The sequence below is a fragment of the Camellia sinensis genome, chromosome 1 (genome assembly GCF_055761805.1).
Source record: "Camellia sinensis isolate YWXY chromosome 1, ASM5576180v1, whole genome shotgun sequence".
NCBI classification, from domain to species: Eukaryota; Viridiplantae; Streptophyta; class Magnoliopsida; order Ericales; family Theaceae; genus Camellia; species Camellia sinensis.
Window position 1 is genome coordinate 190,342,819 of NC_138961.1, and position 72,089 is coordinate 190,414,907.

The following is a 72,089-nucleotide window of genomic DNA, read 5'->3' on the forward strand; positions in this document are numbered from 1 at the left end:
CATAACTTGCTTAGCATTAGTCAATTATGTGATAAAGGTTATAGAGTTATTTTTGAAAAAACTCATTGCACTATTAAGAACACCCTAAAAAACAAAATTTTATTTGTAGGTTATAGACATGAGAATGTATATGTGTTTGATCTGCATGATTTGTCTTCTCATTTTAATATTAAATGTTTATCTGCTATAAATGATAATGGTTGGCTTTGGCATAGAAGATTAGAACATGCTCATTTTGATTTAATTTCCAAACTTTCAAAAAATGAGTTAGTTATTGGTTTACCAAAAATTGTTAAATTGTTTTTGAAAAAGACAAATTTTGTGATGCATGTCAATTTGGAAAACAAACTAGAATTTCTTTTAAATCAAAAAATATCGTTTCAACTACTAAACCGCTTCAACTCTTGCATATAGATTTATTTGGACCATCTAGAACATTAAGTTTAGAAGAAAAATCATATGCTCTTATTTGTGTTGATGATTATACTAGATATACATGGGTATTATTTTTAACACACAAAAATGAAGCTTAATTTTTCAAGACTTTGTAAAAGAATTCAAAATGAAAAAAATCTTAATATTTGTAGTATTATAAGTGATCATGGTAGAGAATTTGAAAATAATGATTTTATTATGTTTTGTGATGAGTTTGGAATTGATCATAATTTTTCTGCTCCTAGAACTCCTCAACAAAATGGTGTGATTGAAAGAAAAAATAGAACTCTTGAAGAAATGGCCCGTACTATACTTTGTGAAAATAATTTGCCTAAATATTTTTGGGTGGAAGCCGTTAACATTGCATACTATGTTGTAAACCGAGCTATGATTAGACCTATACTTAAGAAAACCCCTTATGAAATTTGAAAAGGTAGAAAACCTAATAATAGTCACTTGTGCGCATTTGGTTGTAAATACTTTGTATTGAATAACAATAAAGATAACTTAGGAAAATTTGATACTAAATCGGATGAAGCTATATTTCTTAGTTATTCAATTTCTAGTAAAGCTTATAGAGTATTCAATAAAAGAACTATACTTGTTGAAGAATTTGTGCATTTTGTTTTTGATGAATCTAACAACATTAATTCCAACAATCTTATAAGTAATGATATTGTAGAAAATCAACCAAGCATGGAGAGCATTTAAATAAAAGAAAATGAAGAAAACCCATTACGCAAAAAATGACAATGAAAAACTTCAAGAAATATACGCTCTTCCAAAAAATGACTCAAATATACTAAAAGAATGGAAATATGCTCATGTCCACCCCCAAAGACCTTATTATAGGTGATGCAGCGAAATGTATAAAAACTCGTTCCTTTATTAAAAATGTTTGTGGTAACTTAGCGTTTGTTTCATAAATTGAACCAAAATCATTTTTAGAAGCTAAAAATGATGAAAACTAGATTTTAGCAATGCAAAGAGAATTAAATCAATTTGAAAGGAATGAAGTTTGGTTTTTAACCCCTCGACCTAAGGATCATCCCGTTATTGGAACAAAATGGGTTTTTTGAAATAAAATGGATGAATCCGGAGTTGTTACTAGAAATAAAGCTACATTAGTAGCTCAAGGTTATAATCAAGAAGAGGGCATTGATTTTGATAAAACTTTTGTACCAGTTGCTAGACTTGAAGCTATTAGAATGTTACTTACTTTTGCATGTTTTAAAGATTTTAAATTATATTAAATGGATGTTAAAAGTGATTTTTTAAATGTGTACATTTCGGAGGAAATTTATGTTGAACAACCTCCGGGTTTTGAAAATCATAAATACTCGGATCCTGTTTCCAAACTTTCAAAAGCCTTATATGGCTTAAAACAAGTTCCTAGATCATGGTATGAAAGATTGAGTAATTTCCTACTTAACAAAGGTTTTTCTAGAAGAAAAATTGACACAACTTTTTTTATAAAAACCAAAAAGGAGGATATGCTAATTGTTCAAATTTATATTAATGATATCATTTTCGGTGCTACTAATGAAAATTTGTGCAAAGAGTTTGCTAAAGATATGCAGGGTGAATTCGAAATGAGTATGATAGGGGAGTTAAATTACTTCATCGGTCTACAAATTAAACAAACCAAGGATGGAATCCATTTAAATCAAACAAAATATATCAAGGATCTACTTAAAATGTTTGAAATGGAATCATCAAAGCCTGCAGCAGCTCCAATGAGCACATCAATAAAATTTGACAAAGATGAGCAAGGTAAACCGGTAAATGAAAAGAAATATCGAGGTATGATCGATTCCTTACTCTATCTTACTGCTAGTAGACCCAATATAATGTTTAGTATTTGTATGTGTGCATGCTTTCAATCCGCACCTAAGGAGTCACACATCACCACAGTCAAACGTATTTTCAGATATCTTGTTAGCACTCCAAATTTGGGACTATGGTATCCTAAGGAAAGTACCTTTAAACTTTTTGGTTACTCGTATGCCGACTTTGCAGGATGTAGACTTGATTGAAAAAGCGCAAGTGGTACTTGTCACTTTCTTGGACACTTACTTACTTCTTAGTTTTGCAAAAAACAAAATTCAGTGGCTCTATCAACTGCTGAAGCAGAATACATTGCCGCCGCTGGGTGTTGTGCACAATTACTTTGGATGAAACAACAATTTCAAGATTTTAGACTTCACTATGATCATATTCCTATAAAATGTGACAACATAAATGCCATCAACCTTTCAAAAAATCATATTCAGTACCCACGCACTAAACACATTAAAATAAGGCATCATTTTCTAAGAAATCATGTACTCAAAGGTGACATTGAACTCGAATTTGTGCCTACAAAACGTCAATTAGCTAACATATTTACCAAACCTCATAATGAAGAACAATTTTGTTATATTAGAAATGAACTTGGTATGATAAATACTCCTATATGATGTTTATTTTTTTTACATAAATAAATAATTAAAATTAAAAAAAATATATTTTATATATTCTCTCTCTCTCTCTCTCTCTCTCTCTCTCTCTCTCTCTCTCTCTCTTTTTCTTTCATCCTTAGACACCATTTTCATCCTCATCATCGTCCATCACCAGCTCCACCCTCCACAACATCATCCATAAACTTCATCACAACTATCTTCAATCTACATACATCCGCATCCGATCTACACAAATCCATCTCCAATCTTCTCTATCATTTCCATTCATCACCATCATCATCAACCCAAATTCCTCACCGATCTAACCAAAATCCATCCCAAATCTACATAAATCTATCACCAATCTACCAAGATCTATCTCTGATCTACCGATCTTCACTGTTCTTTCTGATCCTCTTCATCGAGGCAGATCCACATCATCATCACCGTTTTTCACCATTGTTACCAATCTTCATCGTCGTCGACAAATTTTACATCCGCCAATATCTTTTCCCCCATTAATATGTTAAAATTATTTTTCCACTTTGTTATATTTCTTATATGGTTGTATGCGGTACAAATTCTCTTGTATTTAATAACAATTGCTTTTGCCTGGTATGAAGAAATTGTTTTTATTTGTATTTTCTCCTTTTATGCTAGTGCACTTGGTGTAGTTGTTTATGGCCAGATCTTAATGGCCCTTGGTTTTATAAATTGATAATCATTTTCTTACAATTTGTGTAATTTTCTTTTGTGCATTAATTTAGGGAGAGACTCGTATTATGTAATCTTTTGAGATTAAATCAATAAAATAAACAAATAAAAATACAAATAATCTTAAGAGGGCATTTGTATATTCTATGCATAATTTTAGGGGGAGTATATATCATTATCAATTTTTTTTTCTCCTTATCTGCATTTTTTTTTTATATATATATATAGCAAAGACAGATAATTTTTTAGAGAGAAATGCTTGCAATTTTATTTTAAAAGGAGAAACTAGTGATCGATTGCATGTACGAGTTGAGAAGGCTTTGTAGATTTTTTGCGTTTCACTTCTCTTAACAACTTTTCATGAGCCTCCTTTACATGCATCTCTCTATTTTCGACTTTTGTGAGTCTTGGCATTATAACCGCTGCATAGCATTCTCTAACTACAAATTTTTCCTTTCTAGCTCTCTTTTCTCCTGACGAATATTAGCCAGTTGTTGTTTTAACAAGCACACCTTGTCTCTCCATTGCTGATTTTCTTGTATTCTTGCTTATAGTTGTCGAGCCATATTGAAAACCGCAGTCATTACTTGTGTACTAAGAGCCATAGTGTTATTATTAGTATTGTTATCATTCCAATTACCAAAAATACTAGGACTCTCAGTTACCGGAATAGCGTGTGGCTGCACCATTGGTAACCTCTTATTTACCTGCATTACAGGCACCTTATGCATGTCAGAACCATTGATAACTAAGGTAAGAAATGACATGATTATACAAGAAAGTAAAACAAATTTTTCGTTAACAACACTTGACGATTTCGTATCTCTGCCTATCATCTTCGTTACTTTTTATACACTCCTCCGATCCAATACTCGATGCATATCTGATCAAATCTTTTGTTTGTTAACATTTTGGGCACCGATGCACCATTTTTTCAGGAGATGCCCCAAATCCCCACAATGATCACGACAAGGCATAAGAACCATTATTCTTCTTCTTTTTTTTTGCATCTTAGATTATTTTCGCAAATGTGTTTGTCTGATTTTTGTTTTGATCACTGCATTTTTTTTTTCTTCCTCTAAAATCTTCCTATCTCCATATTTTATTTTGATGATATCAAAGGGGAGAAAATTATCAGTTTTTATTTTAAAATGTGAATTTGCAAATTATCAAATATTTTATGTTGCAAAATTATCAAATAATTTTATATATTTTTATTTTGTGTCAAATCCATACAAATATTGCCATCATCAAAAAGGAAAAGATTGTTAATCATGTTGTTTAATTTTGATGATGTGTAAAATATTATTTAAAAAATTTGGATTTTTTAATATACATATTCTATATTATTTGACACAAAATATTATCTGTTTAAAATATAAGTTGTATGATATATTTGTTATAAATATTATTTAAATAAAAATATTTTGAAAATATCACTATTCACTTTTTGACAAAATTGATTAATTGGTGGCTGGTCACTATTCACTTTTTGACAAATTTAAATTTGATTAATTGTATTATTTTGACAAAATTGATTGATTAGTTGTATTATTTTGACAAATATGATATTGTTGAATTGTTTTCTTTTGATATACTCACATGGGATGATTGATTATTTTTATTTGAGTGTATTTATAATCTCTTCAACAATTACAAAACTTTTAGCAGGGGTATATATATACATACACATTTGATATAATATAAAAAGAAATTGTTGCAAATTGCAGCATATTTCACATGTTGAAGTTTAAAATTAAAATGTCGTAGCTACATCTTTATATAAATTAACGTGGACTTTGCAGGCACATTTTTTTTTTATCTCATTTCTTTATATATATATATGCAATATATATTAGTCAAAACTCACATATTAGTAGGTTTTGTTTAACTTTACAGCTAGAATGTTTGACAAAATGAAAGGGTGCCACATGATGAAAAGTTGAAAACAAATAGATGCCTCGTGATTTGTCAGAGGAGCGTCTGCCTCTCCAACGGGTATATTTTTGGGTATAAATAGAAGTGTTTTGTGTGAAGAAAAATCAAGAACTTGAAGAGAAAAATCTGTATGCTCCAAAATTTTGAGTGTATTGTATTCTGCTCATTCACTTTCAGATTTAAGTGTAGTCTTTGTTCTTACACTTTCATATCTACTCTTTGTGAGAGAATTATTATAAAAGAGGGTTGAGTACCTTTTATCCTTATTTATCATTTTGTGAAGGAATTTTGTAAGAGCGTGGAATTTATTGTTGAGTGAGGCCTTTGTGGTGTATTGATTCATTTTGATAGTAAAGAATTTCTCAAGAAGGTTCCTTGAGGAGTGGACGTTGGCCCGGCGTGCCGAACCACTATAAATCTCAGTGTTTATTTTTCTCTTCCTATCTCTCTTACTTTTATATTGATAATTATTGTTCTATTTTTTATTAGTTAAAATTCTGAATATTGTATTTATTATTTTTTTAACATTGTAAAATTTTTTAATAACCCAATTCACCCCCTCTTATATTGCCTACTTGGGATAACAAAAATAAAAAATAAAATTATAATTTAAAAAACCTCTATTTTCTAGCCAAGGAAGCTACAAAAAATCAATATAAAAGAAAAATAAATAAATGTCACGGTTCGAAACTGTAGTCATGCCCATGCGTTTAATTAGTATCTTTATTTAGAGAAATAAAAAATAAATGTAAAAGATAAAAAAAAAATTATAAATGCATGGGGTATTATTTTTTCCGCGCAAATAAATGGGGAGAAATTTCAGATTAGTGAATTTGAAAAATAATTATTAAATTTATTAATATTAATAATTAAAATTATAAATTTTTACATACATATGTAATAACTGTTTCAAATTATTTTTCCATAGTTATTCTACTATTAAGTTCATAAGTTGTTATATTAATTGCTCTAACGTTTCTTGTTTGGGAGATTTGGTGATAGTCCCTTCACTATCTAATTTGTCTTTTCAAAGGACAAGAATTATATAAATACTTTCAAAACCCCGTAATATTTTAAAACTTGTTTCTTTTACTATATTACCCTCATATCTATCAACTCTCCTATTAAGCCATCTTTACTGTGTATTTTAGAGTAAAATTTTACTCTGTATGAAAGTAAAATTTTACTCTGCATAAAAGTAAAATTTTATTCTGAAAAACTAGTAAAATGTTAGACTCTACACAAAAGTAAAATTTTACTCTGTATAAAAGTAAAATTTTACTCTAAAAAACGAGCAAACTGTGAGACTCTGAAGCTAAAAGTAAAATTTTACTCTGTATAAAAGTAAAATTTTACTCTAAAAAACGAGCAAACTGTGAGACTCTGAAGCTAAAAGTAAAATTTTACTCTGTATAAAAGTAAAATTTTATTCTGAAAAACTAGCAAAATGTTAAACTCTACACAAAAGTAAAATTTTACTCTATATAAAAGTAAAATTTTACTCTGAAAAACGAGTAAACTATGAGACTCTGAAGCTAAAAGTAAAATGTTACTCTGCACAAAAGTAAAAAAGCGAATGCAGTGTTTGTGGCGGCTGAAGTGTTTGGCAATGACCACCTCTTGACAGTAAAATTTTACTGTCATTCTAACACCAGAGTAAAATTTTACACTAATTCTCTCAAACAAAACGCAGAGCAATAGAACAAGAGTAAAATTTTACTCTACTCTGGTTTTGTCAAATGAAATTAGATCAAAAACAACAAAAATAAATCAAAAATAAAAAACAAACAAACGAACAAACAAAAACAAAACAAATTAATCAACAAATCAACATATCTAATTGAGAAGAAAAACTTCTAAAACTCGATCAACAATCACAAATCTCAATGAAAAGAATACATGTGTTCAACAACACTCATACACACAAATATATATATATACATATATTCAAAACTCAAATCTGTGTTTAAAAAAATATGTATAACCAAACAACTCCACCAAACATGCCTCAATTTAGAGACGATCTGTTTCTCCTCGTAGACGATCTCCTTCGATTCCGACATCGAAGGACAATTTTCCGACCTGTAGTTGATTTCGTTCCCAATGTTCTTGATGAGTTCATCGTAGAGATTGGTTTCGGCATTGTTGATCGCCGGAGTTTCGCCTGATAACTACCGGACTTGGCTAGGAGAGTGATGACCATGACGTTGCTATCATCGCCGGAGAAGAAGAAGTTACCAAAATTGTCGAGAAACAGAGCTTCAGATCTGGAAGGAGGAGCACGTCGGCGGAAAACGAAGTCAGAAGGGAAAGAGGGAGGAGAGAGACAGAGAAGGTGGGGAGAGAGTGGGTGGAAAATGTGGGAAAATTTAGTTGAGAGTATAATAGTCTAATAAAATATTTAAATAATAAATTTTGTCCTTTATGCAAGACTTTATAATTATGAGGGGGTTTAGAAAGTATAATTTTTTTCTTAATCCTTTTAACAATGAAAGGAAGGTAAAGTGGGTTTATAGCCAAATTTCCCTTCTTGTTTTATTATTAACTGTCTGTCAATTTGTGTGATTCTCAAACTATATTATGCTAGAGATCTATCTATAGCTAATGATATCAGAAATTGATATCTTTGTTTTTGATCTTCTAATTCTTATATATGTTCAGTTCTGACTTTAATTTTAACTCTAAGTTCTTATTCCAAAAGCATGAAAATTTGGCTTTAAAAAATATTATATTGAAAATATTACTTTGGTATTTATACTTAAGTTACTCTCCTTTTATTCTAAAATTATTTCCTTTACTTTGAAAAACTATTTTTAAGTGATATTTGCTTTTATTACATGTATTCCTACCTTGAGATTAAGTCTCGTTTGACATAGTATATTTTTATTTTCCTATTCTTTAACTTTCCCTTTTTGCCTACAATTTCCATTTAATGCCTGATCTTGGCTTCCATAGGTTTTACTTAGTAATGGAATAAAAAAAAAAAAAAGATACTATGAAGGTTCAAAGCATGTAATATTAATGAGCCAGCATCATTTCATAAATTTAGTTTTTCAAAAAGAAAATAACTTTTAAAACAAAAGAGTTACTCTTTTCAAATTCCCAAGGAAAAAGAAAAATTACTCTCACTTCATATTAATATAACAAAATACTTATAAGAATTATGTTACATACTCTAGGATAGCTAAAAACTTGGAAGACAAAAGTTGAGATCCTTGAAAGTTGGACAAGGAAAAAGACTTGAGTGATTTTCTTGTTTTGTGATTTACTCGTGTTTATAATCGAAGAGTGTTATTTATTTATAGTAGTAAACACTCCTAAAGACAAACTACTGAATGAATCAGTCAATAATTAAGATAATAATGCCGGGTACTACTTTGAGCCCTATTGTACATCATTCAATCGTCTCTATTGGTTCTTTATTTATAAAATATTACAAAAAAAATAAAAATAAAATACGTGTAAAAATTCTCACAGTTTTTCTTTAATGGAGTGTAGTAGAGTAGGGATCGATTACTGTATTAAAATAATGAGTGAAGGAAAATCCAATCGTAAATAATCACAATAGTTTTTATTATTTTTTTATGTGAATTTTGACACATATTTTTGGGAGTGATGAGAAAATCTTATCTCTACCAAACTCAAATAATTATATTGACTATTGTCATTTTTTGGCTAAGTTCTTAATAAAACTACCCATAGATAACTTACTATTGTAGATGCTCGATAATAATCTTAAATTCTTGATGGTGAACTTGATGCTCTAGGCTTGGTTTTCTCTTTTATTTTTATTTTTATTTGTAAATAACTTATGAGCTTGCATATGTAGAGAGAGAAATCGCAAGTTCTTTCCAAAAAATCTCCAAATGACCACTTCGGACTTTTGCCGCCTCAAACTTCTCTTATCCCCAAATACCCTGCACCACCACCACCGGCAGAAGCAGCAGCGCCACTCCTCTTGTACCACTTCACTCTCTCTCTACCGAAACCATTTCCCAACCAATATACCTATTCCTTCTCACTCTACACACTATTATGTCAGCTCAAGGCATCGTCCGAGCTTCCGTGTCTTTTGCCAGACCACCGACATTCAACCCAAGGAACTCCAATCCGACATCGAATTCAATATCAGTGTTGGCCAAGATCGTCTTCTCAAGGTTCAATTTATTCGCTTTCATTGTTTTTGCATTTTGTTCTTCTTTTTGGTTGTATTTGATTTTGCTCTGGTATGTTTGAATGAGTGATGTTTTGTGATTGTTGGTGCGAGACTAGTGTGGAATTTCTGTTTACTCTGATTGTTTCCCTGGAAAGTAAGTAATTCCTTTTGCCTGGGGGAATATGAATTTGTTGGGAGCTGCCGTTTCCACACACAACCACTATCTCAGTTCACACATTTTTTTGGTTTGGAAGTTAATTTTCGTACCATTGACTTTTGTTCGGATTTCCAAATCATGTAATTTTGTTTCGAAATCGACTTCGTAATGAAAAATGGTCTGGGAACGGAAAGAAAGTTATGTGAGTAAATAGAAGCTCCTGGCTTTAGGGAAAAAGAGTCTTGGCACACCTGGCATTTAGTTCTTTGTGCTTTTGCTTGAGGCTGTGTTTGGTTGGAGGTTTTGACAAGAGAAGTGGAAAGGGAAAAGGAGAAATAATTGATAGGATTCGAATTTCAAGATATTTTTAGTTGAGTTGGGAAATACAGAAAGAAAAGAGCGTGAGTGAATCCAAAGACAAAAAGTGGTGTTGCATTTCCTTCTCACTTTCTTTTCCTCCGTGTTTTCCATTATAACCAAACAAAAAGTGGAATTGAATTTCCTTTTCCCTTTCCATTTCTCTCATCAAACATAGCTTGAGTGAAATGATTACTGGGGAAATGCATGATATGGTAAATTTTGGAGGCAAAATATATTGTCAACGAAAAGATGTGATAAAATTCTTCCCTCACATGTGGATCTTCATGTTGGAGAAGTAACACCATGAAATTTCTCTATCTCCCCTTCCTAATGGGTTCTTACAGTGGACTTTTTTTTTTCTTCCAAAAATAGAGATGATTGTAAGGATATCAAACCAATAATTACTCTAATTTGAGACTGTTTACTATGGAAAAAAACCCAATTAATGAGAATAAAAAGTTTTTCACGTTTAATGCAGAAGATGATCAAATTTATATGAACTTATGTATGTAAACTATATAGCTTCCTTCACTGTTGCTTGATGTCTGTAGGAGGAAGGTAACCTCTGTTTTTCGTATCAACATGATTTCTGTCAATAAATTGTTTTGCGTTGAATCATGAGGTATTGGTGTTCAGAAATCTTGCAAAACTGTTCTTTTTTGTTTTAAATATGCAGGTTCCTACGTCAAAAATTAGAAATTTCAGCATTATTGCGCATATTGATCATGGAAAATCAACATTGGCAGATAAGTTGCTTCAAATGACTGGTACAGTGCAGAAGCGAGAGATGAAGGAACAGTTTCTTGATAACATGGACCTAGAGAGAGAAAGGGGCATCACTATCAAGCTGCAGGTTTACATATAATATAATGATTCATGAAGAAAGCAAACACCCTTTTTAGGATATTACTTGGGATTTCCTGGTATCTCTTGACTGTAGGTTGGCAATTTATGATGGTAAAAGAGTAATAAAATGAGAAAATGGTTCTTTGAGATTGCCTTTAACATAATATATATTTGATAAATATAGTTGTATGGAATTTCTTGTAGTTCTCTCAGAATAATAATAATAAAATAAAAAGAAGATTTCTCTGTGTCAAGTGTGAAATCACAAATGTATTATTTTTTTTCCCTCTCTCGAGAAGTAAAGGTTCAATGAAGAAGAATCAATGGGGATGAACCTGTGTAGTGCAAAGTATACAAAAGCTTCAAACAGCTATGCCATGGCCCAAAAATAGATCACCTCTGAAATCTACTAAATAATATGTAGGATCTTCCTGACATGTAAAGTTGTAACATGATAAAAAAAATATGTATTTAAATTTAACCTTGTACAATCCTCTCAAAATTCTCAAAATTGTGCCTATTTTGCTCCTCCTTCCTATAAGAGTCACAAAGGAATAGCTTGCCAAGCTTCCTCACGCTTTTGCTTGTATATCCTCTGTTCCAACAGTTAGAATGTAAAATGAAGGAAATGGACAAGAGCAAACGACTCAGACACACGACTAACACTACGACTAGGAAAAGAACTATGGTGATGCTTCCCAAATTGACATGCTTCACACTCAATCTGAGAAACATGATTCAAGTCCGAAACAGCTAACTTGAGCTTGGCCAAGGAGGGATGACCCAAGCGAAAATATCACTGAAGAGGAGATATACTAGCACTCAACACAACAGATGGAGGATGAGGAGAGGTCTCAGTGTCCAAAAAGTATAAGCCATCCTTCTCATGCCTCGAACCAATCATCCTCTTGGTCTGGAGGTCCTGCAAAACACATGAAGTAGGAGAAAAGGTTATCGAACAATGGAGAGCTTGAGTTAATTGGCTAACAGAAAGCAAATTAAATGGAAATTTAGGAACATAAAGACCAGAAGGTAAAGAAAGAGATGGAGTGGGATGGAGTGGACCTTGACCACAGACAGGCCGAGAAGATCCATCAACCAGTATAATGGTATAATCAATAGGTCTAAGAGTGTCAAAAAGAGAGGAATTACCAAAGACATGGGAACTAACACTAGAGTCTAGGAGCCAAGGCTGAGGGGACTTAGCCACACATGCAATATTACCTGAACTAGCCATGGTAGCAGTAGAGGATGAAGGTAGACTAGGCCGAAGAGACTGGATAAGAGCAGTAAGCTCACTAATCTGAGTAGTGAGTGTCTCATGAGAATTAGCCGGAGAAGCATTCGAGCCAGTGGACAACAAGGAAGACTGTGAGGATGGGACATCCATAACATGATGGACATGATCAGGTTTGCCATATTTCTGCCAACACCAAGGTTCAGTATGACCTTGGAAACCACAATGAGTACACTGGCGATCACCACGTGTACGAAAACTAGGTCCACTACTACCGCCACCACGGAAACCACCATGTGAGCCACCACTACAAGGTCCACCTCCACGAGAGCCCCGTGAACCAGAATAAAAGCCCCAGGAACTAGATGAACCATGAAAACCCTCGCGAGTAGACCCATGATCACCACTACTAGAAACCAATGCAGAAGATGATAAATTAGAGGACCCAAAAGTGGATTGTGCTTGTCCTAATGAAGAGCGTAACAGCCTAGAATAAGCATTGGCAGCTGAAGGTAAAGTCTCATTAGCAAGAATCTGATTCTTGAACCCTCGCAACTCAGGATCTAAGCCAGAAAGTAAAGAAGCCATCATAAACTCCTCCCAATGTTGCTTCTGCTTGTTCACATCAGTAGTGAACGGTTGATGCTGCAGTAATTGATTCCACAAAGTCTTGAGACTACTATAATAATTAGGGAGAGGCCGACCAGATTGACGCATAGCAAAAATCTGTTCATATAACTTATAGACCTGAGAGACATTACTTTGATTTGAAAAAGACTCAGCAAGGGAGTCCCAAAAGTCCTTAGAGGTATCACAAAATTCCACGGTAGTCGCAACATGTGGTTCCAGACTATGCCAAATCCAACCCATAACACAGCAATCCTCACTACACCAATCAGCATAAGCTGGATCATCAGTAGGAGGGAGTTCGCTAATGAAGGGACTTCTTCTTACCACGTAGGAAAATCTTGACGGTGTGGGTCCAAGCCAAATAATTGGCACCATTCAAATTCTTGGTAGTGATAGATTTAGGCATGTCATCATCCTTGCCCATAGTTATAGCCTTAGCCTCAATCTCAACCATAATGATCAATTACCAATATAGACATAGAACTAGCTTAAAAAAACAAAAATCCACAGCAAAAATAGGCAAGAGTGAGGAGAGCACAGGTCTGCCACCAGATTTGGACCCAAATTAGACCAACACACCAACTCAACAGCAAAAATCAAGAAATGGAGGACAAATATCCCTTGCTAGAAGGATTTCAGCTCTTATATAGGAACTATGTTACACGAATTCTTTGAAATTTCGAACACGACACGGGTACGGATGCGGGATACGACTCCTTAGAAACGGATACGGCAGAAGAATCGAAAGAGGAGAGAGCATGGAGAGAACTTGGCCTTTGACTTCAATCTGACTTGGTTGGAGAGCATTGATCGATCTGTGAAGTTGATCGATCTGCGAAGCTTAATCTGCGAAGTTGATCGATTTGCGAAGTCGATCTATTGTGCTTCTTCGTCTTCCCCTTTGATCTCGATCTCTGTTCTTCTCGTCTCTTCGTCACTCTCGCTCTCCCTGTCTCTTTTTTCTTTTTTGATCAGTCTCTCTCTATCTCTTCTTTTTAATATAATTTGAATTATATAATATAAACTATATTAATATAATATTATTCATATTATATAATATTATTTATTCAAAAAAATATTATATAATATAACATATCATAAATAACATAACTTTTATGTCTAAAATTAAAATAATTTATTTTGTCATATATAATATAATTTATTTTATGTCTAAAATAATGTTTATAATTTTTATTTATTATTTATTTGTTTTTTTTTTAAAAATAAAATTTGTTATTCCTTAAATTTTTTAAATTCATCTTCATATAGTAAATATATTTAAAAATAACTATTTAACGTATCCCCGTACCCGTATCCTAATTTGGATCCATATCCACGTATCCTTAATTTTTAATTTTAAAGTGTCCGACCCTTAAATACACATCCGCACCCGAGTCCGTGTAACGTAGTATAGGAACCTTCAATAGGTAGAAGTGAAGAAACAATGCTGTTGAACCACAAAATAGCCAATAATCGAACAAAACATCAACCCAACAGTAGCAAAACCTCAAATTAAGATCAAGAAACCCTAGGGTGATGATTTTTGGCTCCTAAGGAAGAGGTTCCAGCAAGAAAAAACAAAAAAAAAAAATCTCAATAGCAGATTTGAAAAACAGTCCCAAAAACATGAAAATACTTTCAAAAATCGAAAACTCACATCAGAGATGATAAAAAAATTTCAAAAAAAATCACCATAAATATCAGGAGGCAATTTCGAGTATAGGGCTGAAGGATTCGTCCGTACAGTGCTTACATCATGCTAACGTCGTCGTACGGCTGATGCCATCGGCACGTTTCGGTCACTTCAGATCGATCTCCAGAGTCTGTAGAAACCTTTTTGATGAAGAATCAGTTCCTTTGATACTAAGTTAGAATGTAAAATGAAAGAATTTAGGATTGGGATTTAGGAGGAAGAAGAAGAAGAAGTTATATATATCTAAATAAGCATTAGCCTCAACTTTACATCAGTCAAATATATATACAAAACCCTAACATAGCAATATGACCATCGTACCCTCAACTTAAGTAAATATTAATAATAGAACAAAAGAACAAAATTCAGTATTCTAACACCTACAAGTCAGCATTTCTTCCACCTAAAATGGCATAATGTAGAGATTTCCAAATTGGTAGAAAAGCACACTAGAAGACTTCAGAAACATCACAATGCGAAAAAGATGATTTATCATCTCCTCTTTTCTTGATCGTACAATACCTATTTAGTAGCAACATCCTCCTTTCCCTCAAGTTATCAATGGTTGAAATAGATTCTAATGCCATGATTCAATAAAATGGAAAAAAAAAAAAATTTGTTGATAAATTCAATAAAATGGAAAAATGGAAACTTTTGAAGGCACTTTTACTTGCTAAATTATTTTCCACTTTAAAACAGGGTCACATCACCAGAGAACACTGTATGAAATGGTATCACAACAAACTCATCCCTTCTTACCTTCAACTTAATAGTGCCCCCTAGATTGAGTGCCATATAGCTCCTCAAAGAAATCATCAACTTCTCCCAATTCCCAAATTTGAATGTATTTTTTGTTCCAAACAAAATCTAAATTTGAATTTAATACTCTAGTGAGAAATCATTCATATAGTTCCACCCCCAATTACAACAAACTTTTTATATGTTTCAAAACCAATGAAGCATTAACACTTTAAAACAATTGTCGTAGTGGTGTCGGACATGGGGACATGTACGGGATACGCTACATGGTGTGTCCCTTTATTTAATTAATTTTTTTTTAGGTGACATGCCAGTGACACAATGGGGACACGGCAACTAGTTTAGTATTTTTTTTTTTTTTTCATTTTTTCTTTGTCTTCATTAGTGCTTTTGATGGAAGTTGGATATTGAATGTTTTTTTTACTTTTTGCTTAAATTTAAATAATCAATTAATCACCCATAAAATGACAAAAAGGTAAGAATTAACGGGGCGGGTTTGGGGCTGGGGCAATTAATTTTATAACTTAAAAAATAGAAATACTAATAAAAATTATAAATAATATAGTTTATTATAGATAATGATTTATAATTAATGAAAGTTAAAAGATGTAAGATGTGAAAGAAATGAGTGAAAATGAATACTAAAGTGTAATAATTTTGGTTTTATTTTTATCAAATTTTAAAAAAAAAAATTAAATGATATATATTTAGTAAATATAAATGAGGCAGGGGAAGCAAAATCCGTCCTCGCCCCACTTCCTCATTGGGGCGGGGAAAAATGGCCATCCCTAGTCATGAGTTTTTTTTCTTCTTCATCTTCATATTGAATTAGTGTTAGTTTTTGTTAATTTTTTTATTGTTTATGAATTAATTTACATAGAAAAAAAATTTAAAAAATATTTTTTTATTGCCGTGTCTTTGCCATGCCTGTGTCTTTATTTTTTTGAAATCACCGTGTTTGCGTCCGTGTCCGTGTCCGTGACCATGCTTCTTAGGTTTCAATATGATTAGGTTGTGTTTGGATCTAGGATTTGGGTAAGGATTTGTGGAGGGAAAGAAAGAAGTGAGGGAAATGTGAATGAAATATAAGTTTATTTTTTTACTCTAAATCCTACTCAAATCCATGATCTAAACACAACCTTAATGTCACATAAAGTACTTGTGTTTGGTTGGCACTTGGCATCCATTCAACAGTGTATGAAATATGACTTTATAGGTACTTAGAAAGAAAAAATTTCTGGCATTTTAGAAAGAACACAATTTTTATGGTAAAATGTAATATTAGGCTGTCATCCAGTTGACTCTAACAAATGCAAGGGCAAAAGTTCATTTGATTGTGATCACATTGCTAAAATTTTTCTATATGTTTCTGTTTTTTTCTTTGTTAAACTGTTCACTCCCATATTTATCCATATGAAACGTGAATTATATGCCATATCTTTTGCACATCCGCAACATGCTTTGCAATTAGAAACTCTTATTTGAGACCTATGCCTCACATTGATATTGATTAGTCATCCAAAGGAACTAACCTTGTAATTTTTTTTTCTCTTTATCTTTTGTGTTTTTTGCAGGCAGCTCGAATGCGCTTCATGTACGAAAAGGAACCCTATTGCCTAAATCTTATTGATACACCAGGGCATGTAGACTTCTCTTATGAGGTATGTGAATCTGGCTTGTAAGATGTGCAATAATTTGATATGGCAGTGGTGTAATTGGGAACATTTTTCTTTTTCTGGGAATTTGATTTTGTGAGTCATTTATCAAAAATATAAATAAATTTGTGAGTCATTATACATTAACAGTCATTACTGTCACTTTTAGTGAATAACGTTTCAATTGTCATGAGGAAAACATGAGGAAAACATTTTGCTTTGTAATGTGTTTATATTGTAGATTCAAGAAAGTTCTCATGGCATGTTGCAGTAACGACTAGTTGATGATTTACTGGCTTTCATTAGGATGTACATGTTTCAAGTGCTACAAAATGATTCACAAGAATATATATATATATATATATTGTAAAGTCTGCTACAATTTATAGAGAGTTTCTTATTTTAAAATTGGATCATGATTGCTTTAGTAGGAAAAAAAAAAAATTTTGTTATACCCTTATTTTACTTGAAATTGATTTTTTTTAATTGCAATGTAATAACATCATGCAAAGTTTATTTTGCTGGTAGTTGATTATCAAACGAAACATATTGAATCACAATGTCAATGGTTACATGCTCTACAAAAGATTTAACATGATCGGAAAAACACCATAGGCACAAGGTAATTGAAATGTAGTATTAATTCCAGATTCAATTGCTCTTTTTGTCTCTCTCATCATCTTTTCTTGCTTTTTCTCTTGTCTTGATTGTTCATTTTGATTCCTTTCATCATATTCATTTGGATATGTTCTTTTGCAAGTCTGTTTGTTTCTTCAAATATCACTTGCATTTCTTCCATTCTGTTTCTTATTGTCTGCATTGCATGTTCCTTATTCTGCGGTGTCTAAAGATGATGTTGTTTAAGGATAGTGTAAGAGAGTTGAAGATTTGGCATGAGGCTTCTAAAGGTGAGTTAAATAATATTACTGAATGGAATAAGACTCATAGATATGACTTCATTGTAGATTTGGGTTTGATTTGTTGGATGCCTCCAAATTTGAAGGAGGCTGTGAAACTTTTGAAGGATGGATATTTGTTCAAGAAGCATAAGGGTAGTAGTTTCATGTTATGGGCTGAGAAATTTTCAAATAAAAGGGATGTTTTTTGAGTTTTTGATGTGGGTAGGTGGTCAAAAGAAGGCTAATATCATCGCATTCCATTGAGATTTCACGCATAAGGATGGTTGGTTATGACGAACTTGATTCATTAGGTTTTGTTTGGGAATGGCCATTCCAAAAGAGCAAGTAAAAGGCAAGTAGGCCTCATAAAGTTTCTTGTGAACCATAGACCACACAAACTTTACTTAAAGTGGCACATTTGCACTCCATATTGCTTTATAAGGAACATTCAGATCATCAATATTGCATGGATTTTATGGGCTGTAACATCACTTATGTTCTGGCTTGTTACTAAAATGCAATTTTGTTCTGGAAGTAGACAAAAGGTGTTCTGCATTTCATTCTTCAGATTTATGGTTTGTGCCCCTTGGAATAGATGTTGTGACTTGATTTGTTAATGAGAATTTTCTGAATGCTTTATAACCATGGTTGAAAAGCTAAGGTATGTCAGTTATGCTGATATCCAACAATCACGTGGCAGCATGAGAGCACATGGTATTTAGACATGCTTCTATGGAATGTGGCAATGCTGTAATTCTGCTTTGTCTAGAATATTCAAAATTCAAAAAAAGTTGAAGCTCTGTGGTGTCATCTATTCATCACCTCCAAGATATTTGACAATCACTTTTAGAAATTTCTCATTTTAGGTAGTTCTTACTTTAGTTAGTCTGATATCTTGGCATGACTGGAGTTTATGGATTGCATTTTGCCTCTTGTAGATCTCTTGAACTGATTTTCTTTACCTTATCTTTTGCCAAATCCAAAATTGGTTAGGATTTACAATATAACTGCCATTTGATCACCCACTCTAGGTTGTCTGTAATTTGTTGTCAGTTTAACAAGTTTAAACAAAAAAGATTTCTGATTTGTAGAAGTCTCTGCTGCAATTTTTTTTATGCTACTTAGGCCTCGTTTGGCAAGAGGCTATTTTAGTCAATTAGTCAAAAAGTTACTAAATTAGCCAAAAAGCCAACAACTCATACCAAAAAGTCAAAGATTCTCTTTTCTCTCTACTTTTTGCACATCTTTTCGTAATTAGCCAAAAAGTCATCCCAAACATACAAGTTTTTTTTACTTACCTTTTTAGTCAAATAGCCAAAAAGTTACTAAATTAGCATGTTCCCAAATGAGGCCTTATTGTCATACTCTTCCATTTATGTCTAGGTTTCTCGTTCTCTTGCTGCGTGCGAGGGTGCTCTTCTTGTTGTAGATGCTTCTCAGGTAATTATTTTCAATCATCTATTTGGATTTTCCTGGTCATTGTTATTGTTTTCATTTTCTTCCAAGCATTTAGAATTAGATGAAAGTCTTACCATGCTATTGGCAATGTTGAACTTTGGTTTTGATGATTGCAGTTAGAAGCATCCTTCTTAGTGCCAAAAGTGCAATTAATATTGTATTGAAGTATTACTATTATTTTTTTGTTTTATGTCTTTCTTGGTGGCGGAAGAAGGATTCATGTAGCTGACTCCATTTGATGGGACTTAAGGCTTAGTTTGGATTGGTTTGGTTTGGTTTAGTTTGGGTTATGTCTTCTTGATGGCAGTTAATTTCTCATTGTGAACTAAACCTTGTCTTGTAGGGAGTGGAAGCTCAGACGCTGGCTAATGTTTATTTGGCCTTGGAAAACAACCTAGAAATAATCCCAGTAAGTGGGTATTGATGCTGTTTTTTTGTTTATTTAATTAGATTGTGCCTCTTTGGTGTTCATTATGCTCCTTTGAGACACACTTCATGATAGTGAATATCAATAGCTTTACTTGCTAGACTTGTTTAACTGTAGGATTTGGTTTTGATTCACTTGAATACAATAGATCTACACATATTATTTGAGTGAAATGCGTTATATGTTTCTTGTGAAGATGGGTTTTCTTCCATTCCAAACTTGCCAAAAAGTATCAGAGCCGATGGTGTTCAACAATTTAGCATGGTATAAGGGCTTTGGCTGTTATTCCCAAAAGTAGTATCAGAGTTAATGGTTGATGATCTGTGGGCAGACTATATAGTGGGCTTGCACAGATATTCTTAATGGAGCAAGTAAAATTAAAGTGCACCCAGCTGACAGAACTGTGGCATGGTAGCTCTTCATCAAGTATAGTGATATTTTGATGGAGTGTGTCTAGTGGCTCAGTATGGGCACGGTGTTGGAGAGCAATAGATCACAATTAAGGGGGCGTGTCTATGATCTTTGATGAACCATGAGTGAATGAGTGGAGTCCTAATGGGTCTTAAATAATATACATTGGTGTTGGATCCTAGTGTTGCGTACATGGACTCATTAGTTTCTCCACAACAAATTGGGCCATGTTGATGATGCGCTGTTTGTGGGCCCTGGATTCCTCAACGGTGGTATCAAAGCTTTGACTGCTATTACCAACAAGAACAAAATGAAGCACATAAAGTAAAGAGACGAACACAAGATTTTATAGTGGTTTGGCTACTTGACCACATCCACTCGTGGTTTCTCACTAGTTTAACGCCAATAACACAGACACGAGTTTTCATTAGGGTGACCCAAAACTTTTACAATCACACCTTCGAGGGTTTTCACTAGGTTCCACCCTTAACCTCTTCCATATACGATCAATAAAGTGGGTTTGGGCCCACCCAAAACCATAACCTCCAAACAACAAAACTAAACGCTTCGTTAGATATAAAGGTTAGAATATTTGCCTTTGAAAAGGGAGCAAAATTCATCAAGCCCAAGATGTCTCTATTATATGAGAAAGTGTGGTGTAATAGACAATTTTGTATATTCTACACTGCAGGGATGAGGTTTATACCTTCTACAAGCAAAAGAACTTCGAGACTCCATTGGAGCATGCTCTTGAACAAACTTATGTTGAAGGTTGAAGTGTACTCCCAATCTCCAAAGGTTGGAACAACATGCAAGAAGTGTTTGTGGGGTTACAAGAGAAATATAAACTCTCTAGGTATCTTCCTCTCGGCAAGAAACCCCAAATGGGGCTTGGAGTATATATAGACAAGGTTCCCAATGGCTATAAACACTAGTTTTTTCAAATTAAGCCGAGTTTGGCCAACCAAACTGCTTGTTTGGGTCGATCGATGCCTGAGGACTTGTTTCTAGATTTCTAATTTGATCAGCTCACAAGCATTATTTGGTCGGCCTAACCTACAACTGCATGAAATTCATTCTCTGGACTCAATGTTTGTCGGCCAACTTATACTTTCAATCCTGGATACAAACATGGAACACATTCTCAATTGATTTTTTTATAATTACGGGTATACGAAAAAGGACTTCTCAATATTTTTATATTGCCATCCATAAGATCCGTTGTTGCCATCTCGGTAAACTGCAACTACTGAATGGCTATTTAAGTTGGTGGGGTATGGCCTTATTTATCTTAGCCTTAAAAATGAACTGGGCTTTGGTTGAGGATGTACATATTTACACGGATACTGAAATTGACCCACATGGTATTGCCACTTTCGTGTAGCAAATAAAAACTGAAGCCTGTATAAAATATATCAAATTATAAGTGGCTCATTTCAAAACAAATTAAAGAGAAACATTTAAAAGCAAATGGTATAATGGATTTGTAGGTGGAATTGACAAATTTCAAAAAAAAAAATTAATATGCTGCCTGAATTTGTGATTGAGTTTGTGGGCAAAGATTTGTTGGGTAATTTTTGCTCTTGCATATTGCAATATATATGTTTGAATACATTCTGGCATTATCAAACTTGTGCATCATGCCATAAAAGCTTTGAACTCCATTTTTGTTCTTTAAATAAAAATGAATTTCCTATCAGTGTAGGGCTACACCAAGGATCTACCTTAAGTTCTTATCTTTTTGCTTTAGTTATGGATGAGTTGACGAGAAATATCCAGGATGACGTGCCATGGTGTATGCTTTTTGCAGACGATATAGTGCTAGTGGATGCGACTAGAGAAGGAATTAATACAAAGTTGGAGATTGGAGAAAAGCTTTTGAATTTAAAGGATTCCGGATAAGCAGAACTAAGACAGAGTACATGGAGTGTAAATTTAGTAACAGTAACAATAAAAGCAGAGGAGAAGTGAAGATTGAGAATCAAGAACTACCTAAGAGTGAACATTTTCGTTATTTAGGGTCGATTATCACAACAGCAGGGGAGATTGATGCGGATGTGGCCCATAGGATTAAGGCGGGATGGTGCAATTGGAGAAGTGCGTCTGGGATACTGTGCGATAGACGAATACCCACTAGACTTAAAGGTAAGTTCTATAGAACGGCTATTAGACTAGCGATATTGTATGGGACGAAGTGTTGGGCAACCAAGAAACAACATGTAGATAAGATGAGTGTGGCTGAGATGAGAATGCTAAGGTGGATGTGTGGCAAGACTAGACAAGACAGAATTAGGAATGAGTGTATTCGGGAATGGGTAAGAGTAGCACCGATAGAAGATAAGCTAAGAGATAATCGATTGAGATGGTTTGGTCATATTCAACGGAGACCAACAGAGGCAGTAGTGAAAAGATGCGATGCTGTAACGGTAGATAGAAGTGTTAGGGGACGGAGTAGGCCTAGATTAATGTTGATTAGCGTTGTAAATAGAGATATGGATTTACTTAATTTGACTAACGAAATGGTCTTTGATAGGGCCGCATGGAGAACAGGGATTCATGTAGCCGACCCCATTTGATGGGACTTAAGGCTTGGCTTGGTTTGGTTTGGTTTGGTTTGGTTTGGTAAATAATTTGTGTCGCCTGTTTTCTTGTTATGGTCAGCATTTCATACTTATCATGCTCCTAAATTCAAATGTTATTTTAATTTATCCTCCCGAATTAGAATATTATTAAACAGAACATTCATGACTGCTGCAGGTTTTGAACAAAATAGATTTGCCAGGTGCTGAACCAAGTCGTGTTTCCCAGGAGATTGAAGAGGTTGGTATACATCCCGTGAGAAAGACAAAAAATCAATTCTATTTGTTTGATGGGTGTGGTTGTAGATGAGGACTGGATTCAAGGAAATCCAATTAAAATTGTTAATTTGTATCATGTAAAGATAAGTAAGTATTCTAAACTTTAGTATTGCATTTCTTCAAAAGACCACCTGGAACTGGTATACTTGCATGTTTCCTCATTCTGAAGGAAAGTGCTGCTGTTGGGATATAAATAAAATAATGCAAGATGTCAATGTGGTTTATTTTTGAAACTTTGTTCTAAATTGAACCACTTTCTGTGCAGGTTGTAGGTTTGGATTGTAGCAATGCAATCTACTGCTCAGCAAAGGTTTGTTTTGATTAATTTGTATTTTAGGGAATGTGTTCCATGTTTGTACATGATAAGTAGTATAGGAAAATGGACTTATTCTACTTATGGTTCTATCGCGATAAAGTAGGGAATTTGATGTTTTAACTGGGCCTTGTCTTCTTTTGTAGGAGGGGATAGGTATAACTGAAATTTTGAATGCTATTGTTCAAAAGATTCCCCCACCTCGTGACAGTGCTGAAAAACCTTTGAGGGCTCTAATATTTGATAGGTACCTAACCTAATTGTCATGGTTGAACTTTGTCTGAATGGATTTCATATATTTAATAGCTTATTTGTATAATTTATTTTGAAATTTGATTTCCACTCGGAAAGATCTTGCTAATTTCTTGCGTAAGGGATTGTGATTGAGGCAAGCCTTCTATATGAAGATCTTTTTTATCATTACTTACTGAGAAGATAAATGTGATGGCAGTTGAGTTGATCCTTTAGCTGATAGAAAAGCTCTGTAATCCTAAAAATGGCAGTGTATGGGAGTGATAAATTCCATGGGAGAATGTTGGTAATACTAAGGACGTTGTTGGGAGTGGTTAGAGGCTCATATTAGTGATTAGCTTTGATTTTGTGTCTTTCCTAGATGTTGTCTGTTTATATTATTGATGAGACTAAAACACCAAGTTCAACATCAGATATTTATTTTAACCTTGATTATTGTGGATTTACTAAAAAAACACACGAAGAAATTTGCTTTAAAAAATTCCTTAGAATTAGAATGAAAATTAGTTGTCTGGGATAATTTCTTTTACTTGGCTGGATGACTGCTCTTACATTCTTAATGAATGGAAAACTGATGAAGGGCCATCTCCTCCTCTTCAGATGTATGTATGTCCTTGGTTACTGGAGTGAGAGCAAGAACACAAGAGGGGCGGGCCATTTTATTAAAACAATAAGCTTGAGCACATCTCAGAAGCATCTATCCATTTGTATCCATGTATTACCAAAATTCGATGCCTTTTGCATTGTTCATCTGCAGAACTGATTCTACTCGACCAATTAAATGCTGTTGTTCTCTCAATTTTTCTAGAAAATACTACCTACATGATTATATCTTCAATTTTATATAAAGAGTGTTTTATTTTTTTGCTTATGTTTGTCTTTAACTTTATTTAATACACAAGTTACCACTCATTGCCATTTATCTCTCTGTTTCCTCAAATTCTTTGTGCAGTTACTATGATGCATATAGGGGTGTTATTGTATATTTTCGAGTCATTGATGGGACTATAAAGAAAGGTGACAGAATCATTTTTATGGCCAGTAAGAAGGTGAACTACTTTCTGCAAGTCCCCTCTCTCTCTCTCTCTCTCTCAGCAGCCTGTGAACACACAACATTCTTCTGCTTACTTGGAAACAACGAATTTGGATAATGCAGGATTATTTTGCTGATGAAATTGGAGTTCTATCTCCCAATCAGTTGCAAGTTGATGAACTATATGCTGGTGAGGTAGATAATAGCATCCAATGATTTAGTTCTGAACAAAATTTCTTTTCTTGGTTTCTTATTAGTGTTGCTTCTTGCTCAGTGGTTTTCTTTGACTGGCGTTTGGATTTTTCCATGCCATCTTTATTCTTGTGAAACTTTTTGCAGCCAATTGGTGCTTATACTTTTAGAACCTCATGTCCTTCACCTCCTAAAATTTTTAATTGAAGCCTAAAATTCCTATTGATTGTTTATGACACATGTATTTCACTGTTTGGATGAAGAAGGTATGGTCTCAAAATACATGTTACTGATAGAACCTTTTGTTTTATACAACCATGTACAGAGCATATAATGAATATGTTTCAGCACTTTAAGGTAATAACCATATTGGAATCCATGATATGGTCTTAAGATAAGGATTTGGCTCATCTTAGTTATGATGTACTACAGCTTGCAGTACCAATTCAAGTTTCATAAGTCAGACAAAGACCAACAATATCCTGTCTGGTTGGCCGTGCATGGATGGATCAACAATTGATGAGTTCCACCCTTGCTTTTCTTCTCGACCTACTGCATTCTTCAAATGGTTTGAAATCAACATATATCATTGCTTATAAAAGAAAATTTTGTGCTTTACTTTGGGTGATTGGAGAGGCCACACAATCATAAACCAAAAGAATTACTAATAGCAAACAAGTAATGGAATAATAAACCAAAAGGCAAATGGCCACTAAACTGGGATTCCAAGCAAAAAATTAAACTACTAAAATATTCCTAATATGTGGAATTTCTAAGATGGCCTTGATTGTTGCAATGCTCCATCAATTGTGATCGTAGATTAGAGAGTGATTATTTAGCAGGAAGTGGAGGTTGTGGTAAGGGTAAGGGTTTGGTGGTTGAGTAGTTAAGTAGTGTTGGCAGTGGTGGCTTGCTGTGTGTGAGAATGTTTTTTCTTGTTTGTTCTCCTCTCTCTCTCTCTCTCATAAGGTGGTGCCCCCTTTCCACTTTCTTAATTCAATTTCTTAATTCATTAAGGGAATGCCACCCTGTATACAAAGAGGAAGCAACAATCAATACAAAACCCAATACACCTACATATTTATCAAAAACCCTTACAAAATGAATGAACTAATCGAGAGAGGGGTTCACAACCCCTGATTCTCAACCATACAAATTATTGAAGAACTCTTCAGCTTATACAATGGAACTGGAGTCTCTATACAATCAAAAGGCCTTTGATTCCTAGCTCCCCACATTATCCACATAAGGCATCATGGAATCCATAATCACTTCTCCTCTTTCCCTCTCTTGGTGGGTAACATTTTGAAAATTTGCCTAAACCCGAGGTTGTGATAAGAAAAGGCTTAAACTTGTTGAAATCTTATAATATTCTAAATATGAATGTGTATGTTAGAATGTAGCATCAGATATGCAAATTTTACTTTATTCCACTATTTTTATTGTTGTTTGTATCTAAACCATTTATTAGTGCCTCATTTATTACCATGTAGAAAGTACAGAAGGTTAGTCAGATGGATATTATAAAGGAAAAAAAACACTCTGGGTGTATGGTACTTCTTGTCACCAAAACATATAGAAAAAGAAAAAGAAAAAGCAATGTTGATAGAAGAGAGATTTGTCAATCCAACTTGTGGCAAGAATTTATTCGCCATTCCTTTTGCAGTTGCTAATGCTAACATATGTCTTGTTGGTCTATATTATCTTCTACCGATACAGGTGGGTTACCTTTCAGCTTCCATAAGATCTGTAGCAGATGCTAGGGTGGGTGACACTATAACACACTACAGTAGAAGGGCAGACCAATCATTGCCTGGATATAAAGAAGCCACTCCAATGGTGTTCTGTGGCCTGTTTCCTGTTGATGCGGACCAGTACTGATCTTTTCCTTAATCATTCTTATTTTTTTTTTTATTTTATCAAATTCTATATTGAAATCTTGTGCACTCCTATGTTGCTGGCATGTAATCTATGACTATTGTAGGTTTCCCGAGTTACGTGATGCATTGGAGAAGCTGCAACTCAACGATGCTGCATTAAAGGTAATTGTATTTCTATTAAGTTGGGAAATAACATTAGTCAGGAGGGTAAAATTGTAGTCTTGCTTTTGCAATTAATAGTTTATAGGGAAATTCTATTCGTACACCAAATAAAATCTTAGCACACCATTTGTCGTTCGGATATAAATTTCTGAACAATAGTCAAATGTTCGGACATAAACTTTTGAACAAAAATGAATTGTTTAGATATACATTCCATTCCAATGTTAATATCCGAACAACTGATTTTTTGTTCAGATGTTTATGTCCGAATATTTGACTTTTGTTTGGAAATTTATATCCAAACAACATAAATGGTGTACCATCGAGATTTTCTATGGTGAGCAATTTGAATTGCCCTAGTTTATATGGGAGCTTCAATTTACAACATTAAATCATCTCAATACACCCTCATTTTTCATTATAATTTTATCCCCATCTAAAATTACCAAGAAGCACTCAAATCCTAGACATTCAACAACCTAATTTCTCATTCCACCCATCCCTTCCTCTACCATCTTCACCGGCCCACCACCACTGCTGCTCATGGGCACCACCCCTCCATTCCCTTCACCGCTTGCCGCCTCCCCTCCTCCACCTTGTCAGTCGCTGTCGCCATCACCCCAGCCCCTCTCCTGCCCACCCCAGCCACCCCCTACCTCAGATTTCCCCTCCCCTAGCCCCTTTACCCCTTTCGCCACCCCTCCCCCACTACCCCCTCTCCCCTTTCTGCCACCCCTAGCCCCCCTCACCATACCTCCCCTTCCTGACATTCCCAGTTCCTCCCCGCCACCCCCTCCCCTTTTTAAATTAAAGACATGGTCTAATGTCTTTCGTTTAGATTTCAGCATTTTACTATTTGGTTTGGCATAAAGTTTTCTTCAATCATTTTAAAAAAAAAAATTTACAGTTCAAAATTTTATACTAGAAAAATTTGAAAATGCAAAAGCTTTGTTTTCTACGGAAACAACTTGAGAACATTTGGCAGCTACATTTTTGGTTTCTGTATTTGAGCCCGAACTTTAATTCTGAGAGATGAAATTTGGAAATTTTCTTGGCTTTACTTTTCTCTGAAACCAGTATTTTTTCTTTGCATATTTACTTAGTTTCAACCATGCTTCACACTGGTCACGGAGAGATCATCCTGGTTCTTGTCCTGAAAATCAGCCTATGAACTGGCCTTTAATACAGCTCCGGTGGGTTCCCTCAAGGAAGCCCCTATCAGCTGCCAGCTCATTCAGAGCCTTGGGCTCTTCCCACTGCTTTCTGTTTCACTCCCATGACCCAGAATTGTGTGCCTGAAATTATTTATCCTGATGCTTTGTTGATGTCTTCTAGTTTAAGATTGCCTCTCATAAGATTTCTCTATTTGAGAGGCAATTGTCAAGGAACTAGCCTTATATGCCTATGAATACAATATCCATTTCCCACACTAGAACGGACTTGCTTCTAAATCCCTGAAATTGGTCTTATTGGTTTCCATTGTATAACTTGTAACTTCAGTGCGGTATATGATGAGTTTATAAGTTACTCACTGGTGAGATTTCTTATCCCCATTTTTAATGTTAATGCAGTTTGAACCTGAAACCTCAAGTGCCATGGGTTTTGGTTTTAGATGTGGCTTTTTGGGGCTTCTACATATGGAAATTGTTCAGGTTGGCATTTAACCGTGTCCTTCTCGCTCTCTTGGTGATATCGATTTGTGTTACTATTAATTGTAATATCTTGAGATATTTGCTCTGATAAAGTTTTGGTCCCACAGGAAAGGCTTGAGAGGGAATACAATTTGACGCTAATAACTACTGCTCCAAGTGTTGTATACCGAGTGATCTGTGTAAATGGTGATACTGTAATTTCTGCTTGATCCCAAACTCCATGCACATTCTTATAACTAATATTCTTCTCTCTCTCTCTCTCTTTTTTTTTTTTTTTCTTGGTTTTCTAAGAATGTTGAACTGATAAAATATTTCATATTTGACAATAAATACCTACTAGAGGCCTAAGGATTCAAGGTTCAAAAGAAATCCATGCTATGCTGTTGTTTTATTCTTATTATTTTACCAGGCTCATAGCATGACTCTAGTCATAGCTTAATGTATATAGGCTAATGCATATATGTTAAAATCCACCTACTCTCCACCTACTTCACCCACTTAAACCTCCTCCACTAAACCTAACCCACTACACCACTACCACCTCACCTACTCCACTAAACCTAACCCACTACACCACTACCACCTCCACTTCACCTACTCCTTACCTACTACACACTCACCCTCTTCTATATATAGGAATCATGAATCATTATAATAGATATAACATTAGATCAATCAATAATACAATTCTCTATTTCTCTTTATACATTCAATTTCAACATGGTATCAGAGCAGGTTTAGAACCTAATATTTTCGCTTCACCGGCGGGCGGCAACCTCACCTTAGCCGTCCGCCGGACCTCAACCAAATTCCGCTAAAGTTTTCTACACGCCCTCACTCCGCCGCCGTATTTCACCGCCGCTCATCTTCCTCCGGCCAAATTCCTCTCAAACTCCATGTCTTTGCCACTGCTAGGCAGTCGGTCTATGCTTACAGGAGTAAATGATGTCAACACCTCTGTATCAGAAGGAACTTGTGATACTGTCCATACACAAGTAGATTATGACACCACTCTGGAAGACTTAGTTGCTCAGGTGATGGTTCCTGTAAGATCCCCAGCCGTGGCACTTATTGTCACTAATGCCTTGATGTTGCGTATGCCTTTTGAAGCTCTGGCAGAAACATGTGAGGCATCATCTGCTTTCGACATGCCCTTACTGCTATTTGTAGCCCTTGTAGGGGCCACAGTTGGAGGACTGCTTGCAAGACACAGGAGAGGAGAATTGGAACGGCTGAATGAGCAGTTGCGCCAGATCAATGCAGCACTAAGAAGGCAAGCAAAGATCGAGTCTTATGCCCCCACTCTGAGTTATGCTTCTGTTAGTGGTAGAATACAAGAAAATGAAGTAATTGTTGATCCAAGGAAGCATGAATTGATTTCCCATTTGAAATCTGGAAAGAATTTTCTGAGGATTCAAGATCCAGAGAAGGCATTTGTGGAGTTTAACACTGCTGTGTTGTTTTTGAGAAGAGTCAGAAAACTTGCAACGAAATTCCTCTCTCTCACTTTACTTTTTCAAACCCACAGCTCCTTTTTCTTTCACCACATGCCTTTCTTTTCTTTTCTTTATTTTCCACTTTCAAACCCACAATCCTTTTTTTAATCAACCCACTCAACTTTCTTTTATTTTAATATATATCTATATATATATATGTTTATTATAACATATTGCACAGATTCACAAACCCATTTTCTTTTCTTCTTTTCTTTCTTTATTTATTTCTTTCTTTTCATTCCTTTATTACATCTATACCCATATCCATCATCACACTCTTTCTTTATTTATTTCTTTTAATCACCTTTTGCACCTCCCTCACCGACTCCCTCACCACAAAATAGAATTTTTATTTATTTATCTTATCTTTTTTTTTTTGTGTTCCATTTTTCACAATAAAAAAAAAAAACAAAAAAAAACACAAATATAGCTTTGCACACCAAACCATATTTTATTCATCTCAGGGATCAACCCCGATCACAATTTTACACCAAAAAAAAAAAGAAAAAAAAAAAAAAAAACCAAAACACAAACACCCAAAGATTTGTTTTCTTTTCTGCCAACGGCCACCCACCGACCTCAATTCTTCGCCTATTCCGCCGGTCTTTTCTTCTTGCCTCCGTCCTGGGCGGTCCTTGACGGTGTTGCCTCCGTGTTTCCCACTCCACTGGGCACGATCACTCCTCCCTGCTCCTCCACTACAGCATATGGTGGCCCTCCAAATCGGAACATCACGGTGGCCTTCCGCTTCAGCTCCTTGTTTTCTGTCTTTAGCACACTTATCTCTGCTCGCGCATCCTTATACATGCGTTGGAGCAGAGCCAGCTGGGAGTTTAACTGTTGCACTTCATTTGTCCTGCTCTGCAGCCGGTGCGACAAGTTTGTGACCGCCGTCATGGTTTCCACACATGACTTCAGAGTATACTGATTGGCCTCAATATCAGTTTGCACCGCCATTTTTTGCTCCACCGACCGCATCGGAAAGTTCAAAGGAGCAAACCCAGAAGTGTTTGGTTGGGGTTCACTGGCCACCGCACCAGTTATTTCTCTTGTGCACTCGTTCAGTTCTGGAAAGAGTGTAAGCAGACCACGGGAAGAGGAGGCCATGTTCTGGGTAGCTGGACGGGAAGAAGAGGCCATGTTATGGTTGCTGAGTGTTTCAGAGATGGGTTGGTTACAGAGTGTTTACAGAGTGTTACCAGTGTATCTCTCTCAGCCCACGAAGAGTTTTTTCAGAGGTTTCAGACTGGTTTGATTTCCACATGTTCTCTCCGCCTCCGCCTTCATTTATATAGCGCATGACGAAGAGGCCGACACGCGCACTGTCGATCACGTGCATCGCCGCGTGTCTGGCGTGCCTTTTGATGGCACGTCTTTTTATGGATTGGGCACGCCTTTTGATGGCACGCCTTTTTATGGATTGGGCACGCCTTTTGATGGCACGCCTTTTGAAAGATTGGGCACACCTTTTGAGGGTGCGACTTTTTAAGGGTCCGACAAGACTCTGTAAACTGTCCCGACATTGATTCCGGTTAGTTTCTACAAGGGTCCGACAAGACTCTGTAAACTGTCCCGACATTGATTCCGGTTAGTTTCTACAAGGGTCCAGCAAGACTCCGTAAACTGTCACAACAACTGTCACAACAGTGTCTGTTACAACGGTCCTACATGACCCCGTAAACTGTCTTCTACATCGGTCCGACATGACCCCATAAACTGTCTTCTACATCGGTCTGACACGACCACACAGTGTCTGCTACAACGGTCCGACATGACCCCATAAACTGTCTTCTACATCGGTCTGACACCGCCATCCAGTGTCCTCTACACCGTTATGACACCACCATACAGTGTCCTCTACATGGTTATGACACCCCCATACAGTGTCCTCTACAACGTTATGACACCACCATCCAGTGTCTTCACCAATGGTCTGACACGACCATACAGTGTCTCTTATCCTCTTTTATTTTTATGTATTTTCTTGTTTTGTTACTCTCTCCAAACTCAAGTTGGTTAGTTCCTATCCCCCTTGAGTTTGCGGGGGGCTGTTAAAATCCACCTACTCTCCACCTACTTCACCCACTTAAACCTCCTCCACTAAACCTAACCCACTACACCACTACCACCTCACCTACTCCACTAAACCTAACCCACTACACCACTACCACCTCCACTTCACCTACTCCTTACCTACTACACACTCACCCTCTTCTATATATAGGAATCATGAATCATTGTAATAGATATAACATTAGATCAATCAATAATACAATTCTCTATTTCTCTTTATACATTCAATTTCAACAATATAAGAGTAATAAAGGTTTACACAAATATCTCAAAGATAAAAAACCTACGCTTATCTTTTAATTAACCTTGTGATAAAGGCTAGATAAATTTTCTAGTTATGATCTCTCCCAAGTGGTAATTTTGATGCTTTTTGCTCATGGGAAATTGCCAATATTGCTCTAATATTAATAGACTATTTGAAATTGGTAATATTTTTTTTAATTTTCCTATGGAAATCAATTTTTGAATGGTTCTCTATTGAAACTGTCAACGTGTTGTGTTACCAAAAAATGTTAATGACGTAGCAATTTTTGTTTTGGTGTGCATGATCCGAAATATGGTACAACCTGACTAATCCAAGATAATTGAAACTTGAGGAGCCTTAGTTTCTGTTATATTGGTAAAGTAATAGTTAGCACCCTGGAATGGATTTCTGCAACTTTGTGAAAAAAAGTAGGGCACTTGGCATTTAAAATCCCCATGTTTTGCCGATGCGAGCATGGAAAAGGCAGCAATTGGCATTTAAACTCTCACATCTTGCCGATGCGAACGTGGAAATGGCATCATACAAACTTTCATGTCTTGCTGATGCGAGCATAGAACGACACCTGGGCCAAATAAAATCACACAAACAATCTCGTATTCTTTAAAAACCCAACTCTATAGACTGTTAGACTTCTAATTATAATATGATTGGGATTATAAATTTTTTTTTAAAAAAGAGTTTATACTATGATTGGGACTTGTAAATATGTAAGTAAGAAATTCTGACTAACTAGAATATTCTTGACCCAATAACCATGTAAAAGAATTAAAACTACTTGACCCCCCCTGAAGTAAACCCTATTATAATCCACATACTGTAAATCTTGAAATTATGAAATAAGCCTTGATTAAAAAATGTAATAAGAGACTTAGAAAATATGAAGAAGAAGAACTTCGAAAAATATGAGGAAGAAGGAATATATTTCTGTTATATTCAAAACTTCTTATCTTACAAGACCAAATGACACTCCTTATAGAGGAGATATTACAAACATCATCATAACCCATTATATGCCACTTACATATTATATATTACCACTATCTACCACTATCATATTATATACATGCCACTATCTACCACCAACACCACTATCATATTCTATACATGCCACTATCTACCACCAACACCACTATCATATTCTATACATACCACTATCTACCATCAACACCACTATCATATTCTATACATGCCACTATCTACCACCAACACCACTATCATATTATATACATGAACACAATTTCCAGCACTCCCCCTCAAGCTGGTTTGAAGATATCTTCCATAGCCAGCTTGCTAGTCAGCTTATCAAATTGCTTCTTGTGTAGTCCCTTCGTTAGCACATCAGCTAATTGTTCACCTGTTGGAAGGTAGGTCATACAGATTATGCCAGCATTGATTTTCTCCTTGATGAAATGTTTATCCACTTCTATATGTTTTGTGCGATCATGTAGAACTGGATTATGAGCTATAGATATAGCTGCTTTGTTGTCACAATAGACCTTCATAGGTGTCGGGTGAGAAAGCTTTAATTCTTCAAGAATTCTTTTAATCCACATTACTTCACAGATTCCATGGGCAACAGCTCTGAACTCTGCTTCTGCACTACTTCTAGCTACCACATTCTGTTTTTTACTCCGCCATGTAACTAGGTTCCCACCTACAAAGGAGCAGTATCCGGATGTTGATCTCCTGTCTGTAACACTTCCTGCCCAGTCTGCATCTGTGTATACTTCAACTTGAAGATGTCCATGTTTCTTGAACAGTAAGCCTCTCCCTGGAGTTCCTTTCAAATATCTTAAGATCTTATAAACGGCCTCAAAGTGCTCTGCCCCTGGTGAGTGCATGAACTGACTTACCATGCTGACTGCAAAGGCAATATCAGGCCGCGTATGAGACAAGTAAATCAATTTCCCTACAAGTCGCTGATATTGTTCTCTCTCTTTGACTTCTTCAGCCTTAGCAGCTTGTAACTTCAAGTTAGGCTCGATCGGAGTCTCCGCCATCTTACAACCAAGCATACCTGTTTCTCCAAGGAGATCAAGAACATATTTTCTCTGATTAACGAATATACCTTCCTTGGATCTTGCAAATTCCATTCCGAGGAAATACTTGAGGGCTCCCAGATCCTTAATGTGAAATTCTTTTGCGAGTTTCTCTTTGAGGGCTGCTAACTCTGCTTCATCATTACCAGTTAAAATGATGTCATCAACATAAACAATCAAAATTGCAATTTTACTGTTTTTTGAATGTTTATAAAATATTGTGTGATCTGCTTGACTCTGCGAGAAGCCACAACTGATAACTGCCTTCCCAAAGCGTTCAAACCACGCTCTTGGTGATTGTTTGAGTCCGTATAATGACTTGTTCAATCTGCATACTCTGTCACTTCCAAGTCTCTGCTCAAATCCCGGCGGTAGGCTCATGAACACCTCCTCTTCAAGATCACCATTGAGAAATGCATTTTTAATGTCAAGCTGATGTAGAGGCCAATCTGAATTTACTGCAAGAGGTAACAGTACTCTGATGGAATTTATTTTAGCAACAGGAGCAAACGTCTCCTGATAGTCGATCCCATAAGTTTGAGTGAAGCCTTTAGCCACCAGTCTCGCCTTGTATCTCTCAACGCTTCCATCTGCGTTACATTTTATCGTAAACACCCATTTACACCCAACTGTTTTCTTGTCTTTGGGTAGATCAACTATCTCCCAAGTACCACTTCTCCTTAAAGCATTCATCTCCTCCATGACTGCTAATTTCCAATTCGGATCATCCAATGCTTCCTGTATATTCCTTGGAACAAACAAGTGTGAAATCCTAGATGTGAAAGCTCTATGGTTTTTAGACAGTCTTTGATAGGAGAGGTAATTTGCAATAGGATGTTTAATGCAATTTCGGACACCTTTCCTAATTGCTATAGGTACATCAAGGTCGGAAATAGAAGGAATAGGATTACCTAAAATTTCGATGCCAGAACTCGGGTGGACATTCGGGTCATTAGGATGGACATTCGGGTCATTATTCCTCAGATGAAATCGCTTCCTAGTATAAACCTGAAGCTCAGGATTTAGATCATTTTGTAGTACTTCTCCCCCTAAACAAGAATCTTCTTGACTAGGCACCATAGAACTTGGTTCTCCTAAGTGATCATTATCAGACAGATGTGGTTTTTGTGTAGGATAAATGACATTGGGGAGCGGGATAGAAATATCCCAAAAACGGTCTTCTACTCCACTTGTCTCCCCCTGAAGAGAAGTGTTGGGGAAATAGGATTTTGTTTCCACAAATGACACATCCATACTCACATGAAATTTCTTGTTTTGAGGATCGAAGCACTTATACCCCTTTTTGTTTGAGGAATAACCCAAAAAAACACATTTTATAGCACGGGGGTCAAGTTTTGAACGAAATTGACTGGGAACATGAACATAGGCAGTACAACCAAAAACTTTGGCTGGTAAATCAGAAAACAACCTCGTGTCAGGAAAAAAAGTTTTGAGACAATCAAAAGGTGTTTTGTATGTTAACACCTTTGTAGGCATCCTGTTTATCAAATAAGAGGCTGTTAAAATTGCTTCACCCCATAAATATTTAGGAACATGCATGTAAAACATTATAGCACGTGCTACTTCAAGTAGATGTTTATTTTTTCGTTCTGCAATGCCATTTTGTTGAGGGGTATCCCGACATGTAGATTGATGAAAAATCCCCTTTTTTCCCAAAAACTCACCCAACTGCTCATTGAAATATTCTGTTCCATTATCAGAATGTAAAATACCAATTTTGGTTTGAAATTGGTTTTCAATCATATTGTAAAAATTTGTGAATAAATTTTTCACGTCAGATTTTTTATTCATCAAATAAATCCAACATAAGCGGGTATGGTCATCAATAAATGTAACAAACCATCTTTTACCAGAAAGAGTAGTGATTTTAGAAGGGCCCCAAACATCACTATGAATCAAATAAAAAGGTTTTGAAGCCTGATAAGGTTTTGGCAAATAAGTAGAGCGATGAAATTTTGCAAAAATGCAACTTTCACAATGAAAAGAAGAACAATCAATCCCTTTAAATAATTCTGGAAATAAATGTTTCAGATAAAGAAAACTAGGATGTCCTAGCCTATAGTGCCATAGCATTATTTTTTCTCGAACAGAGATTGAACTAGTACTATTAAAGCTCTGAGCTTTTTTATTACTAACAGGTACTTCATCAAAGTAGTAAAGACCTTCAAGCATCCTAGCACGCCCAATCATCATCCCCGAGTTCTGGTCCTGAAATTCACAATGGGATTCAAAAAATGTAACACGACAATTAGAATCCTTAGATAGTTTACTGACAGACAAAAGATTACAGGCTAAGTTGGGGACGTGAAGAACAGCATTGAGATTAATTTTCTCAGTTAGTTTAATAAATCCTTTTCCTGCAATAGGTGAAAAACTACCATCGGCTATTCTGATTTTGTCATGACCAGAACAAGGGAAATAGGTACTAAATAAATGGGAAAAACTAGTCATGTGATCGGAGGCACCGGAATCTATGATCCACGGAGAGAAGTTTAGGCAAGAGAAGGCTTTAGGATTTCTACCTGTTTGTGCCAACAAAACACTAGGAGTACCGGTTGAGGAGTTGGATTTTATCAGCTTTAAGAGTTGATCAATCTGCTCTTTGTTGAAGGGACCTGAATCGGCTTCATTAGCGGTAGGAAAGCCACGATTCTTCTCTCCTTGTTTGCTGCTTTTCCAGTTGACAGGTTTGCCATGGATCTTCCAACACGTTTCGCGTGTATGGCGAGGCTTGTTGCAAAAATCACACCAGACTCGTGGCTTATCATCAAACCTGCGCTGGTAATTTGCAGCCTTGTTGGCCGCAGCATCGCTAATTAAAGCAGAAATTTCAATTGATTCACCATTACCTTTTTTCTTAAGCATGACGCTCCTTCGGCTCTCTTCCCTTCTGACTTCGGCAAATACTTCGCCAATGGATGGGAGAGGAGGTCTGCCAATAATTCTTCCTCGCACTTCATCGAACTCAATGTTGAGGCCGGCAAGAAACTTGTAAATACGGCTGTCTTCCACAGTTTTCTTGTGGTGGTTGCAGTCGTCAACTGATTTCCATTCGTATGTGTTGAAGATGTCAAGATCCTGCCACAACCTTTTCAACGAATTGAAATATTTGGTGACGGAATCATCTCCTTGATGAATCTCTCCCAACTTCAAAGTTAATTCGAAAACTTGAGATTGATTTCCTAGGTCAGAATACATCTGACTAACATTATCCCACAATTCTTGTGCAGTAGTATAGCACATGTAATTAGAGCTTATATCCTCCTCCATGGAATTGACCAACCATGTCATAACCATGGAGTTTTCAGCGTCCCAACTGTCGAACAGCGGATCATTAACAGCAGGAGCCTTCTTGTCACCAGTGATGTAACCGATCTTTCCTTGCCCACGGATATACATCCGGACAGATTGTGACCAGCGGAGAAAATTATCACCATTTAGGCGGATGGTGGTGATTTGGACAGAGTGAGAGTTGGACGTTTTCACCGGAATGGCAGCGGCAGGGGTTGAAGTGGTTTCGGACGTGACTTCCGACATGGCTATGACGGTTTTAGGGCTGCTGTGTTTTTTGTTGCTCTGATACCAACTTAGAAAATATGAAGAAGAAGAACTCCGAAAAATATGAGGAAGAAGGAATATATTTCTGTTATATTCAAAACTTCTTATCTTACAAGACCAAATGACACTCCTTATATAGGAGATATTACAAACATCATCATAACCCATTATATGCCACTTACATATTATATATTACCACTATCTACCACTATCATATTATATACATGCCACTATCTACCACCAACACCACTATCATATTCTATACATGCCACTATCTACCACCAACACCACTATCATATTCTATACATACCACTATCTACCACCAACACCACTATCATATTCTATACATGCCACTATCTACCACCAACACCACTATCATATTATATACATGAACACAATTTCCAGCAAAGAGAAAAATGGGTATGTCCACCAGCATAATATCCTATAAAAAAGACAAAAGAATAAGACTGAGATAGAACCTCAATTTAATTTTCATTTAACAAGGTTCAAAGCTTCCGCAGTTTTGCAACACCATTATATATATTTCCTTTAGCTTTTTATTAGTTATTTTCTTCATCTTCACTGTAACTTTTTCCTTTATTTTCTTTTGTAGAATACAGAAACTTACTTTTTTCCTTCCTATTATACATGCCATATTATTGCTATCAATTTATTTAGTGTGAATTCTTATTTTGCTGATCTAGGTTGAATGTTCTAATCCATCTGTACTTCCTGAACCTGGAAAAAGGAGGTCAATTGAAGAGCCATTTGTCAAGGTTATTGACTGTTCCCTAGATGATTTCCATTTTTAGATTTGTTGGATGTAATGAAGTTTCTTTTTGAAGCTTGTATTCTATGCTTCTGCAAAATATGCGCAGATTGAGATGCTCACTCCAAAAGACTATATTGGCCCTCTCATGGAGCTTGCCCAAGAACGACGAGGAGAGTTCAAAGAAATGAAATTTATAACTGAGATTAGAGCTTCACTCACCTATGAGTTGCCTCTGGCAGAGGTACCCGTAGGCAATTGTGTCATCCTTGTTTATTGACAACATTACGTGAATGCTATGTTCAATTTTTTGTTGATTGTCTCTTCTATATAGGTTGGCTATGTTTTTTTCTTTCTTGATTTTTTATTTTTTTTGCATTAGGTAAGTTGCATTGTGAATTTGTTTTGCAGATGGTAGGGGATTTTTTTGATCAGCTTAAGTCCAGAAGTAAGGGTTATGCTAGCATGGAATACTCTTTTATCGGGTACGTTGATGTGCTTTGGCTTTTGCAATAAATCATGCCTCAATTCTCATCTCACAAAATGTATTGTATGAAGACAGATGGAAATCCACCATCTGAAAAAGAAGACAGATGGAAACAAGGAAACAAATGGTTAAAGTTGTCTTGTGGACTTCAGGACTCAAGTGTTCAGTTTTCTCAACTGGAAAGAGTCATTCATTAGTAAAAAAAGAAAAGTCTACTTGTAGTTTTTTTTTGTTTTTTTTTGGGGAGGGGAAGCATGGCCATATCCCCCAAAGGGCGTGCTCATTTCCATAGACATGTGTTGGATACACATCTATCCATGTCCTATTTTTTTATATTTGTTTAAGCTGGGCATATGTTGGATACATTGGGAACACATGCCCATTTTTCAGGTCGTCTCATGGACATGGCAGGGTTCCTTTTTATAAGAAAAGTTTCCTTACAAAAATTTACTTTGTAGATTTATGTTTGATAAAATCATAAAAATAACTTTGTAGTTTTAATGAAGAAAAGTAAGGATGTGTTCTTTGATCTAGGTGACCAAAACCAGAGAGAGAGAGAGAGAGCCCTAAAACTCAGATCTGGCGGTCGATAACCAGTGACCAGTCAAGAGATGTAGAAGAAGACCTACCTGATCTTAAGCCCCACCGAATCTTCAGGCTCCAAAACTCCACCCATTTTCTTTTTGTTTAAACTGTGCCCTTTTTTTTTTCTCTCCACATTTTGACATGATCGCCATTCACTTGACATGATATATGAAGAAAAAAATAAACAGACCCAAAACAACGCACCAATTAAAAGACTTAATAAAATTTTATTATAATTTTTGATTTGTGGATGTTAATAGATACATATATATGTTACATGGATTCGGATACGATTATTGGGTGTAGGTGTGTGTCCAAATGCCAAGACTTCCTAAACCCTAAATATTAGGATATGTATCCGAAAGTGGAGTATGGGTACGTAAACACATCTTCAACATTTAAATACGTTGCGTATTGTATGATATTATGACATAAGATGTTGTAAATTATTAGGAATGCATTTAAAATGAAATGAGATTTAAGGAAAAAGGGATATTTTGATCTCTCATGCATGTCAAAAAGTTTTCTTTGCTACCAAATGTGAGCTTCTTTTTTAGACATCATAAAAATTTAGAGGATCCAAGTCTTAGGGGTTGTTTTGGGGTGTCTTAAATAAATGCACTTTTTGACTTTTTGGACTAAAAAGTTGAGGAAAAAAAAATAGTTGTTTGGATTAACTTCTTATGAAAAAATGTGTATTAAAAAATTATATAAATTAGTGTGTAGGAGAAGATTAAGAGTGTGAGTTGTACAACCGTACTATCGGCGTAGCTAAATTGATGCTAAGAAATGATTGGCTACTTTTCGGGCATTGCACTGGACGGTGTTGCTCGGCCCGTGGGGGCCATCACGGGTCCTGTTTTGATAATCTGAACCATTCAATATGTAGAACTCGTCGAGTACTATATGCCTATAAAAAATTACGTTGATTGGATATCGATAGCTATTTGATTAGATTAGTTTTTTTTCAATAGTTAACTATAACACCATCCATTTTTTTATACAAAGCTGATTTGATCATGTAGTTAGCGATATCCGATCAATGTAATTTTTAACAAACATATAGTACTCGACGAGTTTTACACATTGAACGGTTCAGATTATCAAAACCGGACCCGTGATGGATCCCCACAGGCCGAACAACAGTGTGTTAAAATTGCATCCCAACTGTGCAATTTTTTTTAAAAACCGCAACCACATATCTGAACCGGTCAGATCTGTCTTGTAATTTTGTATGTAAAATTAATTTTTTAATATTTTTTTTTTAGTGAATAGTGATAACTTTTTGTCTTTTTTTGGACATGCCAAACTGGGCCTTAGTAGCAGAAAACTTCTACTTGGTTGACTTTTTAAACTCAGAATGCATTTCCTTGCTCCCAAGTATAAAACTTGTAAGAAAGTCCTCCGGTCGAGGAAGAAACTCGCTCCCAACTAAGATAGAAATTTTTAAACATACCAATCTTAAATAAACAAATAAAAAACTTATTATAATATTTTTATTTACGTAATATTTATATATACATATATTTGACAAAGACAATTTGTAATCGACATCAATCTCAAATATTTATTCATATGTTGACACATATATTACAACTAAGCGAAAAAAATGATTTTTAGAATATATTTATATATTTAATATATAAAATTTATACACACTCCCTTAGGCGCCCTCAAACTTAGAAAATTTTATATGCTCTCGTTCCCACCCCACCCTCTACCTTGTCTCCCGCTTCCGCTCTTGTCCCTACTTGCAATTAAGATCCAAGTATTTAATTTAGGTTTTAAGTGTCAGACACATATTCCATACCTTACCCTTATCGTATGTAGTGGCCACAGGTACACTGAAGGTAATAGAAAAGTCCATGTAACACTTATATAGATAATAATATATATGCATGGACTTATTAGAAAATTATTTTGTTGATGTATTTGTATTGTATTGTATTGTACCTATGTCCTATGCTCATGTCCATTCTTCTTAGTTTTCTTTTGTCTTTCTGGGGTTAATGAATAAAAACCTAACCCACCTGAAAAGTATGTCATCTAAATTTGCCTTTCTTTTTTTTCTTTTTCCTTTTTTATTATTTTATATTTAAATTTATTATTATTATTTTTTACATGGCATGCATGCATCTATACCTTCTTGCTTTTTTTTTTTGTGTTATGTTTATGATTACAGGGTTTTTGTTTTTACGAATTCATCATACCATTAATAATTTCCATTCATCATCTTAACTGCCAGGTACAAGGAAAGTGATTTGATAAAACTTGACATTTTGATAAATGGTGATTGCGTGGAACCTTTGGCAACAATTGTGCACAGAGATAAGGTAACTTAGCTCGTTTTCTTGAGTTCGTCACTCTAATTCTAAAAAGTACACATAAAAAGGAAACAAGGCTTGAAGAATTGAAGGGTTGTAGGCCTTAAACTAAGAAAACTTGGGATTGGAGTGTAGAGGTTTAAAATGCAATTAAAGGAATGATGCTTACATTGAAATTTACATACATGTAGGAATAAAAAAACATTGAAATGTAAAGAAAAGCTAAAACGACGCTAAGAAAGTCATTAGGGAGGCTAAACATGGGGTTGTGATGATCTGTATCTTGAGTTAAAAATACAAAAGATGGGAAATATTAAATATCTACATATATATGAACTTTCCTGGATAAGAGAAAGAAAAGTAGAGACCTAAGCTATGTTAAACATATTAGAAATGATGATGATAAAGTGCTAGTAAAGGAATATGAGATTAATGAATGTTGGAGGCCTTATTGCTAAAGCAATTTATTGGAAACTAGTTAGAGAATGTCATGTGATTATAGAATTCCTGATAAGTTGAAAACAAAGTTCTATAGGACAATTGTAATTCCAGTTATGTTGTATGGTACAAAATGATGGAAAATAAAGAATTATTTTTTTTAAGGAAATGAGCCCCCCTAAAATGATTATTTTGAGATGGATGAATGGTTTATCCAAATAGGTATGTCAAAGTAATGTAAAGTTTGGGTTTGCTTTGGTAATTACTATTCGTATTAAGGTTCAAAGACATTGTGGTAGTTTTCCCTTTATATTTAAATATCAATGGAAAAATGATGTCGACACGTGGTTAATAATGTTTTACTTGTGATGGCTGCAGTAAAAGTGCCACACTATCTGGTGATTTCGTTAGTGTGGAAATTCAGGTTGAGTATCAGGACCACCACTTTGTGGAATCATAGCCAGAAATTAAGTCAACACCCAGTCCACTGCTCTCAAAATCAACATGGGACTATCTTGTGGGCAATGGCCCTTCTTATTAATTGCTGTAAATTTGAAAAAAAATAAAAATGATGCATACGTTTGTATTAATATCGTTAGTCAGTCGAAACTCCAAATCATATGAAACTGTAGGAAACACTATATGTAGGTGCTAAATATATGCTGAACAGGCAGAGAGGAGAAGGGGAGGGACTTGTGCTGTTGCTGTGGACATTAGTTAGATATATCTTCCAATGTCAGTAGAGAAATTGGCTCTATCGTGATATTTGATTGTTCATCTTCGTAACATTAATAACCAATATCTGTTAAAGATTCCATCAGATTTCCCATGAATACATCAAATTGTAATTGATACATAATTGAGAATTTGTGGTGAAGATGTAGGTCTTGAGCAAATAACTGGATAATTATATCTGTCTAAAGTATTTTTTGTCTATTGGAAAATGGGTACTTTTCTTTGGAGTTTGTTTTCAGTTATTCCTTGGTGGGATATGAAGGTTTGCTCTTGGCTATTTATGAATTTTCACAAGTGGCTAAACATAAAATTTATAAATATTTGATTCTTTTTTTTTTTTTTTTTGAAATAAATATTTGATTCTTAGCCTTCCACCTTTGTAGTTTCTTGAGTTCAATGTTTATGCACTCTTATGTTTATTTTCCCCCTAAAATTGTTTTACTGACAAAGTTGTGAGATTAATGCTTGATGCCTTTTTCAGTCATATGCAGTGGGGAGGGCGTTGACTCAAAAGCTGAAAGAACTTATACCACGACAAATGTTTAAAGTTCCAATCCAAGTAAGATCCATATCTTTCTTTAGTAGATAAATGGACCAGGAATTCAGCAACAACAATGATAAAGAAAAAATTTAGGAGTCTTTTGGGTACATCCTAAGTTGAGATTATAAGAATTTGTGTGGTACATTAAATTATTAATCACATAATATCCTTTATTCTAGTTACTGACGGATTAGATGTGAGCTTCAAGTCATATGTTTCTTGTTTTGTGATCCTCCTTTGCAACAAATCTTTGTCCTTTTTCTCTTTATGAAATGGAACAATCTGCAATATATGCATCCACTAGAGCCCCTTTCAATTGGCTCATAGCTTTGTCTGGAGCAGTTGAATCATGGAGCAATGTTTTGAAAACCGTACCATTGAGCTAAATGAAAAATGAATTGGGTGGACGGGTCACTGGTTCGATCATTGGGTCAAACCGGATCGAAACATGACATCATAATTATTTCATAAATATTTAAAAATAATATATAAATACAAATGTTGGCAATAATTTTTTTAAGCTAAATATTATGAATTAAAATTTGATTAGTAATTTTAACACTTTAAATTTAAAAAAAGTAATATATAACTATATAATATATTAGATATAGTTTCTTGATATGAATATTATATATATTACTATTACAATTAGTTATATAAACAAGTGGAGTGGCTCAGTGGTAACATGGGCCTTATTTATACCATAGGTCATGGTTTCAAACCTTGGCAAAACCATTTGGTACATAATTTTTAATGCAAGGAAGACAACAACATAACTGGGCCGGTTTTGGGTCAACTAGTTTGGTGGTTTAACTGCGAATTAAAGTGAATTTCATAAAATACTCCGGTTCTTTGTGCAGAATAGTTCTAGCATAGACCCGAACTGGACCAAGGACCTGTTGATGATCAACCTGTCCAACCAGCCGGTTCGGTTCGGTTTTCAAAACCATGTCGTGGAGTATGGAAAATTAGGGTTAGGTGAGAAGAATGGATTGGAAGAGAGTTTTTTTAAATAGGTTAAAGGCTAAAAATTGATCAGCCCCTTCACCTTAGCATGTATTTATATTAGAGTTCAATTTCTAGTGATTCTATATAGTTGGGTGACAAGGATTGTGTCCCCGGATTTGTTTGTGATTGTGGATTTTATCAATACTCTGTGTTTAGAGTTGGTTTTCTTGATATTGTCAGATGTATTCTTTAGCATCAGCTTGATGCTCTTTAGCTAATAAAAGTGTCATTATGTATTAAAAATTAAAAATAAAATTAGCATGATATGATTACAAGAATACCGTCGACTAAGATGAAAAAATAACAAGAAATGACACTCCCTCAAGCATGAAACTAGTTTATCTGAAACTATTGTATTATCTTGGAGACTGTTGAAGCTTCCATATCTGCCTTTTTCTTCTTTTTGACATAAATATAATTGCATAATGTAACCATCAACTTGATGGGGATCCAAAGAAGGGTGGGGGGTCAATTAAATTTGGTGGGGGCAATTAGTAGCACTCTCCATGTAACATAGCACTTCAAATTTTACAGTTCAAACGGGCAGAAAAAGTATCTGTGAGGGAAAATTATATTTTTATTGTAAAACTTTGATCATTTTGGAGTTTAATTACTATAGTATACTATAGGGATTTAGCTGCAGTTTGTAACAAGGTGGAGTACTATGTATATATTCTTTTGGTTCAGCGGTCAGGGGTGTCCAGGCCAACTTACATGCCCGTTGACTAATCCTCTCCCCGGTCTAGTCAAAGGCAGGCCATCCATGCCAGGGCTAGAGAAATTGCGAGAAATTACTTTTTTGCAACCTAGCCCCAAGAATCAAGCCCTGAGCAATTGTGTGGGGAGCACACCCACCAATTGTGTGGAGTACTATATTGACATATCTCTAAATTCAATGTTGGGGATTATAATGTAATTCTTGTTGGAACATCAAAGCTCCATGTTTAATTATAGCATGTTTTAATGAACTTTCTCTTCATTAGTAGACTTGGAAGGTCGACAGCATGAGGTGATGGTGCATATATTTACCTTACAAGTTGAACTTAGTTTTTTTATTTTTTATATATATATATATATATATATAAGAGGTTGGCTATTGTAGTTGGACGAGAAATTGTTGTGTCAACTGTAATGCTCATCATGCTTGAGCCTTGCATATAATTAGTACCTTTCTTGAATTGGCTAAATTTATTGACTCCTTCCTATGGGTTTTCCATACATTGCCAAGCAGAAAACTAGAAGAATGTAAATACAAAAAAGAAAAAAAATGAATGAGAAGACTTTGGCAAAAGAAGTTTTTTTTATTAACTGTATTTTTACATCAGCATCGACCAAACCAGAGGAGTTGTTTTGCAATGCTGTTTCAAAAAGCCCAAGAAGACCTTTGTAGCATTTCTTTCTATTGAGTTTTACACTCCAAAATTTATGAAGATCAGTTTCAGCCTGCAGGTTTCCCTTTTTTAGTATGGCAAACCATATTTCCCAATCAGTGGAAGCTGGGTCATTTATTATTCGATAAATATCATCTCAAAAAGATCTAGAAGGACGTACTCAATAGATTTTTTGGTGAATGTAGATTCCACGTAAGATGGATTTAAATTTTCACCTTTATTTTTTATTTTATTTTATTTTTTTTCCCTTTTCCAGTCCAGAAGGACCAGAACTATGTTTTTCTTTACTGCTCTCTTTATTGTGGAGGCTAAATTGATGGATTCAAGTCCTTTTCTTTTTTTCCTTTGTCCGATATGGAAGGACCATTGCTATATTTCTATTTATAGAGCTCTTTATTGAGACTAAATTTTTTAGGGCTTTTACTTCTGCTGAAAAAATGTTTGATTTTTGAAGATTAGTGTGACCTTAATGCCATATAAAAAGATAAACGAACATACCCACATGTTTTAAACAGGATTGCTTCAATTGCCAAATATCTTTTCATTTCAAACCTTGCAACTGAGAGTCCTTGGTACTAAACACCTGTTGTTTCTTTATTTCTTTTCTTTTTTTCATATTGAGCACATCATTGCTGATGTGAAGTTAATTCATTTTGTTTGTCAAAATTTGATTCCCAACTACAAGATATGTCTATACATAATCTAAAATATTCTTTTGTTAACAGATTAATGCATATAAATTGGGAATTCTTGCACCACTGTAATTTTTCCTTGGTACACTTGGTTTTAACACCGTATGTTGTTTCTTTCATGACAGGCAACCATAGGTACCAAAGTGATAGCAAGTGAATCTTTGTCCGCAATTAAGAAGGATGTTCTAGCCAAATGCTATGGTACGATGAACAAATCTGCTCCCTTTGAATGTGACAAACTTCTAACAGCATTGAAGTAATTTTGATCCCATTGGTGTAGATACTTGTGGTTTCTTACATCATAATACCACAAAATTTGATCTTGGGTTTCTCGATTGTGGGGGAGAATAATATAGAGCATGGAAAGAAGAAATATTGGATGGATCATGGCCATCTTCTAATGAGATTGGGCATTAGTCTTAGTCTTAAATTGATCATGGGCATCTCCTACACTTGGGTCTTTCAATTAGCCCAAAATACCATAAATAGCTACTGTCAAAAACTTCTAGTGACCATAAAAATCTGTAAATCCAGCAACTTGCAACATCTGGAAACCAACTTGGATATGAAAATCTTAGCAGTTTTTCCTTTGTCCTTGTTAAAAATACTGTATTATTGATTGTTATTGATTACAAGATTGTTTTATTACAATTCCTATACAATCTATATATAGAAGAAAATGTGGTAGTAAGTGTAGTGGAGGTGATAGTGGGTTAGGTGAAGTGGAGTGTGTGGTGAAGTGGAGTGTGTAGTGGAGTAGGTGAAGGTAAAGATGGGAAATTCTAACAGCCCCCCGCAAACTCAAGGAGGATAGAAACTAACCAACTTGAGTTTGGAGAGAGGAACAAAACAAGAAAATACATAAAAATAAAAAAAGATAGGAGACACTGTATGGTTGTGTCAGACCGTTGGTGAAGACACTGAAAGGTGGTGCCATAACGTGGTAGAGGACACTGGATGTGGTGTCATAACGGTGTAGAGGACACTGTATGGTGGTGTCATAACGGTGTAGAGGACACTGAAGGGGGTGTCATAACGGTGTAGAGGACACTGGATGGTGGTGTCATAACATGTAGAGGACACTGTATGGGGGTGTCATAACGGTGTAGAGGACACTGTATGCTAACCGGAATCAAAGTCGGGACAGTTTATAGGGTCATGTCGGACCGTTGGTGAAGTTGCACCCTCAAAAGGCGTGCCCAATTTTATCAAAAGACGTGCCATCAAAAGGCGTGCCCAATTCATTAAAAGGTGTGCCGGATTCATCATGGCGAGGCACGTGAGTGCCTTGGTTGGTGCGCCCGTTTGTCGGCTGGGGGTATGAGGCGCGCGATGCGCGTGGCTGCCTCGGCTATAAGACGAAGGCTGAGGCTGAGGCAGAAAACCTGCGAGAGATATTCTGAGAGAGATTTTGTAACACTCTGTTTTCGGAGAGAGATTTCTGAGAGAGATACTGTGTAACACTCTGTTGGCTAGAAAATGGCTTCATCGTCTTCCCGCGGGCTGCTCACCCTCTTTCCCGACCTCAACAAGTCAACGAGAGAAAGAACTGGTGCGGTGGCACTGGAAACTCAACCAAGCGCCCCGGAGTTTGCTCCGTTGAACTTTCCGATGCGGTCGGTGGAGCAAAGAATGGCAGTGCAGTCGGATGTGGAGGCCAATCAGTATACTCTGAAGGCATGTGTGGAAAGTATGACGGCGGTCACAAATTTGTCGAACCGGCTGCAGAGTAGGACAAATGAGGTGCAGCATTTAAACGCCCAGCTGGCTCTGCTCCAACGCATGTATAAGGATGCGCGAGCAGAGATAAGCGTGCTAAGGGCAGAAAACAATGAGCTGAAGCGGAAGGCCACTGTGATGTTCCGATTTGGAGGTCCACCGTATGCTGCAGTGGAGGAGCAGGGAGTAGTGATCATGCCCAGTGGAGTGGGAAACACGGAGGCAACACCGGCAAGGGCCGCCCAGGACGGAGGCAAGAAGAAGAGACCGGCGGCAGAGTAGAGAAGAAAAATCCCACTGTGCCGATTTGTATTGGGTTGGTTTGTTTTTTTTTTTTTTTGTGTAAAATGGTGATCGGGGTGAGCCCCGACATGAATAAAAGGAAATGAGTTTGGTGTGCAGTTTGTCTTCTTCTTCTGCCTTTTTTTTTTTTTTAATAAAATAAATAAAGAAATAAATAAAATAAAAGAAAAGAAAGAAAGTGGAGCAACGGGTGAGGTGCAATAGGTGATGATAATTGTGTGTGAGTGGAGAATAAAGAAAAGAAAAGAAAGGGGTTGTGCGACTTTTTTTTTTTTTTTTTTTTTATTTTATTCTGAAAAAGCATGCTGTGTCCCCCACCATCCAAACACTGAGCTAAACTAATGGTTTTATGAGGCATTAGTTTAATATATAGATATATTAAAATAAAAAAAAATGTGGGCAATAACGTGGGTGGTGTGTGGGTGATTATTAGAGAGAGAGAAGAAGGCCCCCCTGTTTGGTTTTTTTTTTTTTTTTTTTTTACTTTTCTTCTTTATTCTTCCGCAAGAGAGAAAGAGCTGTGGAGAGCAGAGTGAAGAACAGATCTACGAAAACAATGGGGTGGTATGGCCTTCTTGATCTCGCCAACTGTGAATGGAGGTTTCGAGTAAGGAACTCGCCGGATATCCATGGGCAGTGTTATGACATGAAGGAACTTTTCAAAGTAGGAGAAATCAGAAGCCGAGTAACCGACACATCTTCCTCCGCCGATCTCAGTAACATCTTCTCCACTGCCATTGTCCCACATGGGTTTGACAGAGGAAGGATCTGTGACTGCATTTTTTGATGAGAGAGAGAGAGAGCAATTGAAGTCAAACCCATTTTTCCTAGTGCTTCCAGCTATATAAGCACTGCCACTGGTGGTTCCAAATGCTTCCAGAAACGACGGCGTCGGACCACCGGCGAGTCTTCTCTTGCCGGCGGCGGTGGCAAGTCGTTTGGTGAGGGCATTGGGGATGCTCCAGCGAAGGAGAGAAGCGGAGGACGCCGAGTCGGCGGACATTGAACCGGACCGAGTGGACCGAGTTGCTGTGTAGAAAATAAGTCAATCAGAGAGGGACTTTGTAATAGCTAGTGATGGCAGGTATGTGTAGAAAATAAGCGGAATAGGTTGAAGTCCGGCGGGCAGCTAAGGTGAGGTTGCTGCCCGCCGGGGAAGCGAAAATATCAGGTTCTAAACCTGCTCTGATACCATGTTAAAAATACTGTATTATTGATTGTTATTGATTACAAGATTGTTTTATTACAATTCCTATACAATCTATATATAGAAGAAAATGTGGTAGTAGGTGTAGTGGAGGTGATAGTGGGTTAGGTGAAGTGGAGTGTGTGGTGAAGTGGAGGTAGGTGAAGTGGAGTGTGTAGTGGAGTAGGTGAAGGTAAAGATGGGAAATTCTAACAGTCCTAATAGAATCTAAGCCCTAACAATAAAGCCAACCGTAACTTTCTTTACTCGAGTTTCCTAAAGTTGTCATACAGTAGAAAGCAGCGTCTTTTCAATTGATAGAAGTGATAAGGAATTTGTTTATGTCAAATGCAACTTATTTTTTCAAATTAAATTTTGAATCACTTCTTGATTATTCTTGTAGGTGGGGACATTACAAGGAAAAAGAAATTGCTCAAGAAACAGGTGCAATTTTTTCCCCAAATATATTCTTGAAACTCTTACAAAATTTCTCTATACAATCTATGTTAGATGGACGTGGTTATGGGTGTCGGGTGTGGATGTGTAACTAGGGTTCCAACCCATCAATTCTCTTGTTGAAGCATATACAGACTATAAAAAAAAAAGGATAATATTTTTAATCTATTTTATGGGATAAAATGGTTTTGTAACATGAAGTGTCAAAAAATGCACTCTACGCATTTTATAGCAATTATGCAACCAAAATATATATATATATATATATAATGACAATATTAAATAAAATGATATAACAAAATTGAATCAATGGATTTGCATGCTAAGGATGTATCTGATGGCAAGTGTCAGATATACATATCCCATACCCTTATCCAAACATCAAGTATTTGACATGCGTACTTGATTTATTTTGAAGAATCCAACATAGTGTACAATGATGAGCTAATATAGTGATATCCATTATAAATGTTAGTTAATGCTCTAACGGATGGGCTATAAAATTTAATAATCATAGCTCTAGGATAGGAAGTCAAGAAAATGCTTTGTAACCATCTGGGGCATGGCCACGCAGTGTCCCAGGGGTGTTGTGATTGGTGGAGGAGGTGGGGCTCATGATTTTGTGGTAGGTGATTGGGGAACAACAGGGGGCATGATGTATGGTGATTGGTGAGAAGCATGAATACGTGGCGCCCCAAGAGCACCGAATAATTTTTCCTATCGTAGACTCTTAACAATTATTGATCCATTAAATGAGAATCATTTGGCCTTGTTACAAAACTCTAGTTAGTCTTAGTTCCATTCTAGGATTGCAGTTGTATATGCAATCCTGAAATAATGTAAATTGAATGTGTTTTTGAAGTGTACAAATGCGATTTTACATAGAAACTGATGCTACATATGCATGGACCAAGGGACTAGTTTTTCCACCGCACACCCACGTATGGAAAGGCTGATGTTATACGAAATTCATTATTTTGAGTTATTTTAGTGTGCAGTTCTGATTTTAAAGAAATGGTAGTTGTTTGGTTATATACATGTTAAAATCCACCTACTCTCCACCTACTTCACCCACTTAAACCTACTCCACTAAACCTAACCCATTACACCACTACCACCTCACCTACTCCACTAAACCTAACCCACTACACCACTACCACCTCCACTTCACCTACTCCTTACCTACTACACACTCACCCTCTTCTATATATAGGAATCATGAATCATTGTAATAGATATGAATAAACATTATATCAATCAATAATACAATTCTCTATTTCTCTTTATACATTAAATTTCTACATGGTATCAGAGCAAGGTTAAGACCTTAGTATTTCTCGCTTCACCGGCGGGCGGCAACCTCGCCTTGGCCGCCCGCCGGACCTCAACCTATTCCGCTTATTTTCTACACATACCTTGACTTCTTCAACATTTTCTTACACCCCTCCTCCGCTATGTCGGCGGCGGCACCCGCATCATCGTCTAGCCTCTATCGCCGTTCACCTCGCCTCTCACATATCCGTGGTTGTACTCTTACTCGTCGTCGTCGTTGGCGTTTCTGGCGCTGCTTTTCTGCTCGTCACTGCTGTTTTTTTCCCGATTTGCTCTCTCTCTCTTAGCCATGGATTTGGGTGTGGGGTGTAGAGCTGTGGCTCTGTTGTTGGTAGCCATGTTTGCTGGCTTGAAGGTTTCAATGGCAGCAGTGTACAAGGTTGGGGACTCCGCTGGTTGAACCATCATTGGGAATATTGATTACAAGGCCTGGGCTGCTTCCAAGACGTTTCATGTTGGAGATGTCATCATTTTCGAATACAATTTTCAATGTCACGTGTTGCAAGTGCCCCACAAAGAATACCAAGCCTGCAGAAGTGTAAGACAGTAACATGCATCTTCACATACAGCTTGGGTAATGTGTAACTGTCAAAAGCACAAGCTTCTTGGACATCCCTCTCTCTCTCTCTCCATGGACCCAACATCATCATCATGCACCCACTCTATCTCCCTCTCTCTCATCTTTTCCCACTTTCAAACCCACTTTAATCATATCTCTCCTTTCTCTTAATTTATTTCATCCACGTTCTTTCACCCTTTTCTTTTATTTTAATATATATATATATATATATATATTATTATAATATATTTTCCCTATCCCTTGTTAGTAAGCATCACCCGTTTTCCATTCTCTTATTATTATTTATTTTATATTCCACCAAAAAAAAAAAAAAAAAAAAAATCACACTACTGTTTTTCTTATCACCCATCCACAAATATTTTTCTCTATTTTCTTTATCCATTATTTTCTTTTATTTTATTTTTCTTATTAAACAAAACAACACCACAAAATACCACCAACAACATTCCACAACCTTGTCATTTTATTCATATCAGGGGATCAACCCCGATCACACTTTTACATCAAAAAAAAAAAAAAACCCACACAAACAAAAACAAAACTACCACACCCACAGTGGGATTTTTCTTCTCTACTCAGCCGCCGGTCTTTTCTTCTTGCCTCCGTCCTGGGTGGTCCTTGCCGGTGTTGCCTCCGTGTTTCCCACTCCACTGGGCACAATCACTACTCCCTGCTCCTCCACTGCAGCATATGGCGGCCCTCCAAATCGGAACATCACGGTGGCCTTCCGCTTCAGCTCCTTGTTTTCTGCCTTTAGCACACTTATCTCTGCTCGCGCATCCTTATACATGCGTTGGAGCAGAGCCAGCTGGGAGTTTAACTGTTGCACCTCATTTGTCCTGCTCTGCAGCCGGTGCGACAAGTTTGTGACCGCAGTCATGGTTTCCACACATGACTTCAGAGTATACTGATTGGCCTCAATATCAGTTTGCACCGCCATTTTTTGCTCCACCGACCGCATCGGAAAGTTCAACGGAGCAAAACCAGAGGTGTTTGGTTGAGGTTCACTGGCCACCGCACCAGTTATTTCTCTTGTGGGCTCGTTCAGTTCTGGAAAGAGCGTGAGCAGACCACGGGAAGAGGAGGCCATGTTTTGGGTAGCTGGACGGGAAGAAGAGGCCATGTTGCTGAGTGTTTCAGAGACGGGTTGGTTATAGAGTATTACAGAGTTTCTCTCTCAGTCAAGGAAGAGTTTTTCAGAAGATTTTAGCAAGTTTTCTGCCTCAGCCTCCGCATTGATTTATATAGAACATGACAAAGAGGCCGACACGCGCACTGTCGCTCACGTGCCTCGCCGCGTCTCCGGCTCACCTTTTGATGGCTCGACGCTTTCTGTCGGGCACGACTTTTGATGAAGTGGGCGCGCCTTTTGAGGGCGTAACTTTTGATGGCACGCCTTTTTATGGATTGGGCACGCCTTTTGATGGCACGCCTTTTGACAGATTGGGCACACCTTTTGAGGGTGCGACTTTTTAAGGGTCCGACAAGACTCTGTAAACTGTCCCGACATAGATTCCGGTTAGTTTCTACAAGGGTCCGACAAGACTCTGTAAACTGTCCCGACATAGATTCCGGTTAGTTTCTACAAGGGTCCGACAAGACTCTGTAAACTGTCCCGACATTGTTTCCGGTTAATTTCTACATGGGTCCGACAAGACTCTGTAAACTGTCCCGACATTGATTCCGGTTAGCTCCTTTATGGGTCCGACAAGACTCTGTAAACTGTCCCGACATTGATTCCGGTTAGCTCCTTCATGGGTCCGACAAGACTCTGTAAACTGTCCCGACATTGATTCCGGTTAGTTTCTACAAGGGTCCAGTAAGACTCCGTAAACTGTCACAACAACTGTCACAACATTGTCTGCTACAACGGTCCGACATGACCCCATAAACTGTCTTCTACATCGGTCTGACACCGCCATCCAGTGTCTTCTACACCGTTATGACAACACCATACAGTGTCCTCTACATGGTTATGACACCCCCATACAGTGTCCTCTACAACGTTATGACACCACCATCCAGTGTCTTCACCAATGGTCTGACACGACCATACAGTGTCTCTTATCCTCTTTTATTTTTATGTATTTTCTTGTTTTGTTACTCTCTCCAAACTCAAGTTGGTTAGTTCTTATCCCCCTTGAGTTTGCGGGGGGCTGTTAAAATCCACCTACTCTCCACCTACTTCACCCACTTAAACCTACTCCACTAAACCTAACCCACTACACCACTACCACCTCACCTACTCCACTAAACCTAACCCACTACACCACTACCACCTCCACTTCACCTACTCCTTACCTACTACACACTCACCCTCTTCTATATATAGGAATCATGAATCATTGTAATAGATATAACATTAGATCAATCAATAATACAATTCTCTATTTCTCTTTATACATTAAATTTCTACAATACACAATATATTTTCAAATTTTCAATCTCAATTATGATTGAACTTGAAATGTGTGATTCAATACATCTGATCATAGTTAATGACCAAAACTACTGATTTTTGCATTTCTCTTCTCTTTCATTCTCATTAAAGGAAAACTCTATTCATAATAATGTGGCAATAGCAGTTTGTAAATAAAATTATCTTCACGGATGTTTTGTTTTAAAGTAAAAGGTTCATAGTGAGCCACATAATTCTGTGTATGAAAATTTTGTATGAATTTTCTGTTTGTATATTCATTACTCTTCATTAAAACATGGAGAACCTGTTGATATCTTCTTGCAAACTGATTCTCTCTCTGTCTCTGTCTCTGTCTCTGTTTTGTATCAGGCTGAGGGAAAGAAGAGAATGAAGGCAATTGGCAAAGTCGATGTGCCTCAAGAAGCATTCATGGCTGTATTAAAACTGGAGAAGGAGGTGTTGTGATCAATTTTAGTTGACACAACTTGTGACACTATTGTCTATCGACAGGTACATACATTTAAAAGCTAAATTTCTTGTGGGAAAAGATTCAAGCAAGCAAGTGTTTAGTAGTTTGAAGCAGACAGCTTTGTCTAGCAATTCAAATGCATGTAAAACCTTTGACAAGTTGCAAACAACTGAATCCAACACCAAAGCATATATAGATATCATTTCAAAGCATTGAGGCAAGTAAGTGCATCGGCTTCTACCTTTGCAATCTGTATACTCGCACATTTTTTCATCGAAAGAATTTTTTCTTGGGGTTTGAACTGGGATTTTGCTGACCCTTAAAGGGTCTGGTGCTTTTCCGCTGATAATGCTGCAGGTTTACTGAAGTTGGTTCTAATGTTGACTGGACTTTCAGAGGTCAGCCTATCCCGGTGGCCGGGACCTTTTAAGCCGGCTCACTGGGTTGAAGGTTTGAATCTTGCTGACTGCAACTGCTTCATTCCCTAGAATGATTGATGAACAGTACCCAAAAAAATGAAAAATGAAAAATAAAAATGTTGATTGGGCTATGAACTGGCCAGTTATGTAGAGCTGCAACTTTTGTTTGAGGTCAACTTTGTGAAGTTATCAAGCACATTACTAGTCATTTTTCTGTTTTTTTTTTCTTCCCTTTTTTCTTCTTTCTTTCTGTGTGGTTGTTTAGTATTCATCATGTTCTTCCTTCACAGTAGCAAAATAGTTTGCTTTGCTTTTTCAAGAAGTGAAATGCTACGTCTCCGTTTTATATCTTGGTTTTTTTCATTTTTTAAGCTCTGTTTGTTTCGACAATTGAATGAAAAATAAGTAAAATATTTAAAAAGAATATATATTTGTTGTTATAGAAAGCTGACTTCCAACTCGGTTTTTTCAGCATATTCATTAGCTTTTATCCAATACATATAATAGAAAATTGTCGTTGTCAACCCAACATTGAAATGCTTGATCCAAAAAACACAAAAAACAAAAAAAAAAACCATTGAAATGAAAAATTAATTTACATGAAAATTTTTTTAGATGCAAGTCCCAATTAACAATTATAATTCGAGTCCTAATAGATACTGATGAAGTGTGAATTATGTAGCCAGACGGGATGCAAAAGAATTGACAATTACGCCTTTGATATCAATTTGGGCCTTTTGTTATACCATACAGTGTAATAATTGTGTACAATCTCTCTCTTTAATATAATTCTACTTTCAAAATCAATTTTTCCCTGGAGACAAACATGGCAAAGAGTTCTTCAAACTCAACAGACAAACATACTCCACCCAAAAAAGAAAGAAACATGGCAAAGAGTTCTTCAAACTCAACTTTTGTTTGATTTTTTAAAAAATTCATCTAAAATCAACTTACTATGTAAATAAATTCAAATTAAATACATTTTAAAATTTATTAATTTTGTAAATGCATGTTTATTATTGGCTGGTAAATAAGTCAATTAGAAACAACTTACTACTTAACTCAATTTGTTTACAACTTTACAAATAACAATTCACAAATACTAGAAGAGCAATGTCAAAATTAAAGATAAAAATCACTAAAAATTAGTTCTCATCCACAACAAAATTGATTTACTCTTTCCCATATTTACACTCATTTGCTACCAAATGAACGATAAAAGTTCTACTATTATTAATTGCTATGTCACCAATAAATCTTCATGTCCCTATGATGAGATCAATTATGTAAATCCAACAAACTAACATATTAGGGATGTAATATAAGGTCGTGAATGAATAACAAACATATTTAAATGCCAACAAAGAAAGAATTAGAAGAAAGAGCAAAAAAAAAAAAAAAAAAAAAAAAAACAAGAAGCAGCTAGATCAATCTTTTGATTAGAATATCATGGCTAAAAATTGAAATGCATATTGAGAAATGTCAAAGCCTCTCTTCAGGACTCCACATCCAGGCTACTAGGTATGATCGATCTCTAGAAAGCTCCTGCATTAATTTTTTTTTAAGTTAAACATTCCCTAGGGATAAGATTACGTACCACGCCAGATGAATCCAGGGACCGGGCCACGGTTATCTATGATGTAATCTCCCACAATCACCGCACCGGGCATCGATGACCTGATCGTACTTATCACATCATCGTGCTCTCTCTCATGTTCCATCTTCTTCCAGTTTTGTTCATGCACGGGGTCCACTTGTCGGGGTCCCACTAATGGGTGAACTGCTCTCATATGTTGCCTAAGCTCCTTGTAAGTACCCACAAATGAGCAGTCATCTTGCATGCAAATTCTCACTTTATTGTTCAAATATTGACGCACTTGTTCATCCACGGTCCAACTTTTCACTTGTCCCCGGCAAAGTGGGCATAGAAGTTCCGTTAACTTACTTTCACCCTTTTTGTATCGGTCAAAGCAATTTGAATATCGATGGTTGGTAGCGCACATGTAGGGACGACAACCCTTGTTGTGAGAAGAACAAAGTAGGAGAATAGCATTGTGAGGATACTCCATACAAATAGAACAGGTTGCCTCATGATAGTCCTCTTCCTTCTCCAAAGATTTGGAACAATATTTATTCAGTTGATCTATCTTCTTCCTGGGAATCGCCACATGGTAAGACTGCGATGGGTACAGAGCCGGCCTGCATTGTCGCGATGCAGGTCTACGTTTAACCGTGGTTTTTTTCTTTCTCATTCCTCCGAACCTGAAAAACCAAATAAAGATTACATTCATAAAGACAGACAACATAAAATGAAAACTATTAGGCTGCCCAATTATTTTGCAGGAACGCAATGTTCCAACAAATTGGGGAAAATAAAGAAAAATAAAAACCTCATTTTGACTCAAATATGGGTAATAACTGAATCAGAGAAAAAGAAACATACCAAAATAGGCTTTTAAACTGCAAAATGGTTACATAAAGCACCAAATATATTCGATCAAATAAAGTAATGTATACCACTATCATGAAGTTTTGTATACGCCCTGCACCCCTTTTTTGACACCTTATAATGAAATGACCGGCTGACTTCTCAAATTTATGGGGGAAAAAAAAGAAGGAAAAGAAAAGAGAAGAAGAAGAGAGATTGGTTTTAGTTAGACTTGGTTTATCTTTGATATGAAATTTGTGTGTCTAAAGTTGTTAAATCAGCATTCTATTAGGTTATAATTTGATTGCCAATCACAATTAAGAGGGACATCTTCAAGGAGTTAATATGTCAAGTACATGGTGCCCATACAACGTCACAAACCTTAGGCAACCACAAAAATAAGAGTTAAAAGTAGGGCTATCAATGTGACCAGGCTCAGACTTCAATTAAAATGGCCTGATCCAACCTTGGACTTTAGTTTAAGCCCTAAGCAGAATTTGGGCTGAGCTAAAGGCTGTCTGTAACCCAGCCAGTAGGGAGGCTGGCCAAAATTAATTAAACAACGGTACATCCCCATCCGCTAGTTCGGCTGGCAACCAGCAACCGTCAATCATCAGGTGCATTTTAAGTATGCTCTCACCACCACAAGTCTCTCTTCCCCCCCCCCCCCCCCCCCCCCAACATATTCACAGAATGGTGTGTATGCGTGCATATAGAAACTAAATACCTAGTTTGGTTTATACTACATTAAGCATACAAATTACAATTATTGAAATAGTCCTATAGTGAAAGATAAATAGAACAATTCTAATATTTTTGTTTTCAAGTCCTTAACCCCAATCTAGACCTTGTAACTAAGTTTTTATTATTGTCGAGTTGTTCACATTAGAGTGGACTAACATATACATTCCTAAACCGATCTCTTTTGGAGGTGATGTTAGATTACTTCCCTTTTATATCATTCACCAAGTTTTATGGTCAAGGTTGTTCATCCACATGTTAATCTCAACTAATCATTATTCAACATTCATTCACTCAAGATTAACATATTCAGTCATGCATTCATCTCAAACATTCAAGGCATATAAGATAAGTAAAAGATGAAGTGCATGTAAAAGATGAAGACCAAAGTGGTTTGGCACACCCCTTGTGCCTACATCAATTATTGACCTCCCTTGGCATTATCGTGTTATCTGTTAGATCACCTCTAGTCCCAAAAGTTTTATTAGAAAATGGGCCAAACAATGTATATCAAGCTATCCAACACCTTTCCTCATATGCAACCTTGTCTTGCACAGGGAGATGCAAGCATGCATATATAAAAGCTGAATGCAAATGGAAAACAAATGCAAATGAAGAGACTTAAACCCAAAATCTCCCTCTACCTGAGCTTTGATACCATGCTAGATCACCACTATTTTCAAAAGCTCGAGTTGTTAGGAAATGGGTACAATAATGTTTGCGGTGACGAAATGTTGATATGATATTTGTTTGGAAAAATCTTTGACACTTAGTCTCATCTCATTGTTTGCAGTGTTATTGATATGGTTTTTGTGGCTTACATACAAATTAGTTAGCAAATGATTCAAGTTAATTTTGAAATCCATTGTGGAAATAAACTTATTAGCTCAATTTTGTCCTGAATTTTTGTTTTAATTTGCATGAATTTCGTTGTGTAAAAAAATGTTTTTTGATATTTTATAGTTCTATCTTTATTGGTGGTTGTTATTTACTTGTAATTGGACCTATTAGTTGTCGCCTGCCCTTCTAGGCTCTTGGGACTGCCACAATGGTCAACCACATCCATCAGGATGGTCGACCATATTGAGGGACTTTGTGGGACTTCCACATACTGTTCTCTAGACCTCCTAAAGTTGATCATGCTCCATAACATAGTCGACAAAGATGAAAAACCTTCACTTATTTCACCTAGATTGTCCTAACTTGGTCCTGCCACTTATTAGCAATAATTTTCCGCCTTTCTCACTCTCCAAGAAGAGGAGAATCAAAGTCCACATAGCTCGCATTTGTCCTGAATTTTTGTATTTGTTTGTTTGACTTTTGTTATTTGTGAGAAAATGTTTTTTTGATATTTTGTAGTTCAAATTTTATTGGTTGTTATTTGATTGTAGTTGGACTTACTAGTTGTTGTCTACCCTTCTGGGCTCTTGAGACATCCACAATGGTCAACCACATCCATCAAGATGGTCAACCATATTGTGACAGTTTGTGGGACTTCCTTGTACTACTCTCTAGAACTCCTATAGTTGACATGCTCCCCAACATAGTCAACCAAGATGAAAAACCTTCGCTTATTTCACCTCCTTTCATTGGTCAATTGGTACCAACAAAAGAAACTGTCTAAATTGTGTATCTAATCAAAGAATGTTTCCTTTGATTTTTGCTATTGCCACTGCTGGGAAGGAGCTGGTTGCTTCAGTTCGAGAGAAACATGGGGAATCAGTTGGTTGGAATGTTCGTCTTCGTCGTGATATAAAGGATTGGGAGCTCGACCAATTGGTGGATCTTCTTGGCTTTTTGTATGGATTGCACAATGTGGGGGATGGGATGGATTCTTTAGTTCAATTGGTACCAACAAAAGAAATTGCTGCTGCTGGGGAGGAGCTAGTTGCTTCAGTTTGAGAGAAATATGGGGAATCAGTTGGTTGGAATGTTCGTCTTCGTCGTGATATACAGGATTGGGAGCTCGACCAATTGGTGGATCTTCTCGGCTTTTTGTATGGATTGCACAATGTCCGGAGCTCTAAAAGGGTTTTCTCAGTGTCCTCTTTTTATGGGGTACTTGAAGGGGGAGGTGGTGGGGTGTTTCCTTGGAAATGTATTTGGGCTACTGGTTCTCCTTCTAAGGTTGCGTTCTTTGTTTGGACAGTTGTTTTGGGACGTATCCTTACTATTGATAATTTGATCTGGCGGTGGGTAAATTAGTGTTGTATGTATTGCAGGGACACGGAAACGGTGGATCATTTGCTTCTTCATTACCCGGTTGTGTCCAGACTTTAGAATTTTCTCGTTGTTTTGTTTGGCTTCGTTTGGCTTAGTCTGGGTGCAGCCGAGGTCTTTAATGGGAGTGTTACAGAGTTGGGGTGGGCTAGGGTGCGGAAGCAGTGCCGGAAGGCTTGGGTGCTTACTTCCCATTGTTTGCTTTGGTTGGTTCGGTTAGAATGGAATAGGTGAGTGTTTTAGGATGAGTGTCATTCCGTTTTTTGGTTAGAGAGCCGGTTGTTGATGATATTGCATAGTTGGATTACGAGTACAATTGATCCCAATGTTTTGGTCTTTGTAGATTTTGTGGAGAGTTTGATTAGTTAGTTTGGTTTATTCCTTTTGTGGTCTGTGCTATTCTTTGCGTCATTTTGATGCTTTCTAATAAAGTCTGTTTATTTATCAAAAAAAAAAAAAAACCTCTGGCTTATATTTTTGCTAAAATTTGGAATTTCAAGCTTGGCACCTCTGTGTACATTAGGATCCTCTGGTATTTATTGGTTTCCATACCCAAAACCTAAAGATCCACTAGTTATAACCTCGTCTTTTCCTTTATCTACCAAAGAAGTGGTTAATTTCTCTCAGGTAACTTGTACCTGTGTCAATTAGTTTGGGTTTTTAGAATCTTGCCCTTAATCGTCTTCCACCAGCAGCTACAACTTCACTGAGCGTTCCTTGTGACTATGACAGAGATCACAAAGGGTCAACGAGGTTTCTGACAAGAGGTCACAGTGGTGCTAATGTGTTTGCTGGTTTCAGTGCTTGAACTCTCCGATGGCAGTTGTAACAATGCCAATACAAGGAACTTAGGGTCGTGGTAGTGACCACCAACAATGCCATAGAGGGGTACGATGAACCAAATTGCAACAAACAGGCTTCTACCGTGATGCTAGCTAGTGTTCCAGCTAGTCGCAAGCGAGAGGGAGAGACAGGGTGCAAGGGAGAGGCAGCAACTGTGGCAAGCTTCTGTTCACACCGAGGCCACAGCCTTTAACACAATTTATTAATCCAAATATGATTGATATAATACAAAGCCTTATATTTTTAGGCCAATAGCCCTAATTAAAATAAGAAACCAAACCTTAATAATATATAATTAAATAATCTAACTAATCATTATTTAAATTCTAACTAAATAATAATTGTTAGAATTTCCCATCTTTACCTTCACCTACTCCACTACACACTCCACTTCACCTACCTCTACTCCACTACACACTCCACTTCACCTAACCCACTATCACCTCCACTACACCTACTACCACATTACCTTCACCTACTCCACTACACACTCCACTTCACCTACCTCTACTCCACTACACACTCCACTTCACCTAACCCACTATCACCTCCACTACACCTACTACCACATTTTCTTCTATATATAGATTGTATAGGAATTGTAATTAATGCATCTTGTAATCTATCAATAAACATCAATCAATAATACATAAATTCTTACATGGTATCAGAGCAAGGTTAAGACCTTAGTATTTCTCGCTTCACCGGCGGGCGGCAACCTCGCCTTGGCCGCCCGCCGGACCTCAACCTATTCCGCTTATTTTCTACACATACCTTGACTTCTTCAACATTTTCTTACACCCCTCCTCCGCTATGTCGGCGGCGGCACCCGCATCATCGTCTAGCCTCTATCGCCGTTCACCTTGCCTCTCACATATCCGTGGTTCTACTCTTACTCGTCGTCGTCGTTGGCGTTTCTGGCGCTGCTTTTCTGCTCGTCACTGCTGTTTTTTTTCCCGATTTGCTCTCTCTCTCTTAGCCATGGATTTGGGTGTGGGGTGTAGAGCTGTGGCTCTGTTGTTGGTAGCCATGTTTGCTGGCTTGAAGGTTTCAATGGCAGCAGTGTACAAGGTTGGGGACTCCGCTGGTTGAACCATCATTGGGAATATTGATTACAAGGCCTGGGCTGCTTCCAAGACGTTTCATGTTGGAGATGTCATCATTTTCGAATACAATTTTCAATGTCACGTGTTGCAAGTGCCCCACAAAGAATACCAAGCCTGCAGAAGTGTACGACAGTAACATGCATCTTCACATACAGCTTGGGTAATGTGTAACTATCAAAAGCACAAGCTTCTTGGACATCCCTCTCTCTCTCTCTCCATGGACCCAACATCATCATCATGCACCCACTCTATCTCCCTCTCTCTCATCTTTTCCCACTTTCAAACCCACTTTAATCATATCTCTCCTTTCTCTTAATTTATTCCATCCACAAATATTTTTCTCTATTTTCTTTATCCATTATTTTCTTTTATTTTATTTTTCTTATTAAACAAAACAACACCACAAAATAACACCAACAACATTCTACAACCTTGTCATTTTATTCATATCAGGGGATCAACCCCGATCACACTTTTACATCAAAAAAAAAAAAAAAAAAAAAAGAAAACCCACACAAACAAAAACAAAACCACCACACCCACAGTGGGATTTTTCTTCTCTACTCTGCTGCAGATCTCTTCTTCTTTCCTCCGTCCTGGGCGGCCCTTGACGGTGCTGCCTCCGTGTTTCCTACGCCGCCGAGCACGTTCACTCCTCCATACTCCTCCACTGCAGCATACGGCGGACCTCCAAATCGGAACATCACAGTGGCCTTCCGCTTCAGCTCCTTATTTTCTGCTTTCAGCACACTTATCTCTGCTCGCGCATCCTTATACATGCGTTGGAGCAGAGCCAGCTGGGAATTTAAATGTTGCACCTCATTTGTCCTACTCTGCAGCCGGTTCGACAAATTTGTGACCGCCGTCATGGTTTCCACGCATGACTTCAGAGTATACTGATTAGCCTCAATATCAGTTTGCACCGCCATTTTTTGCTCCACCGACCGCATCGGAAAGTTCAATGGAGCAAAACCAGAGGTGTTTGGTTGAGGTTCACTGGCCACCGCACCAGTTATTTCTCTTGTGGGCTCGTTCAGTTCTGGAAAGAGCGTGAGCAGGTTCTGGGTAGCTGGACGGGAAGAAGAGGCCATGTTTTTGGGTTGCTAAGTGTTTCAGCGAAATAGCAATTTCAGACTGGTAATGTTCGGAAGGGTTGGTGACAGAATGGCAACAAAGTGTTCCACAGTTTCTCTCTCCGCAGAGGCAGAGTTTTTTCAGCGAAGGGTTGGTTTCAGAGGTTTCAGAATGGTATGCCTCAGCCTCAGCCTTCGTCTTGGTTAAATAGCCGAGGCAGCCACGCGTATCGCGCGCCTCTTGCCGCCCGACAAACTGGCACGCCTTTTCATGGCACATCTTTTGACAAAGTGGACACGCCTTTTGATGGCACGCCTTTTGATGGCACGCCTTTTGATGAATTGGGCACGCCTTTTGATGGCACGCCTTTTGACAAAATTGGGCACACCTTTTGAGGGTGCAACTTTTTAAGAGTCCGACAAGACTCTGTAAACTGTCCCGACATTGATTCCGGTTAGTTTTTACAAGTGTCCGACAAGACTCTGTAAACTGTCCCGACATTGATTCCGGTTAGCTCCTTTATGGGTCCGACAAGACTCTGTAAACTGTCCCGACATTGATTCCGGTTAGCTCCTTTATGGGTCCGACAAGACTCTGTAAACTGTCCCGACATTGATTCCGGTTAGTTTCTACAAGGGTCCAGCAAGACTCCGTAAACTGTCACAACATTGTCTTCTACAACGGTCCGACATGACCCCATAAACTGTCTTCTACATCGGTCTGACACCACCATACAGTGTCCTCTACAACGTTATGACACCCCATACAGTGTCTTCACCAACGGTCTGACACGACCATACAGTGTCTCCTATCCTTTTTTATTTTTATGTATTTTCTTGTTTTGTTACTCTCTCCAAACTCAAGTTGGTTAGTTTCTCTCCTCCTTGAGTTTGCGGGGGGCTGTTAGAATTTCCCATCTTTACCTTCACCTACTCCACTACACACTCCACTTCACCTACCTCTACTCCACTACACACTCCACTTCACCTAACCCACTATCACCTCCACTACACCTACTACCACATTACCTTCACCTACTCCACTACACACTCCACTTCCCCTACCTCTACTCCACTACACACTCCACTTCACCTAACCCACTATCACCTCCACTACACCTACTACCACATTTTCTTCTATATATAGATTGTATAGGAATTGTAATTAATGCATCTTGTAATCTATCAATAAACATCAATCAATAATACATAAATTCTTACAATAATAATTAATAAAAATCTACCAATTACATTTCTTGGACAAAAAAGTCCTGTGTCCATGCAATGGACCGATAGGGTTGAGCCCTAGGCTTCCAAAGCAAATAGTGGACTGACCAGTCAAGGGTTGAGCCCTCATCTATATTGCATGGACTTGGTTATATGGTTTTAGTTGCGTGTATGCGTCTAAATGTCATATTCATTCTCATATTTAAGGACACTAGGCCACCGCTAGATTTTGTTTTTATTAAATACTAATTATTTAGAGTGAAAATAGTGCTCACATGCTAGCATAAAGCATGTTATGCATAAAATGAAAGTATGATATAGTAAACTTGACTATCCACTCATACTTGTTGGGTGCATTACCGCCAATCTAGAATTGTCCAATGCATATCCCATACCATCGCCCAAGTATCAAGTAACTGATGGGCACTTAAAAAAGTAAGACGAGTCCATGGAACATACGAAGTAATAATAGTGGCAAAAGAAGTAACAATAGTATCTGTTTTGCTTTCTGATAAGTAAGACATACCCGTATCCCAACTAACAATGATTTGTGCATCTTCTCCTTGGAGGTAGCAACTTGGCAAGAGATATAACTCTAGTTAATGTACCATGGTGGTTCTAATAACAATAAAAGAAAACTAGGTATTACAACGGTACTATCGAAAGCGGTTCCAACACATTTACCACAAAGAGGAGAGCTACACATGTATTATTGGCATAGACGAAGACAATAGAAAGTTTAGATATTTTTTTATTTATTAGGATTTTAATTATTGGAGTTTCTTTAGAATTTGATTTTCTTAATTTGATTTATTTTGGGATTATTGGAACACATATAAATATAAGACTGAAATGTAGGCAATGGCAAGATTATTAAAGATATTTGGATAATATTGAATTTTCAGACCTTAGCATACATATCTCTCTGCCACTAAGTGGATTCTCTTTTCTCAGTCTATTCTTCTTCCTCTTTTCTTTCCTTGTCAGTAACTATTCTTCTTTCACCTATTTCTTCATTCCCTACTGGTAGACAATTTCACAATACATGTACATAGCTAATACTGCAGGAATTACTGTTAATGCTTATTCACCCAACAATGCAATCTGACAATCACATTTCTGAATTTCTCTACTAATAGGAATCAAGTGATCACATTAGAAATATCAACTGATTCATCCTAATATCATTTATTAAGAAGTGACATGAAGGAATCAACTAATGAAATTGATTAAAGACATAACAAAAAGGCCAGAAGTACGAAAAAGTTCACTTCAAAATCCTGTAAATCAACAAAATTAGATACAATTATGGTCATTCAAACACCACTTCAGCATCCATAAGCTAACGAAGTTATAAATTATCCATCAAGTTATAACGAAGTTTATCCCAAAGATGGGTAATCCGAGGACTAAGGATATCCTAGCCCAATCCACCATTGTCAAAAAAGGCATCACTTTCTAAATGATGGATCATAATACTCAGTGACTACTTTTCAAACAGACAAAGGATGCAGCAGATCATAATACTATCTACAGGAATACAAAAGACCTTCATAAGACAAGGAGGTGCTAATTGCTAAATGTGACAGTATCTACGATAATAAAAGGCTATTTTGTTATTCTTATCACAAAAGATCCACAACGCAAGGAGAAGGGTTAATGGCAGCTTTACGGTAATAAGCCAATCAAATGACAGAATAGTTCATAAGTTATTTCAACTCAGGGATGGATGCAAGATTCTAACCTCAAGGGCAAATGTATATGCTACCAAAAGGTTTTCACACTAAGACATATGATACCGATATAGTTTTTCTCAAAAAGCATCTTCGGGGGTGCGTATTAAATTCTCCAAAAAAAAATGAAGTGCCAAACCTATATTATTCACAGTAAGGTTAATTACACGGACACCCATCAACAATCACTATAAAAAAAAACCACACAATTTAGATCATTCAACTATAAAAAAAACATACAAATGATTCCTTTTACAGGGATGCAACTCAGGCAGGTTTGAGGGGTTGCCCTAGCCCAACGTAAAGTTTCCTAAGCCCAACCTCCAACCAAGTTTGTCTGTCCAAGCCCAATCCGAATTCAATAAATTGAACTTTATAACCAAAAAAAAAAAATCAAAATAACCCAACAATATAACAAACATTACAGTAGCAATGCACAGAATGACAAAGAGTAGATAATAGAGAGAGAGTTGAGACAGTTGTGCTGCAAATGTGAAAGATGAGACTAGAGTTTTATTTTTAGGTTTTGCCAATCGTAGGAGTTACAAATATGAGAATATAATTATATAATCCTGCATATTTACAAGCCCAACAATCACAACAAAGAATAGCTCACAATGGATAGACATAAACAACTCAATACAATCCTAATACAACTCTCATAATGAGAAGAAATAATCGACCTCTAGAGAAGAGTGTAAAGAGTGGCTAACTGATTTGAGATTGGTGTTTCTTTATGTGCAATATAATACTTAAATTAATCTAATGGTCTAGATAATTTTAGCATAATCTAATAGCTAATATTTTATTTATATATTTAATATTTGTACATATTTAAGATTTGAGTGGTTCAAATTGCCCGGTGTATCTGTCTAGCCCAGCCCGGCCCGGCCCAGCCCAGCCCAAATTCAATTCGGGCTTTGAATTACTACCCAAGCCTTACAAATATGTTATTCAAATCTTAAAAAAAAAATTCAGACCGGGCTCGAGCTTCTCAGGTTAGCCCACCCAGGGTAAAAGTGATGGTCCAAATGCATTATTTTAAAATCGAGAGATAAAAATATTACAGTTTACGAGTATCTTTAAAATTAACCCTTGAAGATTTTCTCAACTCACTCTGATAAAGAATTAAATCCCAAAACAATTCGGGAATAACATGCATTACAAGCTCATATGGATCCTATACGAACTCAATCAATCAATATAGAAAAGATTTAGAGAATGAATCAAACACAAAAAGGAACGAAATTGACTCACCAGAAGGAGAGAGAAAGAGTGCGATGATCTTCCTAGGGTTTGTATTGTGTTGCTTACTGGTAACCAGAACAGTCCTCACGCATATTAGGGTTTGGGTTTGGGTTTGGAGCCACAGCAGCAGTCAGTCATGAATGAAAATTAGGTTTTGATCACTCTGAAAATTAAATTGGATTTACCCGTTACTAAATTCTTGGAATTTTCTTTATATAAAAGAGATGAAATAAACTAAAATTATAAATCTTTAAAATTTAATTTATTTGTGCAAAGTGGGAACTGTTTAGATATTTGATAATTTTCTTTTTTTTTAAATATATAGTTGAATGAAATTCATTTTAAGCATCTTATGGGACTAATTGGATTATGGTAGGATTTATTGATAAATTTCCTTATATATACACTAAAAAAATTCTTTTTTTCATCTTAAAATTTCTTCCATAATTTTTAAATCAAAATTTAGAAACAAAAACTTTTAAATTAAAAATTACTTGCCCCTTGAAATGAAATTTAACATTTTTTTTATATTAAACACAAATTATCATGTGATTATCATAATCAGTTTTAACTACTACACATGAAAATTGTAAGAAATTTTTTGTCTCACTAATCTAGTTTTGTATCTCTATTCCTGCTGGGAGTGGAGATGCTACTGCGCAGCAACGGTTGCTGCGCGGTGAAATACTCATTTTGGGACTTATTTTGATAATTTAAACTTTTCACATTTTAAAATACATCAAGTAAAACATATTGAGAGGGTGATTTGTGATCTGGAGTTGGGCCGAGGTAACGGCCGAGCAAGTTGAGGGCCCAACGATGCGTGGGTCCGAGATGATCGACTTTCTGCCCAGACTTGGGCCGGGCAGAGTTCGGGCTGAGTGTGTCACCCCGGACCGGACAGAAACTGCTCGGTAAGGCAGTGCTCGGTCGGACCAGGATGCTCGGTCCGAAGATGGCCAAAGCTCGATTGGCCGAGTGACCGGCGCCCGGGAAGGCGTGGGCAACCGAGGAAGTTGAGTGACCGATGCCCGGAAAGGCATGGTCAGCCGAGGAGACTGTTTGACCGACAGGAAGGCCGATCAAAGTATCCGGGGTAGGCTCAGCCGGGATGCCGCCTAGCCCGGTCCTCCGTGTGTTTATCCGGTTAGGTGCTTGAAGTATTAAGCATGGCATGACCGAGGTAGAGCAGCTCGGCTGCCGAGCTCCAGCTGTGATGACAGGCAGTTGAGGTTAGGTGATGAATGACATGGTTTATGCTGACAGATGGGATAGTAGAGCCACGTGACAGGAGATGACTGGGAGTAGATATGGGGCTCAGAAGGTATATAAGCATGTCTGCGCCCCCCATACGCAAGACACGAACATCTCTGTAAGGAATTATTACACAAAAACTCTCTCTCCCTTCTCTCTAGCTATCCTCTGTGTGTGTGTTCTAACTTGATCGTCGGAGGGTTTTTCCGGCCACACACCGCCGGGTAGCTCACCCTTATTGGCTCGCAGGTGATCGGACAGAGACGGAGCTCGGAAGAAAGGAGTACGGGCTCGCCGGAATATTTGCTCCCCGTACAATTGGCGCCGTCTGTGGGAAATTTTCAGACAAAACCTTGTCTTCCAGGCTCGTCTGATCGCCGTCCATGGCGAACAACGACGAGTTTCCGTTGTCCGCCATCGACGGAGCCACCCCGGAGTATACCCGAAGGAGAAAGGGACCTCATGCCGTCCATCCAATGGCTGACTTGGGGACGCCCACTGGAGGACAGTCAGGAGACGCGCGGGATAAGCGCGGAAGGAGTCATGGTCATTCACGGAGTCCAGACGGTCACCGGCGGAGGAGAGACTCGCACGCCAGGCGACTGGAAAACAAGTTAAGGGACCAAGACGCTGTCATCAGGCGGATGGCGGCGGAGATGGAGGATCTTAAGCGGCATGTCAAAGGGAAAGGTGTAGCTGGAGTGGGAGACCACAGTGAGCGCACCCCATCCCGCCGGTCAGGCGATCAGAGTCAGCGACGTACTCAGTCCATTTCCATCACCAGGAGTTACCAGGTTGGTGATTCCGACGTGCATGCAGAAAAGTCTAGCGCGCAAGACAGCACCTACAAACCCTCACGTCCGGCGACGACGTCGAGGTACTCTTATTCTGCTCAGTCAGAGGACCTACGGGCAGTGTTAAGGGAGCGGGCTCGCCAGTGCGAAGCCCAGAGAATACCAGCTTTCCAGCGGCTCTCCTACGGGGTTCACGCCAGCGAGGAGGTCGGAATGCCTCCACCCCGCCAAGCAGTGCCAATATTTGAAGATACAGACCTGGCCAGGCTGAGTGCCATCCCTTTTTCCCTGGAAATAGAAACAACACCGCTTCCGGCAGGCTTCCACCAGCCTAAGTTCACGCTCTACGACGGCAAAACCGATCCTTATATGCATGTGAGCCACTTCCGACAGGTCATGGCCGGACATAGGCGAAATGACGGACTTATGTGCCTAATCTTCCCGTCCAGTTTAGGTGAGCTAGGCTTAAAGTGGTTTGAGAGGTTGCCGGAAGGGAGCATACAACGGTGGCATCAGTTGGCCGAAGCGTTTGTTACGCGCTTCAAAACCAACACAAAAACACCAAAGGAAGTCGATCACTTGTTGAGTGTCAAGATGGAACCGTGCGACACACTGAAGGCATACAACTCAAAGTATTGGGAAACCTTCAACGAGATCCTGGATTGCCCGGTCAACCTTGCAATCACGCAATATAAGCGTGGTCTCCCGGTCGGACATAGACTGCGGGACTCGCTTACCATGCACCAGCCGACCTCCATGGGCCAGCTCATGCAGCGCATCAATGAGCACATCCGAGTAGAGGATGATGCGTCAGCTTCCACCGTGAAGGCCACTCCGGTCGGAACAGACAAGAAGACAGCAGGCAAAGTGCACGCAGTTGGGCAAGAGTCCAGCCGCTCAAATGACCGAGCAGAGGAATCAGACCGAGGTTCAAATCGTAAAAACCGGGGTAGAGGATGTCGGAATGACCGGGATGATTACCCCCGAGATGACGTTGAGGACGCAAACAGAAGAATGAAGGCGAGGACTGGCATAACCACGGTCTTCAAGATTCCAATCTATCGCATACTTAGTGAAATCCGAGACGAGGAGTATGTCCGGTTTCCTGCTAAGTTGGGCGATGGACAAAAGGGCTACAATCCGTGGTATCGTTGTACGTTTCACCGGGAGAGGGGCCACCGGGCTGAGGATTGTTTGCCTTTGCGACAACACTTGGAAGAACTGGTTGCGGCCGGGCATCTGGACCTTTACATTGATGGCGGCGTGAAACCGAATCAGGCTCCGGTCGATCCTAGGGGACAGGATGACCGAGATGCACCACCACAAGGAGTTATTAATGTCATCCACGGCATCGTGGAACCGGAGCGTGTTTGCGAACTCCGGGGCATGATCAAGAAGGCAGAGCATATGAGGGAAGTTTTGTCAGTACAGCCTGCCATCAAAAGGGGGAAGACAGAAGAGAAAGACGTGGTTAGTTTCACCTCAAGGGATTTAGAGCATATCCAGACGCCGCACAACAATGCTCTTGTAGTAACACTACGCGTCAAAGAATTTGATGT

The 72,089-nt window shown here is 37.2% G+C and overlaps 2 protein-coding genes across 14 annotated transcripts; one reads left to right on the forward strand and one right to left on the reverse strand.

The window, feature by feature from the left end:
• The first annotated feature begins 9,210 nt into the window (after positions 1–9,210).
• On the forward strand, positions 9,211–56,211 carry LOC114265197 (Small GTP-binding protein). 13 transcript variants are annotated; one of them, XR_014365917.1, is made up of 23 exons: positions 9,211–9,685; positions 10,878–11,054; positions 16,941–17,027; positions 19,304–19,360; positions 19,722–19,787; positions 22,974–23,036; positions 23,340–23,384; positions 23,534–23,634; positions 24,592–24,688; positions 24,796–24,867; positions 26,584–26,738; positions 26,849–26,906; positions 28,478–28,558; positions 28,666–28,752; positions 38,715–38,786; positions 38,889–39,023; positions 39,191–39,264; positions 42,097–42,184; positions 43,830–43,907; positions 47,106–47,181; positions 50,592–50,632; positions 55,345–55,665; positions 55,770–56,211. XR_014365917.1 is itself a non-coding variant. In XM_082923543.1 (23 exons), the coding sequence occupies exons 1-22, from the start codon at positions 9,395–9,397 to the stop codon at positions 55,438–55,440; spliced, it is 2,097 nt and encodes a 698-aa protein (XP_082779669.1). In that variant the 5' UTR covers positions 9,211–9,394; the 3' UTR covers positions 55,441–55,485; positions 55,802–56,211. The 13 variants fall into 13 exon arrangements, 7 of the variants coding, with proteins under 7 accessions (XP_082779669.1, XP_082779675.1, XP_082779662.1 ...); XR_014365916.1 differs by having other exon boundaries at positions 55,802–56,211; XM_082923543.1 differs by having other exon boundaries at positions 55,345–55,485; positions 55,802–56,211.
• A 1,241-nt stretch (positions 56,212–57,452) lies between these two features.
• LOC114265198 (uncharacterized) lies at positions 57,453–60,318 on the reverse strand. Its single transcript, XM_082918288.1, has 2 exons — positions 60,221–60,318; positions 57,453–58,125 (listed from the first exon to the last, which is right to left on the reverse strand). The coding sequence occupies exons 1-2, from the start codon at positions 60,316–60,318 to the stop codon at positions 57,453–57,455; spliced, it is 771 nt and encodes a 256-aa protein (XP_082774414.1).
• Between the last annotated feature and the right edge of the window lie 11,771 nt (positions 60,319–72,089).

What these genes read in the sequence shown, in the direction of transcription:
- LOC114265197 (XM_082923543.1), top strand. Translation starts at nt 9,395, where the DNA reads ATGACCACTTCGGACTTTTGCCGCCTCAAACTTCTCTTATCCCCAAAT. An exon ending in TTTCCCAGGAGATTGAAGAG is followed by an intron (nt 23,037 to 23,339) that starts GTTGGTATACAT and finishes CTTTCTGTGCAG; the next exon opens with GTTGTAGGTTTGGATTGTAG. An exon ending in CAATCTACTGCTCAGCAAAG is followed by an intron (nt 23,385 to 23,533) that starts GTTTGTTTTGAT and finishes CTTCTTTTGTAG; the next exon opens with GAGGGGATAGGTATAACTGA.
- LOC114265198 (XM_082918288.1), bottom strand. Translation starts at nt 60,318, where the DNA reads ATGCGAGCTATGTGGACTTTGATTCTCCTCTTCTTGGAGAGTGAGAAA. An exon ending in ACCAAGTTAGGACAATCTAG is followed by an intron (nt 58,126 to 60,220) that starts GTGAAATAAGTG and finishes TTGGTTTTTCAG; the next exon opens with GTTCGGAGGAATGAGAAAGA.